The 60,948-nt window shown below is 40.3% G+C and overlaps 3 protein-coding genes across 6 annotated transcripts; 1 reads left to right on the forward strand and 2 right to left on the reverse strand.

Moving 5' to 3' along the window:
* Window positions 1–11,856: 11,856 nt before the first annotated feature.
* LOC307036450 (uncharacterized protein) lies at window positions 11,857–40,200 on the reverse strand. Of its 2 annotated transcripts, XM_079676800.1 has the most exons (7): window positions 39,301–40,200; window positions 37,635–37,829; window positions 29,290–29,452; window positions 14,985–15,142; window positions 13,591–13,746; window positions 13,413–13,505; window positions 11,857–13,029 (listed from the first exon to the last, which is right to left on the reverse strand). In XM_079676800.1, exons 4-7 carry the CDS (start codon window positions 15,030–15,032, stop codon window positions 12,961–12,963), a joined length of 366 nt encoding a protein of 121 aa, XP_079532926.1. In that variant the 5' UTR covers window positions 15,033–15,142; window positions 29,290–29,452; window positions 37,635–37,829; window positions 39,301–40,200; the 3' UTR covers window positions 11,857–12,960. The 2 variants fall into 2 exon arrangements, 1 of the variants encoding a protein (XP_079532926.1); XR_013807353.1 differs by lacking the exon at window positions 14,985–15,142.
* LOC307036449 (uncharacterized protein) lies at window positions 21,244–24,037 on the forward strand. Of its 2 annotated transcripts, XM_079676799.1 has the most exons (4): window positions 21,244–21,376; window positions 21,510–21,736; window positions 22,107–22,234; window positions 22,340–24,037. In XM_079676799.1, exons 1-4 carry the CDS (start codon window positions 21,278–21,280, stop codon window positions 22,738–22,740), a joined length of 855 nt encoding a protein of 284 aa, XP_079532925.1. In that variant the 5' UTR covers window positions 21,244–21,277; the 3' UTR covers window positions 22,741–24,037. The 2 variants fall into 2 exon arrangements, with proteins under 2 accessions (XP_079532925.1, XP_079532924.1); XM_079676798.1 differs by having other exon boundaries at window positions 22,107–24,033.
* Window positions 40,201–43,188: 2,988 nt separating the features above from the next.
* dedd (death effector domain containing) lies at window positions 43,189–52,584 on the reverse strand. 2 transcript variants are annotated; one of them, XM_079675438.1, is made up of 5 exons: window positions 52,274–52,584; window positions 48,596–49,235; window positions 47,937–48,041; window positions 47,545–47,682; window positions 43,189–45,826 (listed from the first exon to the last, which is right to left on the reverse strand). In XM_079675438.1, exons 2-5 carry the CDS (start codon window positions 49,158–49,160, stop codon window positions 45,396–45,398), a joined length of 1,239 nt encoding a protein of 412 aa, XP_079531564.1. In that variant the 5' UTR covers window positions 49,161–49,235; window positions 52,274–52,584; the 3' UTR covers window positions 43,189–45,395. The 2 variants fall into 2 exon arrangements, with proteins under 2 accessions (XP_079531564.1, XP_079531563.1); XM_079675437.1 differs by lacking the exon at window positions 52,274–52,584 and adding an exon at window positions 49,347–51,144.
* Between the last annotated feature and the right edge of the window lie 8,364 nt (window positions 52,585–60,948).

Genomic DNA, 60,948 nt, shown 5'->3' on the forward strand with positions numbered 1-60,948 from the left:
TAACTCTGGCTGTGTAATAAAAAAATATGGCAAAACGAAAACAGCCAAGCGTCACAGCTTTTGGATTCACAAGCAAAGAAGCGAAGGAGTCTAAAAATGACAACGTGAACGGAAAACAACTTTTAGTTGGCCGGCTGTAAGCGGCGTTAGGGTCGAGTTTGACAGCTCCACACCGAGGGAGAGGCCTGCCGATGCGGAGCCTGAAGAGGCTTCAACAACGGCCACATCCGCCGGCATAGTGACACCGTCTGTATTAGTAGAAGAGTGTTTTTATAGCAATTGATCGCATCCGCGCTGCTGCGCCAGTCAACAGAGCGTGCGTGTGACATATTTAGTAGCAGGATGTGCTCTGAAAAATAGGGCTCCCCGAAAGCAAATGGGCAATTCGAAAACTGACAGAGCTCCCTCTATACAAATCAAACTGTAGACGGTGTGAAAGCACCTATTGTTTTAAATAATGGTCGGAATGTGACCTGTGAGCCTTCTGAATTACCGTGGGACAGCACATTCTAAACTAAAATGTTCAATCAATAAAGTAACATCTTATCTTATCTTAATAATATCTTCATATTAATAATAATAATAAATCATACAGTATGTGTCCGAAAGGGAGCAGGAGGAAGCAAACACAAAAATATACTGCATATTAAAGCAAACAATTGTAAAGGTTAAAGTATGAGCATAACAAATAAAGAAGTGTAATGTAAACATTTACATTATAATTATGATTATATAGACTATATATTATTGAATTACAAGATTAGATATAATTTAGTTGATCTAAAATATTGATGTGTTCAAATGCTCTTCAAAACACAACTGAAAGTCCATGAAACTTGTCTTTCTGTATTTGTGAATGAAGCGCCATCTCCTGGTTAAAACCTGAAATTGAAAATCTGATAACGCCCTCTTGGAAAATAGTGGGAGGGCTTAACATTCCTCTATACTGGTCTTTGGCAGGCCGTAGGCAGGAAGCTGTAAGCTGGAGTCCGAAATTCAGTGCTACATCTGTATCATATTGGATAGGGGCTGAACTTGTCCTGGATTGGAATTTTTTCGATCATTCCCCTAGGAGGAGTTGGCAAGAATGTGCTTAAAATGGCTGAAAAACGCACATTTTTCTAAATGGCCGACTTCCTGGGGGTCGGGGCTAATGGAAGGCAAATTGAAATATGTGTGCAATCATAATAGTAATGTATATACAGCGTTTCGTGAATATCGGAAAAACTATATGCGAGCAGTTTGGAGCAATTTGCGCCATGTAAATCGTCAAAAATTGTGTATTCGCTGTTAGCTTATGACCTCCACGAGGGATTTTTCAAAAATGTGCTCCGCAATTAAGTATCATATTGGATAGGGGCTGAACTTGTCCTGCGTTGGAATTTTTCCGATCATTCCCCTAGGAGGAGTTTGCAAGAATGTGCTTAAAATGCATGAAAAACGCACATTTTTCACAATGGCCGACTTTCTGGGGGGCGGGGCTAATGGAAGGCAATTTGAAATATGTGTGCAATCATAATAGTAATGTAGATATAGCGTTTCGTGAATATTGGAACAATTTTATTTGAGTAATTTGGAGTAGTTTGGAGTCATTTGCGACATGTAAATCGTCAAAAATGGTTTATTCGCTGTTAGCTTACGACCTCCACGATTGAGCTATCAAAAATGTTCTTCTCAATTTGGCATCATATTGGATAGGGGCTGAACTTGTCCTGGACTGGAATTTTTCCGATCATTCCCCTAGGAGCAGTTTGCAAGAATGTGCTTAAAATGGCTGAAAAACGCACATATTTCAAAATGGCTGACTTTTTGGGGGGCAGGGCTAGTGGATTCTATTTACAAATATGTCCGCAATTCCATGAGGAATGTCTGTGCCAAAAAACGTGAAGTTCTAAGAAACTATATGTGACTACCACACAATAGGGGGCGCTAGTGAGCAGCTTTTTTGAAAGATTACGTTTTTTTTTTACATTCTCGAAAAGGTCGTGGGCTCTGACGTGTGTCCCAAGTTTTGCGTACGAAGCTCATTTTATGCTATCGCAATTTTAAAAAAAAGTATAGGCCACGCCCACATTCAGTTTACACCTGAGTTCGTTGTCACCCTGAGAGTATGTCTAAAAAAATAAAAATAATTTGTCCATCCGCTCTTGAGTTATAAATTGGTAGTGTTTTTGGCACCCCCTATAGTCCGAAAATGAAAATGCTTTGGTGTGCCTATTTCCCAAGACAGTCTGAACCTATCTGCCAAAATCTGTGTTGTTTGGATACATTGTTGATGAGTTATGAGCCTTTCTTTCTAAGCCCCGCCTTTTTGCGAGTACGTTTTTGATTGGCGGTGGCAATATTTATCGTCTTAACATGCTCATTTTCTACGGTAATGTGTCTGACCCTCCACCGATGCTGGATATGAAGTTTGGTGTTGAAAAACTAAAAAATTGAAATTTAAGTGAATATTTAACTGTTTTCAACATTATGCTAATTTAGAAGAAAATAAATGGAGGCGGAGCTTAGGGTTCCAAGAGGATTATTTGTAGAACAGGTTCACCCGGATATGTGTGCGAAATTTCAGGTCATTCGGAGTTACGGTGCGACTATGTAAATGTATTCCGAAATGGGATTTTCATAGGTGGCGCTAGCGAGCAGGTTGAATAATTTGAACCCTTTGACTCCAGAAAGTTGCAATTTTTACGGGTCCTGGCGTCCGTGCAAATTTATACAACTTTGTCAGCATCCTCAAGGCCTCAAAAACAGGAAAGATGGCGACTAAAAATAATAATAATTAAAACTGCGGTCGCACTTGTGCGCGCAGTGATGAGCGGGCCCTCGCGTCCGTGCGCCTGTCGGGGAAGGCGACCAGTCGTCCCGGCGTCAAGCAGACGCGCGCGAGTCCTCGGAAATTAGCCGTTTGTCATTTCTCTAATTTCGCATCCCAGACTCCCAAGTCCTCCGGCAGCAACCCGGAAACGGATGTCGGTGCGCCGTCTGGAAGGAAAACGAATTTCTCTGAAGGCTCGTCGAGGATCGATTATCGAGGAGGCTGTTTGGAGGAGCCGTGACCGAGGATACACTGATTTAGAAGAAAGAGGAGTGTCTCTGGAGGAGCTATAACCGAGGGTACACTGAAGTATTCTCCGGAGAAGATTTCAGCCAACAGTGATGTTTAAAAGAGCCGTGACGCATGGCTGGATGTCAACGGAGCACAGCTCTGCAAACTGTTCCCGTTGTGATTATAAGTTATTCAAGATGATCAAATGTGCATCAGACTTTCTGCCCTTTACCGTTTGTTTGTTTACTCACTAATCACATCTCCCCTGGATGTTAGGTTATGCTTTCATTGTGAGGCGATGTTTACAGTGAGAACAGCTGCTGAGGTCAGTGCAGAAAGCAGAACAGTGTGTATAAGATATATCGCTCAATAATATATGTAACAGGCCTACATTTCACACTTTATTTGTAGGCTTTAGGAGATATCTACAAATAAAATGTAGATATTTTTCATGAAACCATATAGTGCTTCACATAATAAAATATACAAGGGCTGTAGCCTGATATTTAGTTATGCTTTAGGAGCTGTTTGTGTTTGTTGTACAATGTGTGTGTGTGTGTGTGTGTGTGTGTGTGTGTGTGTGTGTGTGTGTGTGTGTGTGTGTGTGTGTGTGTGTGTGTGTGTGTGTGTGTGTGTGTGTGTGTGTGTGTGTGTGTGTGTGTGTGTGTGTGTGTGTGTGTGTGTGTGTGTGTGTGTGTGTGTGTGTGTGTGTGTGTGTGTGTGTGTGTGTGTGTGTGTCTGTGCGTGTGTGTGTGTGTGTCTGTGTTTGAGAGTGTGTGTATGTGTGTGTGTGTGTGTGTGTGTGGGTGGGTGGGTGGGTGGGTGTGTGTGAGAGAGAGAGTTGATGGTGCAGGCAGACAGGCAGGTATCAGTAGTGTAAACTGTGTTCGTTATTCTCCCGTCCAGGAGAGAAAAAAAAAAGACACTAAATGGAGTCTCTGTGAAAGTTCAATTGGGTACTTTAATTAAAAAAGGCGCGGGTTGGTCACAAGCATGATATTGTTCAGTCAGACAAACAGCTGTGATCCGCTCCTCGTTAGGGAAGAGAAGCCCCGATCTCTCCTCCGGTGCTGTTATATATCCTCTGCTGGCTCCTCCCCGCCAGCCGGCTCGCCTCGTCTCCAATGTCCGTTGTTGCATTTAAACAGAGGATTGGTTCTTTTCACATTCAATATATGCTTAACACGCCTTTTCTCCTCATATTCTCTTTCATCACTTTTCATTACACATTCTAAACGCTGTAATCAATACTCTAAAAAATACTTCTCGGCCGGTTTGGTTTCCGGTCATTCCGGATGTTGTCACATGCTACTCTCGTCTGTAAACAATAATGTATTCAAATAAACTGTACCTTCATTTAATATTCAGCATGGTATTATCTCGACATCTATAGTTGTAGTGTTAAATCAGTAGGCTTCTGTTTGCACCACTCCATATTTTTTCGCTACTAAATTCACCTCTTTAGGAAATCGTATATTAGCCACATGCTAAATGCTAACCGTAGATGAAGGATTTTCAGAATGAAAGCTTAACTGCTTGTGCACAAGAATTTCTGGTTTTTCAGTATAAAAGAGCATTAAAACTGACGGCATGTTTAAACTACATTTCCCCATTAAAACATTGATTTTAATTTCTAACAGTAGCTTAAGGTAGTCTGTGACATAAATGGTCAAAAATGGTACATTCTCCATTAGCTTACGAGCTCCATGTTCAAGCGATCGACTATTCCTTCGCAATGTAGCATCACATTGGATATGCGCTTAAGTTGCCCTAGATTGGAATTATTCAGATCATTTCCCTATGACGAATTAGCACAAATGTGCTTAAAATGCATGAAAAACGCCCATTTTTCAAAATGGCCAGCTTTCTGGGGGGCGAGGCTAATGAAAAGCAATTTGAAATATGTGTGCAATCATAATAGCAATGTGTATACAGCGTTTCGTGAATATCGGAAAAACTATATGCGAGCAGTTTGGAGCAATTTGCGACATTTAAATCATCAAAGATGGTGTATTCGCTGTTAGCTTAGGACCTCCACGAGTGATTTTTCCAAAATGTGCTCCGCAATTAAGTACCATATTGGATAGGGGCTGAACTTGTCCTGGATTGGAATTTTTCCGATCATTCCCCTCGGAGGAGTTCGCAAGAATGTGCTTAAAATGGCCAACTTCCTGGGGGGCAGGGCTTATGGAAGGCAAATTGAAATATGTGTGCAATCATAATAGCAATGTGTATACAGCGTTTCGTGAATATCGGAAAAACTATATGCGAGCAGTTTGGAGCAATTTGCGCCATGTAAATCGTAAAAAATTGTGTATTCCCTGTTAGCTTACGACCTCTACGAGTGATTTTTCAAAAATGTACTCCGCAATTAAGTATCATATTGGATAGGGGCTGAACTTGTCCTGGATTGGAATTTTTCCGATCATTCCCCTAGGAGGAGTTCGCAAGAATGTGCTTAAAATGGCCGACTTCCTGGGGGGCAGGGCTTATGGAAGGCAAATTGAAATATGTGTGCAATCATAATAGCAATGTGTATACAGCGTTTCGTGAATATCGGAAAAACTATATGCGAGCAGTTTGGAGCAATTTGCGCCATGTAAATCGTCAAAAATGGTGTATTCGCTGTTAGCTTATGACCTCCACGAGTGATTTTTCAAAAATGTGCCCCGCAATTAAGTATCATATTGGATAGGGGCTGAACTTGTCCTGGATTGGAATTTTTCCGATCATTCCCCTAGGAAGAGTTGGCAAGAATGTGCTTAAAATGCATGAAAAACGCACATCTTTCAAAATGGCCAACTTTCTGGGGGGCAGGGCTTATGGAAGGCAATTTGAAATATGTGTGGAATCATAATAGTAATGTGTATACAGCGTTTCGTGAATATCGGGAAAACTATATGCGAGCAGTTTGGAGCAATTTGCTCCATGTAAATCGTCAAAAATGGTGTATTCGCTGTTAGCTTACGACCTCCACGAGTGATTTTTCAAAGATGTGCTCCGCAATTAAGTATCATATTGGATAGGGGCTGAACTTGTCCTGGATTGGAATTTTTCCGATCATTCCCCTAGGAGGAGTTCGCAAGAATGTGCTTAAAATGGCCGACTTCCTGGGGGGCAGGGCTTATGCAAGGCAAATTTAAATATGTGTGCAATCATAATAGCAATGTGTATACAGCGTTTCGTGAATATCGGAAAAACTATATGCGAGCAGTTTGGAGCAATTTGCGCCATGTAAATCGTAAAAAATTGTGTATTCGCTGTTAGCTTACGACCTCCACGAGTGATTTTCCATAAATGTGCTCCGCAATTAAGTATCATATTGGATAGGGGCTGAACTTGTCCTGGATTGGAATTTTTCCGATCATTCCCCTAGGAGGAGTTCGCAAGAATGTGCTTATAATGGCTATAAAACGCACATTTTTCAAAATGGCCGACTTCCTGGGGGGCAAGGCTTATGGAAGTTAAATTGAAATATGTGTGCAATCATAATAGCAATGTGTATACAGCGTTTCGTGAATATCGGAAAAACTATATGCGAGCAGTTTGGAGCAATTTGCGCCATGTAAATCGTCAAAAATGGTGTATTCACTGTTAGCTTATGACCTCCACGAGTGATTTTTCAAAAATGTGCTCCGCAATTAAGTATCATATTGGATAGGGGCTGAACTTGTCCTGCATTGGAATTTTTCCGATCATTCCCCTAGGAAGAGTTGGCAAGAATGTGCTTAAAATGGCTGAAAAACGCAAATCTTTCAAAATGGCCAACTTTCTGGGGGGCGGGGCTAATGGAAGGCAATTTGAAATATGTATGCAATCATAATAGTAATGTAGATATTGCGTTTCGTGAATATTGGAACTACTATATTTGAGTAATTTGGAGTAGTTTGGAGTCATTTGCGACATGTAAATCGTCAAAAATGGTTTATTCGCTGTTACAGATGTAGCACTTAATTTCAGACAGTTTGAAACACGAGGGCCGTGATTGGTACGTGATCTGCCCTCGCTCAAGGGAAAACCTCCAGCTTGACTTGAGACCGCCCCCGTGATAAATAAATGTAATTATAATGAAGCCATCTGCAATGGATCATTGATCCACCAGGGGGTGCAGTGGGGTTCCACATTGGAGCTCATGTGAAATAAAGTCAGATACTGTACAGTACGCTGGATGTACAGCGGAATTTAATGTTGTTTAGTCTAAAAAAACGAACGGGAGGAAATGCAGCCCGGCTCTCGATTTGTAATCCTAATTTAATCATCATCTTCACCACGATCATTTATGTTTGTTTGCCGAATTGACATGAAATCACTGACAAATATGAATATACTGTATTCAACTTCATTAAAACGTTATTAACGTGCCTAAACTCAGTAATTATACGATCATGTTCTGATAATGATGACGCAATAGCCCCGCCTCTCCCCACCTCTGCTGCTCACCCCAGCGTCAAAGTAAACTGTACACTGAATTCAGATTATTTATCTTTCTCTCGATATGGACAGAAACGCGAGTGAAGTCTAATCTGATAGGACGGAGACACGCAGCTCTGCTCACCTGCAGCTCCTCCCGCTGTGATGCAGCGGGGAACGGAGTAAAACACACACTTCAGTCAGATCATCGCCCTTAGCTATTTTAATTACCTCTCGAACTACCTAAACTAGTTATAAATATGTTTATTTTTACTGTCGGCCAGGTCACTTATTACTGGATTAGCTGCTGCATGAAACAGACACTGACGCTGTCCGAAGAGAGGGAGGAAAAAGAGAGGCTCCGTGTATTTTATTATTATATAAAGTCGTTATTCATTTGTTTTAAAGCTCAATAAATAACAAAGAAGACCTTTGATCGGCACTTTTTATAATTTTGTCTGGAAGATTTCAACTTTAATACACGTTGACCTCTGCCCCATGGATGTATAATAAGAACTGGACACAGCGTGGGAGGCGGGGCCTCATTCATTCCTATGAGAGTTGCTTGGCGCATGATGATAAAATGGCCCAACTTTTGAGAGAGCGAAACGTCACAGATTACTAGCCATGCCTGAGAAGTACCCGTATGTGCGCTCATAGCGCATGCGCAACTTTAACCAAAATGCAAAGAATTATTGCACTGTATATATATATTTATAAAACGGACAAGTCAAATCAAGCAATCTGATTGGTTCTTAGCCGTGATATACTGAGCGTATACCACGGGTAGAATTGTAAGTTACTTTTCACAACAAGTCAGTATCCCTCCGCGTCTAAGAAAAACAGTATACCGTTGGGCTGAAAAGCAAACTGCCTGCAGTTTGCTTTTCATACTGGAACAAGAAAGCAGCGGAGAAGTAACGGGGCAGAAGCTGGGCAGAAGCCCTCCTTTTTGACGCAGCGGTCCAGACATAGACATCAAACGGCAAAACATATTCAGTGTGCAGTTCCTTTGGCATTAGGGCAGGGATATCTAGATACTTTTGAAGGTTTAACATAATAAATTGTGCTACTTTTAAAGCAAGCAACGATGTTTTCAAATCTGTAATCAAAGAGGTCCGCAAAAACGCTATCGACCAATCAGATTGCTTGATTTGACTTGTCAGTTTTATAAATATATTTAAATTTCTTCCGTTACGAAACAAACTTACAAAGCATAAAATGGAAACATTTAAGATTAACTTCGACCTCCGGGGGGGTCTTACTATAGTATGTACGAGTGGATTGAGCAGTTCCTATCTCCAGAAAAAAAAGCACCTAAACTACGACATGCAGAGCTACGTGAAGAGCAGGTAGACCAACTGGAAAAGTACCACCATTCAAAAGCTTTCTGATGCGGGTCTTGAAACAAAGCAGAGAAATTATGACCGTTAGTGGCCACAGGTGCGAAAGCTCTCTCCAGAGCTACTGGAAGCCCAATCTCGGGGACCGGAGAAAGTGGAGCAATATTTTCGCCACGCCAAGCAACAGCCTCGAACAACCTCAACCTATACAAGTGACCACGTAAGCCATGCTACTGATGCTGGACAGTATTTCAGTGGCTGCACAATAAACAGCAACATACACATTCATGTAAATAAACAGCCAAATAATGGATCAACGCTCTCTGTCTAATATGTTCGCTTGCTGTTAGTGTTGTTGCAAGCAAACCACCTTGCACTATGTTTTGTGCAGAAGGCAACGGAGGGACTATTTTATTTTGAGCATCATTATTTACTAATAAAAACTATTTAAATTAGAGTGTGTATTTTTCTTTCATATTGCCACACTTGGTAACCGTTTTATAAAAGCAATAGCTCACTTCAGGCCGTGAGCTATTGCTTAATTATATTAATATATATATATATATATATTAGGGCCGGGACTTTAACGCGTTAATTAAGATTAATTAATTACACAAAAATTAACGCGTTAAAAACATTAACGCATTTTAATCGCATTTATTTTTGCACCGCGGAACGTTTCTCACTGGATGAGTTTCAGGGGTACCGATTATACTGGAGCACCAACTAACGTTCATGACTTCAAACAACAACAAACCACAGTGAACAATAGTCAAACGTGAACGAAGAAGCTGATGAGACCGCTTTGGTTGGCCCCGTGGATGGGACATTTTGTTGTAAAAAACGGACGGATGGAAGCATCGATAAGAGGACGGTTGTTTGCGAATTATCACCTCAATGCAAAACATATAGCAGCTAGCGTGGAAGCTAGCGTGGACGTTAGCGCGACTCGGAGTACAAGGACCCACACCCAATTCGCGTTGATCAAACAGTGGCCTATGCAACAGAGAGATTTTATTTTTCATCAGGATATTGGAAGAATAGGAGGGATTGAGGTCAATCACTGGCACTTTTTTATTTTATTTTAAATGGTACACTTTATGTTGAACTATTTATTACGTTGTTGGTGCAACTGGCACTTTATGTTGAACTGTTTATTGTTTTGGCCAAGGTTATTGAGAGAGTTGGACTGAAATTGATTAGATTTTTTAAATCAACTGTTGGTAAATCAACAAAGTCTGTTATGGCCTCTGAAGCAACAGAGAGATGTTTTCTTATAGTCAGGGTTTCCAATGTTCTGAATGTACTTGAAAGTATTGTGTTTTACTTAAAAAACAAAGTGTTATAGTTTACAGAAGGTCTACCTACCTATAGGCTACCTGAATCTCTGAAATGTACTATATTCCTAAATATACTATTGCTACACTTTATGGCAAAAATTGCACTTTTCTGTTGGTCTTTGTTAAGTACCACCTTGAAAAAAAAAAAAATGTTTTATCGCTTAAGCTTATGTATTCAGTCATTATTCATTGGTATACTAAAATCCATGTGAAAAAAATGGCTTCTCACTGTTCTCAGGTCAAATATTTATATGTGATTAAAAATGCGATTAATTGCGATTAATTAATTACAAAGCCTGTAATTAATTAGATAATTTTTTTTAATCGAGTCCCGGCCCTAATATATATATATACAGTGTAATAAGCTTCTTAGTGCAATAAGTAGCTACAGGGACGTTAATCTAACGTTGGTAATATTAACTTTATTTAATACAACATTTACGGTACAAGATTTAATCATACAGCCCATGTAGTATAATATTTTACAAATGAGGAATGACAGCAAACATGTGCAATATATCCATTATTAAAGCTCCGTGGGATGGCAGTGGGACGATATGGGTCCGTGTTTATTGTGCATCCATGGGTAAAGATAAACGCATGTAGTGCTGAACCTGCTGAACACGTAACATGAACGTGCCGGGCGGCGCGGTCCCGTGGGTTAGATGCGCGTTCATAATGCAGAGGGATATAACTCTCAGAATAACATTATTAGCAAATTTTTACAGTTTGAGGAACGAATGTTTTTTATTAGGGCTTTACAAGTGTTCATACTGGGTGGTTTATCCAACGATTTACAGACCATTCTTTCCCCATGTAAGTCAATGGGAAAAAGTGTTTCCGGGCCCAGCAACCTAAAGGAAGTGTAGTACCGCCGTTTGGCCACGACGAATATTCTACGGTTATGGCTAGAAAGGATCCGTCTTGTGTAAAACTCTCGCGAGAGTTTGCAAGTCACGTGGCTGAATGCTTACGCTTGGCAGGCAGCTTTTCAGTTACGATCATTAACATCAGGCAGCAAATGATGGTGAGAAGCTAAACTATCTATTAATTATGTCAGGGAGTTTGATTGTTGAAATAGGGTGTTAGCGGTCTTGCTGTTCAAAGAAGAATGACAACACCGTAGATCACCAACACTAGGGTTTATTTTGTATTCACAGGCAATTCAACGTTGTCGCAGTAAAAGTCCCAAGATAGCTCCTGGTGCAATAAAATGTTCCCTTTCAGTGTTTTACTATTATCCTGCTTCATTAATGTGTATGTTGCATCATGTTACTGCTGTAAATGTGTTTCCGAGCCGTTCCAACGAGAGTTACAACGAGAACGTGACGTCATATTTACACAAGACGGATCCTTTCTAGACATAACCATATTCTACTCAGAGTCCGGCGCACTTCCTGGGGGCTTGCTCGGCCCCCGCCGCGGAGAATAAACAGAAGAGTAACCATGACAACCATGCTTCTTCGCTAATTATTTTGCCACTGCTCCGTGTTCAGGCCTGGGAACCGACGGGAGACACTGGACTCAAGTGTCTGCCTCACATTGAGGGGAAGGGGCATTTCCCCTTTGCTCCCACTCTAGTTTGTGATTCTGACCATGTTCTCATAGGTTTCAAATGGCAACATGGCCATGAACATATCCCGCTATTAGAATGCAATTTTTAAAAACATAGGGTGCTACATAACACACTTTCAGGAAAAGTCACGGACTGGGAGATTTTAATATTTTATTGAAAAAGGTTACATTGCACACACACCATATCACACAAATTGACCCGATTGGCGGTTCTAGTGTTAAATAAACTCACTAATTAATGAAACCAGTTCAATACGCATTATTCTTATCATTCTTTATGAGCGCAGAAAGTCTTAAAATGAGACAGCAGGCAGTTACAGGTAGGTGTGTGTGTGTGTGTTTGTGCGTGTGTGCCTTATGTGCCCATCCCCCCATGTGAATCACACGTAGCTCTGATCACCTATGATAAATGGGCCACACCTAATCGCTGGCTATTCAGCCACAGAGCTCCCTCTATGCAAATCAAACTGTAGACGGTGTGAAAGCAGTGAGGCCTGTGAAGACACCATTGCAGTAGTCGAGTCTACTGAAGATACAAGTTTAAAATCAGACCTGTTTTTTTAAATTAAATCTGACGGCAGGCAGTTAGCTGTGATCACCTATAAGGCTTGAAGTTACTTCAGATGCTGAATTTTTTTTTTTTTTTCAAGTATAAACATACAGTATACAACAGATATACATGCATACAAATTATAACATCACATTTATGTTATTAATTTTACAAATAGAACAGAGGGTGCAGCACAAACAGTACGAAACAAATAGAGAGCTTTCAGAACATCAGTAGGAGAGGACTCTTTCAAGACACTAGTAAATACTGAAATGAACATTAAATGTCCTATTAAAATGCAAGTTTCTTCGTGACACTTCCAACATAAATGGAATTCTCACCAACCTAAAACATTTGATTTTTTTTAAAACATGTCACTGTAGAGACACAAAATACTTGAACATACAAATGAACAACACCAAATTGACCTCACTTTCTACACTCTTTGATGATCTACCTCCTACCTAGTTTGTTTTTTAGTCCATGTATTTTGGCAGAGGCTTGGTCTGGCTGTATCTTCATAACAACCCTCTGGATAAACTCAAATGAATGTTTCATTTCCAGAGTATACTGAATATTGAAGCAATATATTAGTCCAAGAAGCATCGCAAAGCCACATCTTTCAGGTTGTGGAGCACAATTGTCTCCTCGACCACAACTGCCACATTGAAGATCTGCTGAGGAAAGGCATCCCATTCACCTTCGTAGCCTATGAGTAGACCAACTTGCATCACCTTCATGGCTTCCTCGAGTGTCTCCATGAGCCTTAAAAAAGGAGAAATAAAAGTGAGCTCAGTGTACTACAAGTACTTTTTCTCTACAAAGCTAATTAAGAGGCTTCTGCTATAAACATAGAAGCTAAAATCTACAGTTCACAGTGTAAAAGTGCAATGTGATGGAACATCATTTCAACTACCTCTCTTTTCACAGTTTGAGCTTTATATTTATTTATATTATTTAATAGTTACGTTTTCTTGCTGTTTTTGTTTATATTAACTGTATCATTCTTTATTGCAATTATTTTAGTTAAATTAAGGTAATTGTAAACATTACTTTTGAAGGAAACTTTGGGCACAGGGTGATTTGGGTTGATTTATGTTAAAATGTACAATTACATAAAGTAATTCAAGACACAGTTATGATCTTACATCACACATCCTGATGACATTTTCCTGATTTTCACCAGACATGTAGTGTGATAGTCCCAAGAGAGCAGCAGTCCTCCTCCTCTCATTTGTGTCCTGCAGGACAACAAATGCAGTGGGATATAAACATTTGTAGCAAACAAATGGTGGCTAAATTATGGTCATCAGCATCTCCACTTACATCTTTCTCAAGGCAGTCCAAAAGGCCTTTTAGTGCCGGCTTCTTTCCAGTCCTGGATGCACCTTTGTAGACCTCCAGCAATGCCAGGTCATCAAGTCCATCCAGAAACGATGAAAGCAGGTCCGTAGTGACAATTATCTGGAACTCTGCCTGAATCTGAGGAGACACAGACATATAGAAAATATTCTACCAACAGTCTGCAACTGTGCATGTTGCCTTTGTAACTCTCATTGTAACTCGAAAACCTGCACAACTTATTATTCCACTTCATCCAGTTGCATCAAAACGGAAATCTTTGAAAATCTGTCTGTAATAGAGAACACACATTTAGGTAAATTATGAAGCAGGCCTTAATAAAGTAATAAGAACTGAGAACATGACAAAGAATAAGATGCACACAATTACAACAGTCACGTTGCCCATAAACTACAAGCCTTGGCTTTCACAATTACAATATTATCCCTGAATTCATATGATAAAGACTAAAACAGTACTTAATTTAAATAAATAAACAACTTGAAATGTTCATCTTTGATTGATGAGGCATATTCAATCTAATAAATTCATGGGATGCATGTAATAATAACAGGGAAAGGTTAGTGTGCATCCACATAAAGCATTTTTGTGTCTACGTGCATGCCAAATATATCAATGAAAAAACTATTATTTGTTTTAACCAAACTTAAAAGAAATTGTACAATGGTTGTAATTGTTGATTATTTGCTTGCAGTTATTTTCCATAGACTATTCAGTGGATTATTATTGTTTTTTTAGTAATAACTTGACTACCTCTGAAAGCAGAAGTTAAGGAAAAATTATTGTTCATGTATAAATATTATTTATTTTATTATAATATAAATATCTAACAATCACTTTAACACTTGCTCGGCCTTAACAAAAAAAAAATCTTCAAATCCCCTATACTTATCCACAAATGACATCCATTTCAAAGCCATGGCGGGGGCTAACAAGCTACAATTCTTCGCCGAACAGAGAGCCGGGACACGGCTAATTATTGGCAGGAACACACACAACCTCACCAAAACACGTTAATTTAGCTTAAATATTTAGCCGAACAGAGCCGGGACACGGCTAATCACTGGAACGAACAAACAAAACCTCTCTAAACTAAGCTACAAATATAGGCAGTTACCATTTAAACCTTTTAAAAATTCATAAGCGTCATACATAAGAGTAAGAATACTTGAAACTTATTTATTTAATAAAAGTTTAGATAATCATAATCCTGTAAAGTTAGCTTGGTTAGCCGACATTTTCCTAACACTGCCCTGAAATAAAATCTCTTTTATAAACATTAAAACACCAGTTAGGTGTGGATTTAACTCCATTTAGCTACTTTTCATTTTACCTGAAACCATTACGCAACCACTCACCTGACTTTGCCTGTTCGTCAGTGGTTCATCAGCCGAAATCACTGTCATATCGCTTCACAAAAACGTATTCATCCGCCGCTTAGCTTTTCGTAGTCATCAATCTGTCCGGTGGAAGTTCTTCTTTTGATAATGGCGAATCAAACTCTGTGGTTCACTTGCTGTATATCGTAAAAAAAATAAAAAACTCATGTCCCTGTTAAATGCATTCAATTAATGAAAACAACTATGAGACCGGGACTATTTTCACCGGGCAGGAATATGTCAACACTACTGCCATGTTAAGAGGCCATGGAAAGTTTCAGAACATTATTACACATCACAACTCACTGTTCAGTCAAATTGACTTCATAGAATGTAGGGGTCATTGAACTGGCTTACAGAGCTGAGTTGAAATAATAACAACTTATGAAATTAAGTAGAAATTGCATAAATTGATATGTTAAGTGAAAGTAACTTAAAGACAAAAGTTTCAATAACTTAATGATCAAATCCTTTTTTACAGCGGCTCCATAATATAACTGGCAAAAATGTAAGAATTTCATGCATCGGCTTACAGTGGGAAAATGGTTTAATCTGTTGGAATAGAGTATAAACATCAAATATCACTACTTTTCTTCTAAATGAAAGGCTGACATTACAAAATGCATTGTTTAATGTAATGTAAACATTTACATTATTATTATGATAATTAATATATAAAGACTATATTTTCAAATGCTCTTCAAAGCAGTTTCTGTCAACTACGAAAGGCAACATCATTTCTGTATTTGTGAATGAAGCGCCATCTCCTGGTTAAAACCTGAAATGGTATATCTGGCAACGCCTTCTTGGAAAATAGTGGGAGGACTTAACATTCCTCTATACTGGTTTTAGGCAGGTCGTAGGCAGGAAGCTGTAAGCTGCAGTCTGAAATGAAGTGCTACATATGTAGCTTACGACCTCCACGATTGAGTTATCAAAAATGTTCTTCTCAATTTGGCATCATATTGGATAGGGGCTGAACTTGTCCTGGACTGGAATTTTTCCGATCATTCCCCTAGGAGCAGTTTGCAAGAATGTGCTTAAAATGGCTGAAAAAGCACATATTTCAAAATGGCCAACTTTTTGGGGGGCGGGGCTAATGGAATCTATTTACAAATATGTCTGCAATTCCATGAGGAATGTCTGTGCCAAAAATCTTGAAGTTCTAAGAAACTATATGTGACTACCACACAATAGGGGGCGCTAGTGAGCAGCTTTTTTGAAAAATTACGTTTCTTTTTTACATTCTCGAAAAGGTTGTGGGCTCTGACGTGTGTCCCAAGTTTTGCGTTCGAAGCTCATTTTATGCTATCGCAATTTAAAAAAAATGTATAGGTCACGCCCACATTCAGATTTTTTTGCGACACTTTAAATCTGAGTTCATAGTCACCCTGAGAGTATGTCTAAAAAAAAAATAAAAAATTAGTCCATCCGCTCTTGAGTTATAAATTGGTGGTGTTTTTGGCGCCCCCTATAGTCCAAAATGAAAATGCTTTGGTGTGCCTATTTCCCATGACAGTGTGAACCTATCTACCAAAATCTGTGTTGTTTGGATACATTGTTGATGAGTTATGAGCATTTCTTTCTAAGCCCCGCCTTTTTGCGAGTACGTTTTGATTGACGGTGGCAATATTTATCGTCCTAACATGCTCATTTTCTACGGTAATGTGTTAGACCCTCCACCGATGCTGGATATGAAGTTTGGTGTTGAAAAACTGAAAATTGAAATTTAAGTGAATATTTAACTGTTTTGAACATTATGCTAATTTAGAAGAAAAAAAATGTAGGCGGAGCTTAGGGTTCCAAGAGGATTATTTGTAGAGCAGGTCCACCCGGGTATGTGTGCAAAATGTCAGGTCATTCGGAGTTACGGTACGACTTTGTACATTTATTCCGAAATGGGATTTTGATAGGTGGCGCTATTGAGCACGGCGGAATATTGTAACCCATTGACTCCAGAATGTTGCAATGTTTATTGGTCCTGGCGTCCGTGCAAAATTATACAACTCTGTCAGCATCCTAAAGGCCTCAAAAACAGGAAAGATGGCGACTAAAAATAATAATTAAAACTGCGGTCGCACTTGTGCGCGCAGTGATGAGCGGGCCCTCGCGTCCGTGCGCCTGTCGGGGAGGGCGGCCGGTCGTCCTGGCGTCAAGCAGACGCGCGCAAGTACTCGGAAATTAGCCGTTTGTCATTTCTCTAATTTCGCGTTCCAGACTCCCAGGTCATCCTGCAGCAACCCGGAAACGGATGTCGGCGCGCCGTCTGGAAGGAAAACTAATTTCTCGAAAGCAGGCCTATTCAACTGGCGGCCCGCGGGCCAGATGCGGCCCAGAACCAACTCCCGAGTGGCCCAGCCTCCCGTAGCCAAATTCCTACACTAGTACAGACCATGAACGCAACACTCCGCGTTGCATAGAAACCACCAAACCACAACGCAGCACGTTTTTTGAAAGTGCATCTAGTGGTGCTAGTAACGGTGGTCATATGATAGCAACTCTAAAACATGTCTCTCTCAACTCTGAAGCGTAAACAGAGACAAAACGGTCATTGATCTTGTGGAGCAGATCCAAGTCAAGCTGGACCTTTTCGCGACCGACTTGAGCACGGGTCGGATACTGCATTTTCCGGCGCTCCCCAAACACATCACCTCTCCGGCACAAATCACGGATGTGATGACAGATTTCATTGCGAGGTTGAAAGAGAACTTTGCCGGTCGATTGGATGGACTTGCTCTGCCCACAGAGTTGATGATGGGCTTTGTCAGAGACCCCTTCACTGTTGCAATAGAGGGGGACGTATCAACCAGAGCAAAGGAAGTGGTCCCCTGCATCGACAAGGGGAAATATACACTGGAACTTATTGACATGCAGCGCACTAACGGGCCAGCGAAGTTTTGGAGCGAGGTCAAAAAACAGCAGTTCCCTGACGTTCAGAAAGTAGCGATCTGTGTGCTCAGTATGTTTGGAACAACATACACATGTGAATCAAGCTTTTCACACATGACTCAATCAAAAGTAGCACTCGCTGCTCCCTGACTGACAGCACTCTTCACCAATGTCTTAGGATTGCATTGACATCCTATGAGCCAAAAATCACTGCTCTTGTTCAAAAGTAAAAATGTCCCTTCTCCCATTGAGAAAGTCAGCGATGACAAATCACAAATGAGGTGATAGTAAGCACCTAGTTTACTATAGTAGACGTGTAGTGTAGTATTCATTCATATAGTTACCCGTATCCCTTGTTATGGGTTTGTGCACTGAAGGGTTTGACAGTTCTTTCTGTATTCATTTAAATGCACTTTGTAATGTGTCTGGGTCAAATGTGACCAAAACGTATGATTTTTTTGTTATTACTTGAAAAGTGAAAAAATAGTATTGCTACAGTACTACCTTTTTGTGTTGCATTGGAGCTCTTTAGCTGTGTTTTTTGTATGTGAGGACATTCATTAAGACTGCTATTATTGTATTCAGTAAATGCACTTTGTGATGTGCCTGGTTCAAAAAAAATACCCTGAATATTTGACTTCTAAAGCAAACAATTGTAATGCTACAAATGTGCACTTTTTTTCAGATTCTGTTAAATTAATGCTAATTTGTTGTGTTTTTCTGCACTTTTTGACCTACCTTTGTTAGATGAACAATGAATAAAAATGGCATGTTTTTCATCGCAGTAATATGTGTTGGTTTAAAATGTGTCACTACCCGCTTTTTACAGGCCGCTGAATGTCTGGCCCAGCTGAATTTTGTAGTTATAAAATCTGGCCCAACTGAATGTGTAGTTGAATAGCCCTGCTCTAAAGGCTCGTCGAGGATCGATTATCGAGGAGGCTGTCTGGAGGAGCCGTGACCGAGGATACACTGATTTAGAGGAGAGAGTAGTGTCTCTGGAGGAGCTATAACCGAGGGTACACTGAAGTATTCTCCGGAGACGATTTCAGCCAACAGTGATGTTTAAAAGAGGCGTGACGCATGGCTGGATGTCAACGGAGCACAGCTCTGCATACTGTTCCCGTTGTGATTATAAATTATTCAAGATGATCAAATGTGCATCAGACTTTCTGTCCTTTACCGTTTGTTTGTTTACTCACTAATCACATCTCCCCTGGATGTTAGGTTATGCTTTCATTGTGAGGCAATGTTTACAGTGAGAACAGCTGCTGAGGTCAGTGCAGAAAGCAGCACAGTGTGTATAAGATATATCGCTCAATAATATATGTAACAGGCCTACATTTCACACTTTATTTGTAGGCTTTAGGAGATATCTACCAATAAACAGCAGATATTTTTCATGAAACCATATAGTGCTTCACATAATAAAATATACAAGGGCTGTAGCCTGATATTTAGTTATGCTTTAGGAGCTGTTTGTGTTTGTTGTACAATTGGTAGGTGTGTGTGTGTGTGTGTGTGTGTGTGTGTGTGTGTGTGTGTGTGTGTGTGTGTGTGTGTGTGTGTGTGTGTGTGTGTGTGTGTGTGTGTGTGAGAGAGAGAGTTGATGGTGCAGGCAGACAGGCATATATATACCTCTCTGACGCCGTTCGCTGATAAAATGAGCTCGAAAAAGAAATATTTATGTAAATTCCAGCCCTCGTGGAAAGAAGAATGTATATTTGTCACGGAGAGTTTTAGGGGAAAGGGGAAAGCTTTTTGTAAATACAGTAAAGTCGATTTCAGTATCGCGCATGGTGGTCGCACAGACGTGAAGCACCACGAAGATTCTGAAAAACACAAGAAGTCAGCGAAACAGCTCCAGGGTCAAAAAAGCATCGCCAGCCTGCTAGGAAAAGGTAGACCTGATCCAGTTGTGTATGCTGAAGTAAAGATGTCTATGTTGGTGGCCAAACAGAACATCCCTTTCACCTTCACGGATGAAATAAACAAATCAGTGAAAGACATGTTCCCAGACTCGGAGATCGCCAAGCAATATTCATGTGGGAGAACAAAGGCTACTCAAATAGTGAAAGGTAAGCCAACGTTAGCCATTATAACAAAGTTCCCCATATTAATGTTAATATGTTAAATAATAGGTATGTATGACCCAATTTGTATAAATGTCCATCTTCATTTTAATTCATAGTTTATATGACCCAATATGTATATATGGTCATTTGTATTTGTTGTATTATTTTCTTATTTCATAGTTTCTCATTATTATTTTTTTTTTCTTTTTACTTTGATCTTATTTTTTATTTTATTAATCTGTGTGAATCTGTGCTATCCTGTTTGCTCACCTTAACCCTGTTGCTGTTTGAACAACTGAATTTCCCCACAGGGATTAATAAAGCTCCATCTTATCTTATCTTATATGTAATGTGTGTGAGAAAAAGGAGTAGGTTATGACTTCAACCTGTAGGCTATTTTATTTTGGCTATTTCTTTTTGGCAGGTGCCATTGCCCCAGCACTGGACAAGGAGGTAACAGAGCTGTGCCAAAAGCAACCGTTTGGTCTCATGTGTGATGAGGGTCACAACAGAAGCACAGAGAAGGAGTTTGTGATATTGGTCAGAGTGTTTGAGGAGGACATGCTGGTCACCAAGTTCCTTCATATGCCAGTGTGCAACATTGGCACAGCAGAGTGCTTATTTACATCCCTGACCAAAGTGCTAAGGTAATTGTAAAATCAATAGGCCTACTGTCCAAAAAATTTAAATAGGCTACTGTCTCAAGAGGCTGACCACTGACCAGTAATATTGTACTTTGATTTCCAGTGAGAGAAACATCGACTGGAACAACCTAGTCGCCTTCAACAGTGACAACGCCAGTGTTATGAAAGGCAGACATAACTCTGTTGCCAGTCGCATCAAAGAGCTGCAGCCAGGCGTAGTCGATATAGGCTGCATTTGCCATCTAGTCCAGCTGGCAACTGGATGTGGAATCAAAGCGCTCCACCGGCCCATTGAAGAGGTTCTGCAGGCCATATACAGTCACTTTGACATCAGGTAGGCTAAGCATATTGATATGTTGATATATATCACAATACACTTAGGGTAGTATAGTCTATGTGACACATTTTGACAGATATTGGATGTAATAATAATAATCAACCGCCCCTCTTTATTTATTTTTTTATAAACCTTAGTGCCAAGTGATGTGAGCTCTACAAAGAGTTTGTTGAGTTCACAGATACAGACAGTCTGAAGCTTCTCAGGTACTGCGCAACAAGGTGGCTCAGCCTGCTGACCTGCATCAACCGAGTCCTGAATCAGTGGAATGCACTGCTGGCATATTTTGAGAGTCACGAGGATGTGGAGAAGCCTGGGAAAGTGAGGATGCTGGCAGGCCACTTGTTCAGCAAGGAGACAAAGTTCTTCTTCTCCTTCCTCTCCCACGCTCTGAAACCACTGGTGTATTTCAATGTTGCCTTTCAGGTGAGCATAGATAATGTAAACATATTTACAGCATTAGGGTCTCCATGTTCAATTATTATCATTACCAACTGAAGGACCCCTCTTGCTAATGGCATCATGTTTCATAACTGATAAATCCATCATGTGTTCCTAGGCTGAGGGGGTGATGGTGCATAGGCTGCACAAGGAAATGTGCAGCCTTGTACGGCGATATCTAGGAAGGTTTCTCCCTGCCCACCTCATTGCAGATGTGCCTCTAAAGGAAATCCAGTTCCAGGACACCAGCCTGCAGTTTCCTGATGAAGATCTCTTTATTGGGGATCAGGCACAGACCTTCCTGGAGGATAACAAAGACGAGCTGCCTGTCCCAAGGATGCTTCAGTAAACTAAGTGTCCAAAAAACAACTGCAATCCTATCATTAGATTACAGTAGATTAGATTTCCTTTGTTGTCAATGTACTGAAACAACAACATTAGGACATCCCGGAGCTCCAATATTAAAATAGATACTAATATAAACAATGGGGGCTCAATATACTATTATATGACAGAAGTATATACACACACACACACACACACACACACACACACACACACACACACACACACACACACACACACACACACACACACACACACACACACACACACACACACACACACACACACACACACACACACACACACACACCTATATAAAATCACTAGGTAACTGAATCATATTGTAATTGTGCATCTGATCATGTCATAGGGCAGTGAGAGGCTTCTTTGTAGCTGTGACTACAACGATGCTGAGAGTGTTTCCCCTGGACAACATCGTCCTACAAAATCTGATCGTGTTGGACCCAGAGTCACGGCATAAGTTCACCCCAAGCTCAGGTGCAGTAGTGAAACTTTTATTTAGTGTGTTTTTATTCTTTTTGTATTTAATTGGGGTTGGTTACAGAGAAAACATAATATTCAGTTATTCATTTTTATTTACAGTGGTAGAGCTAGGGAAGAGGCTGCATCAGCTCAGGTTGGATCTGTCTAGTCTTAGGGAAGAAGTGGTGGAGTACCAGGTCGTTCTTAGGGCAGAACTTCCTGAGGAGACACGAGTGGACAGGTTTTGGGCTCTCATTGCAAAGGATGGAAGGTTCAAGAACCTAGCACAGTTGATGATGGCACTTTTGTGCATTCCACACAGCAATGCCTCATCAGAGAGGGTGTTCAGTATGGTGAGGAAGATAATGACAGAAAACAGAACGAGAATGGACAACTCTACCCTCTGCTCACTCCTTTCCTGTAAAATAAATTATACAGGTCCAGCCCACACATACGCTCCATCAAGGATGGTGCTAGAGGCAGCAAGGCATTGCACTTACAACTACAATAAGCATGTGTAGATGCTTATTGTAGTTTTAAGTACTATAAACATTTGAAGTTAAAATCATAAGAACATCAACATTTACGATTGGTAGAAGACAGGAAGCAAACTACAGTCTCCAGTTCCTTTTTAATGAAACGTTTTCTGCTAGGTTACTATGGACGGTTAGGGTTGGGGTTAGAAAGACAATTTAGCCATTTGAGTATCAGAAAAGCCTTTTTGACATTACTTGACATTTTGAAAATGACATTTTGACATTTCTTGAATCTAGATGAATTTCATTTGGCTTTTTGTAGATAGCCCATTCAATACAATGTTTTAACATATAAATCCTGTTGCAGTGTGCTTTTTATTCTTTTCATCTTTAAAAGTCAGTAGGATGCAGGAAAATGTCTCAACCCGCCGCCGGGCACCGGGCGGTGGTTTTGAAATGCTCCCTATTTCTGAGGTCTCAAGGTTGGCAAGTATGGTGTGTGTGTGTGTGTGTGTGTGTGTGTGTGTGTGTGTGTGTGTGTGTGTGTGTGTGTGTGTGTGTGTGTGTGTGTGTGTGTGGTTAAAACACTTTCATAAAGTGAAGGAGGTTTTCCTTCTATAAAACAGCTGTGGGCAGCAGTGACTGTCACGGACATGAATTCATAGATCAAGGCAGACTGGTGCACACACTCTCCTGTCCTGCCAGAAGACACGCCCGTTCTAAGCCATGTCCCTCACTCCTCACATCCCGAGCTGCATCCCCAATAAGTATATTATGTTGTAACATCGTTTCAGATGTTATGTTTCAGTTGTGCTCTGTCTATGTTCAGTGATGCAAATTTGTCACTTTTCGGCGAAATTCGCCGTTTTGAATCCAAAATAGGTTGTTTGTGTGATTCATGTAGATCTGCAATAAAAATATTTTTGGGGTATGGGGGGGCATGGGACCCGGAGTAATCTGCAGCCGTAAGCTGTTATGTGCCATCATGACACGCATGGTGTTATTTTTTTATATATTATAATGAAGTACGAGCTGTGTGCTCGAGTCTTCCTGCCTGTCGGCTCTGCTCATGGATGTATAATAAAGCTCTGCTGCTCCGAGATGATGGTCTAGCTTCAGCAGCTACATTACCTACGGGTGCGTTCGTTAATATTAACTGTGCGTCCGGATTCACTGTGGCACAGACTGGACCGCTGGTGAACAGGTGTTAGAACGGGCCGTTCAGGTGTTCAGAGCAGAGCTCCCTGTCGGAGCGGCAGAGCGTGATGTGAACTGAAAAGTCTTTCTGTGGCAATATTATTTAAGGAATCGTTGAGCTAGCTAGCTAGCATACATTGTCACTATCTGCTAACGTTAGCTTTAGCCTTCTATTTCTAATAGTTTTTTTCATAGGCTATAAACAGAGGTGGTATAAGTATATATATATATATATATATATATATATATATATATATATATATATATATATATTGTACTTGAGTAAAAGTAGAAGCACTCAGATCCTGTACTAGAGTAAAAGTAGAAGTACTCAGATATTGTACTTGAGTAAAAGTAGAAGCACTCAGGTCTTGTACTTGAGTAAAAGTAGAAGCACTCAGGTGCTGTACTTGAGTAAAAGTAGAAGCACACAGATCTTGTACTAGAGTAAAAGTAGAAGTACTCAGATCGTGTACTTGAGTAAAAGTAATAGTCCCAGAGTGTAGGAATACTCTGTTACAGTAAAAGTCCTGCATTCAAAATGTTCCTCAAGTACAAGTAGAAAAGTATTCTCATCAAAATATAGTGAAAGTAGCGACAGTAAAAGTAGTCATTGTGCAGATTGGTCCATTCAGAATAATATATATGATATGTTTTATAATGATTGATCATGAAAGTGTTCTCAAAGCTGGTAAAGGTGCAGCTAGTTTGAATGACTTTGTATACTGCAGGGTAGCTTGTGGATTTACTCCAGGTGGAACTAAAGTCTGATGTAACACTTGATTATATTTCACTTAATTAATCCAGATCTGTGAAGTAACTAAAGGTATTAAATACATGTAGGGGAGTAAAGGAAAACCATGTACCTCTGAACTGTAGTGGAGTAGAAGAACAAAGTAGCAAAACATTGAATTACTTAAATAAAGTACAAGTATCTCAAAAGTGTGCCCAAGTATAGTACTTGTTGAGTTTATTAACTTAGTTACTTTACACCATGTGGCTATAAAGATAAAAATACTTAAGCCTTGCACAGAGGCACGAAAATACATTTTCAAAATGCTCAACAGTGCTGCCAAAATTATAAACTGACTGCTCCACAATTTAAAATAAATGCTTTTATATATTTCTATTAGATGTGACTCTTTGGCGTTTCTGTTATTATTAACACTGCTGCTTTAGTTGTTCTGACTGCTAAAATCCTCTGTCATTCCGTGGGGTGGGGGAGCCGGGGGTTCGGATCCTTGTCACCTTTTTCATACCTGATGAGTTTGCATCCCTGTATGTTAAAAAGCCTCAGTCACCTTAATTCATGTAATAAAAACATCTCAGGTCAGTAACACTCAAAGCTAAATGTGCAATACCATGTTCAGCTATGTTACTATTTATAATGTTATTGTTGTTACATCAGAAGATGTACATATTGGAATGATTTCTTAACTTACAGTAGGCTATTTTTTACAATGTGTGTTGGAAGGATTTATTAAATTACTATGAATATTGTCATTGTTGAAGGCTTTTAGAGAAGGGTGAACTATAAGCCGGAATTACATAACATTTTATACCTAAAAACATAAAAGCCACAATAAATAAATCACAATTATTCTAGTTATTTTTACCTCCCGTAATGCTTTCAACCCACCAGCTTTTATGGTGTTGTTACGTCACTAACTGTAAGCTTGTCACATACAGTCTATGGTCAGAGTAACCTACAGTTAATTTTGCTGCTGGAGAAGAAAGATCAGAGGGGGAGGGGGGGAGAGAGCTGCCGTTTCATTCAGACTGTTTAAAAAACGGTAACAACGGACTATTTTTCTTAGCGGATGCATGTCAATTTAAATCAATACATACAACTATTTTTTAAATCAATAAAAACATTTTCTAAATCCATAAAAGCATTTCAATTAATATTGGGAGTCATGTCGTTACTTTGTTGAGAATGTGGCCATGTAATAAGCGGGATAATTTGCAGCGATTTGTTCCTTATGGGGAAAATAACACCCTTCATGCAGATCAGGATCCCTCCGCTACGCTTTGGGATCTTGATCTGCCAACGAGGCTCCATTAAAATATAAATATTTTTAGTGAATTACTGAGTTTAGGCACGTTAATAACGTTTTAATGAAGTTGAATACAGTATATTCATATGTGTCAGTGATTTCATGTCAATTCGGCGAACATAAACATAAATGATCGTGGTGAAGATGATGATTAAATTAGGATTACAAATCGAGAGCCGGGCTGCATTTCCTCCCGTTCGTTTTTTTCGACTAAACAACATTATTTTGTTAAATAACAACATGGTGATGTTTTGTAAATGATTACATGTCTCTTATTTAGCACATAGTATGATATCCGTGACATATGGATCTTAAAGTTCCGCTGTACATCCAGCGTACTGTATCTGACTTTATTTCACATGAGCTCCATTGTGGAACCCCACTGCACCCTCTGGTGGATCAATGATCCATTGCAGCTGGCTTCATTATAATTACATTTATCTATCACGGGGGCGGTCTCAAGTCAAGCTGGAGGTTTTCCCTTGAGCGAGGGTAGATCACGTACCGATCATGGCCCTCGCGTTTCAAACTGTCTGAAATGAAGCGCTACATCTGTAAACTGCACCATCATAGCTAGCGGCTCTAGAATAGCTAAACCCTCCAAAAATACCCTCTAACAACTATCATGCAAACACTGTGCTTTTCACATTAATATTACACATAGACAGTCTACATATATATAACATTTATCACGGATGAACTCACCTAATTTGGGGAAAATATTAGACAAGGAAACAGAGAAGTTTTTAGCTTGCTTCAAGGTCCAATGTATTATGCACTAGTGATGTGTCGGTCGCGAACAAGCCGATTCTTTTGAACGGCTCTTTGGTACGAACGAGGGGAACCGAGTCCTACTTGGTGAGAGCCGTTCTTCTCATCGTTCAATCGTTGGTCCGCACTCACTGCCTGCCAAAATCCACTCGCCTTTTAAAAAGCTTGATTTTGTGACCCGAACATATTCTGTGAAGACCCGCCCCTACTCTGATTGGTAGGTTTCAGCACGAGGAATGAGATGGGGTTGGTTTTAACCAGTGGAGTAGTGGGGATTTTTTTACTGGGTGGGGGGTGGACGGGAGACATATATGGACGCGCTCGTGAACTGTCAATGGGGGAGGGAGGGGCGTTTAGACAATATATTAATAAAGGGCGGTGTCGGCTGTCAGCGAACCGATCCGGCCTTTCTGCGCGACTATCACTCAAATGCGGGACATAGTCTCAATTTGTGGGACGCGGGACAAATAATCAAAATGCTGTGTGTGCAGTCCCGCACAGTGCGGGACATCTGGTCACCCTACACACACACGGCGCTGCCCCTCACACGCACACGCGCTTCAAATCAAGTTGCATAAATGCTTGAGCTACGTTTTTATTATAATTACTGTGAAATCTGCCGATTATGTTTTCTTCATTATGACAACAAACACACACTTGCAACTGATAACATTGGCAATTATTTTAGATGTATTAGTCGACTATTAAAAAAAAATCACGCTTCAAATAAATGGGGGTACAGCGTACCCCCGCGTCCAACGCCCACTACACCACTGGTTTTAACGGAATACGCGAGAGAGAAGTCATAACAAGTGGTACAGGACAGGTAGACGACGTGTTTTTCGGATGGAAAATGAGCCAAACGCGAAAACGCAGCAGCATTTGGATGCACTTCAACCAAAACCCAGGCAGTGAAAAAGCGCACCAAAGGCAAAATATCCTTTAAAGCAGGTTCAACAAATAATCTCCATCGCCAGTTAAAAACACATTATCTAATATTAAGAGTTGCATGAATTTCATTCAAGACAAGGCAACTTTATTTACTTAACACATAGAGTGTAAATTCAAAGTACATTCGCTGACATGAATGACATGGATATGGCGCCACCTTGTGTCATGTTTACAATGCCGATTATTGACATTAGGTTTGGCAATACAGTCAATAATATCCTGGTGATTATTTCACAGATAAACCCCGCCCCCTTTAAAAAAACTGCTCTTTTGAACGGCTCTTTAAAAGGAACGGAGCCATAAGATCCGGCTCCCTTCAAAGAGCCATAAATCCAATCACTATTATGCACTCGTGGCAAGCTACAAGCGCCCTCTGCTGGACAGACCTGGAAGGTCATCAACCATGACTTGTCATATTATTACAGTAAGAGGTACAGACAAGGAATCTGATCCTGGGTCTGCGGCCATTTCTGCCTGTGTGGTTGAAGGACCCTCAGGTTCAATTGCCAAAGTCACTTTTGAGAAGAAAAAAAAGTAGACGCATGGTGAATAAATGACCAAGTATAATCCTCCATATACATTTATAATCTGAGTAATTACAGCTAAAAATGAAACTACAAATATTGATTGTTTTTTATGAATCAAGCATTGAAGACTTCAATGTTAGGATGAGAAAACCAGTGCAGCAATCCACAAATAGTTGTGCTGCTAAGCTTTTACGAAAAACATATTCCCACAAAACGTAATGTTATTATTAGTATTGTTATCAGTATAAGTAAGGTTGATTATTAGTTGATTCATTGTCAACTTTAAAATTATTGACCAGCTGTTTCTATAATTGATTATCGTTTTGAGTAATCCATTCAGTAAAAACATGTCATAATGTTCACATGTGAACAATTTATTTGTATTTTCCTTCTCTATAACAGTTAAAGGTCCCATGTCATGGCCAGTTCTACTGATCATAATTCAATTGCTGAGGTCTACTAGAATAGATTTCCATTGTTCAATGTCCCAAACTCACATTGGTTTCTCAAACAGCATCTCTGTATAGTATGTGTATTCACTCTCTCTGTCCTAAACAGCCAGACTGTGTGTGTGTGTGTGTGTGTGTGTGTGTGTGTGTGTGTGTGTGTGTGTGTGTGTGTGTGTGTGTGTGTGGAGATCTTGCGTAGCCGCGGTTGAGAAAAGATAAGGCTGAGTGAGTGTGTGTGTGGAGCCAGTACGTCACTATTCCCGTTACGTCACTATACTCAGGAAGAAAAAAATGGAAAAAGAGAAATCTCCAACGAAGCGTTCTGAGGTAGCATAGACACGTCTTTTCTGTGTTAGAGTTTTACTCGCTACAGGGTGTACTTTGAGCGTTTGTGACTCTGCAGAACGTTTACATGCAGAAAAAGCTTCATAACACACAAGGGGACAGGTAATAACCGGAAAAGCATGACATGGGCCCTTTAACTGACAAAACGACATATTTGTACTACTTGGTAAACAGTGATTCACATTTTTTTTTTGTATTTAACACCAAATAACTGAGCAACTAATTTACAAAAAATGTAACAGATAAATTGCTGAATGACTTAGCTTAAAATATAGCATGCGCACTTGTATACTTTACCGTTAACAACGCTTTCGTATATCCTCTTAATGGTTATGAGTCCATTTTTCCCATCTTCTGTCTCAATTGGCCATGGACAGATGCAATAGACCGCAAAACCATTTGTGCCTCTCTTGGCAAGAAGGGGGATGGGACGCCGATCAAGCATTTTATATTTGTGGATCTGGAACACAATGGACACAAAAAAACAAGAAATATTGTGTACATAACAGCTCTAAAGATTTTCATACACCTAAAGCCATTATAACTCCATTTATTTTGCATAAGTGAAAAATGCACTGATGTGATACGTGTGCATATTGAGGTAGGCACCCCACAATTAACCAGGAGTGATTTTAGACCCCTTTTAGGGGAGCCCCTAAAAAAGAACTGTAAAAAAAAACACCATGAAAATAATCAATCAATCAATCAATGTTTATTTATATAGCCCAATATCACAAATGTTACATTTGTCTCAGTGGACTTCACAGTTTGTACAGAATATCAGTATGACAATACGACACCCTCTGTCCTTAGACCCTCACATCGTACAAGGAAAAACTTCCAGAGAAAACCCACAGTTTAAAGGGAAAAATGGGAGAAACCTCAGGGAGAGCAACAGAGGAGGGATCCCTCTCCCAGGACGGACAGACGTGCAATAGATGCCGTGTATAAATTGAAAAGATAATACATTTGCAACATAGGTAGTCCAAATGTTTGGAAATGCATGTGTGTATAATAGGAAGATGAAGCCACGAGTATATCCATCCAGGACTTATGATCCAGGACCACAGCCACGACTCAAGATCCAGGACTCGCAATCCATGACACAGGACCGCAGGATCATCCATCACTCCGGATCCCGGCGTATATAGACACCAAAAAGAAAGACATTTGGGGAAGCTGGGTTAATCGGAACATGAGAGTACACAGGTGTTACGTCCCAACTAGGGGAAGAGGAATGCAACACACACCAGTATGGAATTGGTATTAATTATAAGTGTTTATTTAAAACAGCTGTAAACAAAATAGCAGGCAAACAGCCTGAAACAAACAAAGGAGCCAAAAGGGCACAGGTTGACAAATAACCAACTAAAGGAGGACTCTAAAAAGGGAGTCTAAAGACATACAGGGAAAATAAATACTATACTAAATAAAGAACAAAACAAAACCTCACTCTAAAAGTGGTACAACTAACACAGAGAATCTATACAACACCACAACTAAACTACAGGCAACCGTCACCGAATCCTAAACTATTCTAAACACTAACTAAGCTACTCTACACTCTAACTAACCACACAAGTTTAACCCCAGAACAGAGAGCAAGTAGCGAGAGGCATCTGTCCACATACAGAGCCTCCAGAATGATGATTGTCCCCAAGCTTTGTAGTCATCTCCAGCAGGTGTGCGCCGGCTGTGCGCTGCGATTGGAGTGCGTCGGGCCCGGCGTGCTCCAATCGCAATCTTCAGGAGGCGGACCAGGAGATGGGAGCCAATACCGGGAGGGCAACCGCACAGCTCATTTACATAGAACACACAGCTGAAAACACTCAGACGACCAGGAAGGCAGCAGCCGTAACAACAGGTATAGACAGAGAGAAGGAAGAAGTAAGATGTCCCCCGACAAACTAAGCCTATATCAGCAAAACTAGGGGCTGAATCTAATCAGCCCTAACTATAAGCTTTATCAAAAAGGAAGGTCTTAAGCGCACTCTTAAAAACGGATAGGGTGTCTGCCGTCCGAACACAAACTGGAAGCTGATTCCACAAAAGTGGAGCTTGATAAGAAAAGGCTCTGGCTCCCATTGTACTTTTAGAGACTCTAGGAACAACCAACAACCCTGCATTCTTGGAACGCAATGCCCTAGTAGGACAATAGGGTATAATGAGTTCTTTAAGGTAAGATGGCGCCTGCCCATTAAGGGCTTTGTAGGCGAGAAGAAGAATTTTAAATTCTATCCTGTGTTCTATAGGGAGCCAGTGTAAGGCAGCCAGAACAGGAGTAATGTGGTCCCTTTTCCTAACTCTGGTTAGTACACGAGCTGCAGCATTTTGAATCAGCTGAAGCGACTTGACTGACTTCTTGGTACACCCTGATAATAAGGAGTTACAATAATCCAGCATTGAAGTAACAAATGCATAGACTAGTTTCTCTGCATCGTTTTGAGGCAAGATATGCCTGATTTTTGCAATGTTACGTAGATGGAAGTAGGCGGTCCATGAAATTGATTTTATGTGGGTGTTAAAGGATAAATCCTGATCAAATATAACACCAAGATTCCTTACAGTCTCACTGGAGGCCAAATTAATGCCATCCATAGTCAATATATCTTTAGATAATTTGTTTCGTAGATTCTTCGGGCCAAGTACAATAACTTCAGTTTTGGTCGTGTTTAACATCAAAACATTTAAGGTCATCCACGTTTTTAAGTCCTTGAGGCAGTCTTGAATTTTATTTAGATGATTGATTTCATCAGGCTTGATTGATAAATATAGTTGAGTATCATCCGCATAACAATGAAAGTTTACAGAATGATTCCTTATAATATTGCCTAACGGAAGCATATATAGGGTGAACAAAATAGGTCCAAGCACTGAGCCCTGTGGCACTCCATGGTTAACTTTGGTTTGCATGGAAGATTCATCGTTGACACGTACAAACTGAGAGCGTTCAGATAGATAGGACCTAAACCAGCCTAAAGCAGTTCCCTGTATGCCAACTAAGTGCTCTAGTCTTTGCAATAGGATATCATGGTCGATAGTATCAAATGCAGCACTAAGATCGAGCAAGACAAGAATAGAGACAAGTCCCTTGTCAGAGGCTATTAGAATGTCATTTGTGACTTTAACCAGAGCTGTCTCTGTGCTATGTTGTGTTCTAAAGCCAGACTGAAAATCTTCAAATAAATCATAGTTTTTTAAGTAATCACACAGCTGTTTTGCAACTGCTTTCTCAAGAATTTTTGAGAGGAACGGAAGATTAGAAATAGGTCTATAGTTGGCTAAAACCTCTGGATCGAGGTTGTGCTTTTTAAGAAGCGGTTTTATCACTGCTACTTTGAATGATTGTGGAACATAGCCTGATAATAAAGACATATTCATAATATTTAATAAAGAAGTGCTAATTAATGGAAAAACTTATTTTAACAGCTTAGTTGGAATCGGGTCTAAGATACACGTTGATGGTTTAGAAGAGAGAATCATTGAATTTAATTGTTCAAGGTTTATGGCTGAAAAGCATTCTAGTTTACTATCTAGTGTAATATTAGAACTTACGTTTCCGGGAGCTGTTGATAACACTATCAGTGTTTCCCCTACCATTGTCTTGGCGGGGCGCTGCGCCCTGCCAACGGAGCCCCGCGCCCTGCCTGAAAATTCAAGGTGTTTTTTTTGTTGTTTTTTTTAATTTACATTTTGTTTTTTTATTATTTAAAAAAAAATATATATATATATAGCACCAAATTGCAACTGAAGTAATATATCTACGGTCACTTTCACATTGAACATGTGCTCTTTTATTAAATAAACTAAACGCCTATGTTATTTATCCAATGTGCATGTTTCAGTGTCCACAGCCTTGCGTATTCACATTCTCCCTCCGCTCTGTTTCTGAAGGGCGGGGCTCCCCCCCCCCCACACACACACACACACGAGAATGCACACACTCACAATCAGAGACAAGAGCGGAGGAAAGGAGGAGAACAACAGCTCTGCAGTCTGCCCGTTTGTGTGTCCCCCCAGTTTCAATTTTGTTTATTATTATTTTTTAACCGCAAGCCGTTATCGTCACAGGAGAAGGACACACACAGCCTGCCCAGGTGGACGCGCGCGAACGCGACAACGAACGTAGCGTGCGCATTCTAAAAATAGCTCACAGATGGTGAGCAGGTACCGCGGTTTTGAACTACAGTATTGAATTTGACAGAAAACAACAATCAAACGCCAGCAGAAGAATAGTCTAATGAGTTGGGTGAAAAAAAAGACAGGAGATGTGAGTTGGTTTATTCAGTAAATTAGCTCAGGATAATTGGATGTTCTGTCACTTGTTGATGTGAGGCTAATGCAGGATTTGCTAGCTTGATGCTACCGACATTTAGCGGCAGTGACTCAACAAATTGCCACTTAAAATGTATCGTCAGCAATGTATGACAAGCAGACTGCTTGTTTAATGTTAGACTCGCACCAATAGCTCAATATGATCATAACACGATTGCTTTCATATCAGAGATCAGATGAGGTGGAGCTGCGTCCAGCAATAGAGGATGAGGCAGAGAGAAGCAGCAGCAGCACAGGGTTGCAGCAGGTATGTTATATGCTGTAGTCAGGTGATTTAAATGTATCAATGAAAGGAAGAAGTGTAGGCTACATGATAAGAAGGGAATACAGTTTGAATTAAAGTAATAAAGTACAGAGTAACACTGTACTTTATTACTTTTTAATGTACAAATACTTTGTTACTGTACGATATCAATAACAATAATCCACAGCCCCTCTCTCTGCTCCAAAGGATAAAAAAAATCTGGGTGCCCCGAATTTTTTTTTCGAGGTACCCGAGCAGCACCCTGCCAAGGCAGTAAACCTAGGGGAAACACTGACTATACTGGTCAAAGGCAAGAGGTCATTGATTTTGTTTCTAAGAGTAACAATTTTATCGTTAAAAAAGCACATAAAATCATTACTACTGAGTGCTATGGGAATAGAAGGCTCAGTCGAGCTGTGGCTCTCTGTCAGCCTGGCTTCAGTGCTGAAAAGAAATCTTGCATTATTCTTATTCTCATCTATTAATGAAGAGTAGTATGCTGCTCTCGCTTTACGCAGTGCTTTCTTATATTCATTGAGAGTAATATGCCAAATTAAACGAGATTCTTCAAGTTTAGTGGAACGCCATATCCTTTCAAGTTGTCTCGACTTTTGCTTTATTTTGCGGGTTTCGGCATTATGCCATGGAGCTAATCTATGTTGTTTTATTTTCTTCTTTTTCAAAGGAGCAACAGAGTCTAATTTTATTTGCAGCGCATCTGTAGCACTATCAACAACATGATCAATTTGGGGTGGTGTACATTTTGTATAAGTTTCCTCCCCTACATGCAGACATGCTATCGAGTTAAGTATTGGTGGAATCTCTTCCTTAAATTTGGCTATAGCACTAACAGATAGGTTTCTGCTGCAGGAGCTTTTGGCTAATGCTTTGTAGTCTAGTAACAGTACGTCAAAAGTTACTAAGAAATGGTCGGATAAAGCAGGATTATGCGGTTCGACTAATAGTTGCTCAATTTCAATACCATAAGTCAGAACAAGGTCAAGAGTGTGATTATAGCAGTGGGTTGGTTTATTTACACTCTGACAGAAACCAACCGAATCTAATATAGAGTTAAGGCTATTTTTATCATCGTCAACATGAATATTAAAGTCACCTACGATAATTACTTTATCTGTTTTAAGTACCAAAGCTGATAAAAACTCAGAGAATTCTGATAAGAATTCTGAATAAGGACCTGGTCCACGGTACACTGTAACAAATAAGATTGGCTGCAAAGTTTTCCAGGTCGGATGCGTAAGACTGAAAATGAGGCTTTCAAAGGAGGTATAATTTAATTTTTGTTTAGTATTGATAAGTAAACTTGAGTCAAAGATTGCTGCAACTCCACCTCCTCGGCCCGTGCCTCGGGCAATATGAGTATTGATATGGCTGGGTGGAGTGGCCTCATTTATGCTGACATATTCTTCATGTCTCAACCAAGTTTCAGTGAGACAGCATATATCAATATTATAATCTGATATTAAATCATTTACCAGTATTGCTTTAGATGCTAGAGATCTTATGTGTAAGAGACCACATTTAATCTTCCTGTTTTGTTGCACTGTAGTAGTTGTTACATTTACTTTTATTAGGTTATTATGTATGACACCTCTATTAGGTTTTACCTTAAATTGTCCTTGGGCAGACACACACACCGTTAATATTGGGTATTTTATTGGGTTCGGGATTCCTATGGATGACTGCCTAGGAGAGAGCGCAGAGAAGCGTGTAAGACTGCGACTCTGCCTCCTGGTCTCAACTCCAGTTTGTCATGGATTAAGTCCACAAAGCCCTGAAATGTTTGCCGAAATGAGATTTGCACCTTCCAAAGTAGGATGAATGCCGTCTCTCTTAATCAGACCAGGTTTTCCCCAGAAGGCTGTCCAATTATTCACGAAGCCCACATTGTTTGCTGGGCACCACCAAGACAACCAGCGCTGAAATGATGACATGCGGCTATACATGTCATCATTGATCAGATTGGGGAGGGGACCAGAGAAGATTACGGTGTCCGACATTGTTTTAGCATAACTACACACCGACGCCACATTAAGTTTGGTGCATTCTGATTGGCGTAAACGAACATCATTACCACCGACGTGAATAACAATCCTACTGTATTTACGTTTATTTTTAGCCAGCAGTCTAAGATGGGCCTCAACGTCGCCCGCTCTGGCCCCCGGAATGCATGTGACTGTGGACGCTTCGGTCTCTAAATTCACGTGTCTCATAATAGAGCTACCAATAACCAGAGTTGGCTTCTCAGCGGGTGTCTCGCTGAGTGGGGAATATCTGTTAGATACGTGAACGGGTTGGTGGGGACCTGCGGGTTTCGCGTTATGCCCCTTCTGAACAGTCACCCATTCTCCCTGCTGCTCGGGAGTTGCCGGGGGACGGCTAAGAGGAGCTACCTTTTGCCGGTCCGCACCGGCTAACATGGGCTTTACTGTAGCTGTGTTATTTTCTAAGATGCGGAGCCGGGCTTCTATGGCTATGATTCCCGCCTCCAACCTAACAACTATACTACATTTAACACATGTATCGGTACCAGTAAAGGAGGTAGGGGAGTAACCAAACATGAGACAGTTAGAGCAGGAAATAGCACCCGAGGGTGGGGAAAGAGCCATGGCTAGCTATCAAGCTAAAGTAGCTACCGTTAGCAAACCCGAAAAGAGTGTAGGCAACTGTGGAGTTACAGTCGCTAAGAGAAGGAGAGTTTGTGAGTGCTTAAGCTGTAGTAACGTGTGATTACAACGTCAGGCAGTTGCCGTAATCAAGAGTTTTAAAACGATCGATTAAGTTAAGATAATAAGCTATCAGCAACAGAACAGGCACACGGGATACCCGGAGATGACAACAACAACCGGAAGTTACAACATGCTTACCGCAATAGTGGTCCGTGTAGAAACAGTGTTCACAAACATGTTTAACGAGCTCAGGTTCACTTTGACTTTTTTTTTACATGGGCATGGTTATTTTTTTATGGGTTAGGGATGCCAGCGATTATTAGATTTTTCGAATATTTGTAAAAGTCTCCATAATCAAAAATTATTTTTAAAATTCGATTTTATTTATATATATTTTTATTATTATTTATGTTTTTCTTTTTTTCCTGACTTAGTTTCAATTTGGCGGCGAATAATCGATTAATATTCGCCAGGGCTGTCCGATTTTGATCATGGTCAGTTTCTGGCATCCCTAATATGGGTCCATTTAACTCTCACATTCAGATATCTGAATAAGCTACATTTAGCTTTGAAACATGTCAGCAAGCTATAACCTATGTCATTTCAGGTTCAAAGTTCTGCATTAACAGCACTTCAGATGTAAAGCTGGTGTTACAGGGGAATTTTTAAATGACTGTTCGAACACGGCTCAAAGTCAGAGACTCTGGTAAGCTTAATGAAAGTGCTTTTAAGGGCCTCTTTATTAATACTAACTCTTTCCAGGTCTTGATTGTCTTTCAAGCACTATATTAATATGGGCTGGTTTTGATTCTATGACATTCTTGGTTTTACCATTTATTCAAAAATGTATATGATATTTCATTTATTTTACTTTTGGAAACCATAGTCACATAATTATGTATTTTCCATACCATGAAGTTCCAAAATAAAATATAAAACACCAAAATGCAGGTTTTTTTGTAAGATATAATTAGAAAAAATGTACATTGAAGCTCTGATTCTAGGAATTGCCACTGGCCTGAACTATGTTACTTCTGGTTAAGAAATAATGTTTTACTAAAACTGGGTGCCTGCAAGTACAAACACCATCTAACATCAGTTTGAAAAAATGTGTTATGCCTTTACAGATTTAAATACAAGGGTGACAACAACTTTGCTTAACACATTACATGAAGTGCTGTAATCGTGCACTAGTCTGTACTTCTCCCATAAACTTAATTAAGAAATTAGGATTCTTTTTAAAAAGTAAATGAGGGCGACTGTTGGAAAGTATAAATCAATTAAGTAATTTAACAATTTGTATAAAAAGATTAAGATCAGGGATTATTTACACACTTTTTTACGATAACTGACATCTGCAAGAGAAAAAAACTTACCAGTAAATGTGTCGAGTCATAAACCTTGTTTATACTGCGGTTCTTTTGCTGCATGGCCTTCCACTCCTTTGCAACCTTTTCTTTTTGCTTTGCAAGTTTCTCCTTATAGGGTTGGATGGCACCACATTGCCTGCATTTCTTACTGGCTACTCCGATGCTCTGTTTGCATGTCTGGAACACTTTTTGAGTAGGCATCTGTAACAGAAACACAGATAATGTTTACAGGATTCATGTATTTATTATATCGTGAAAAATCTTGTTAAAACAATGAACTCATGTTTTTTAATCTTTTAGATAGGATGAACAAAAATCACAAGAGTAAGGAAAACAATGTTATACAGAGTCAGTCACATGTTTAAAGTGACTGTTATGGACAACCCTAATCTGTCAATATCTGGTTGATCCAAAAGTTGATGGTCCATCATCACAGAACTAATACTAAAATCATCATTACCAGGGGTGTATTACTAATTCTATAAGTTCCGCATGCGTGCACGCGCAGTTGTGGCTCGTTTTGAAGCTTATGTAACTACTGTCAATTAACACTCCAGCCAGAATCAACAAAGAATGGTCGTTTATTAAGTCTGCATTATTGAATAAATGTGTGATTCTTACAGTAAATGCTGGACACAGCTGCTTGATAGTTTATAAAGGTCCTTCACTGATCACTTAACTAACTCCCTCCTGCTGAGGTACAAAGGTTACTATATACAAAGTGTGCACATTTATTTAGTATCCTATCCATGTGAATATGTTTTAAGTGGGGGTGGGCCTCACGTCCACTAGGGGGGTCCTGAGGCCCCCAGGAAGTTAAATGCATCAATTTTGCACTTTGAGGGCAAAATTAACTAAATCTACAGATACATCTGTCAACACCCATATGAAACTTAACTGTATACATTTCAATAATTTAAAAAAATTATAAGAATATGAATAATACTTTTTTTGATTTATCTTTGTGCATATGTAACTATTTACTCTTTTTTTTTTTCAATGTATTTGTTGTATGTCCAATAGTATGAATTGTAATGTTTTCATCGATGTTTTACATTCATTCGATTTTGTTTAGGGTGCTGCGTGACGTTGAACCTACAACCTGCAACGTGTGACCTATGAACCTGTATGCTACCGAAGGATCTATTGAAACTAATAACTTGAGGCCTGTTTCCGACTCCTACGTGGAACATTACAATAATATAAAAGTGTGCCTTGGAAATATGTGTTTCCATATATGGTGACCAAACTGTTTCAGACCCACTGAGATAACTTAAGACTAAAGTTAACTGTGTAAACATTACATTACCTACATTAGCCTCTCAGCCTATCCGTTATCATAGCTAGCTAGCACCAGATGCTAACAACCATCCACGTTTTAGGTGCCGGAGCATTACACCCCTGATGACTCTTCACTTAATACATAAATAGTATTTAATATAGTTATAAAGAATGTGACGTGTGATAACATTTGGATCAACCGCATGAACCGATGGATCACATAACTTCCATGCTCACGTTAACGTTAGCTGATTCTACTTTTTGCTAATTTAACTTTGCTATCATTATTCCTAGGTAAACATAGTAATCTTAGTCACTGTACTAGACGACAAAATAAAACACCATAATACATATCCCAAAATAAATATCCTTTTGATATCTGACTACTCACCTTTATTAATTAGCTTGTCTGTAGGAAATAAATGGATGTTGTCAGTGATGCAGTGACGAGTCCAAAAAACCCTGGTGAGTTAGCATTTTACCACTTCCGGTTCCCTCGCCTCAGAGATCTCAAAAATTCGGAAAGTCGGACAGCTCGGAGTGTTCTTCTTCTTCTTCTTCTTCTTCTTCTTCTTCTTCTTCTTCTTCTTCTTCTTCTTCTTGGCTCGTCGCACTTTTATTGATGCGCAAGGTTAAAGTTCACGGGATTACAATCAGCCAGGAGTTACTAAATTTAAAACGTGACAATAAACTGCTGCTGTTAATTAATTAATGGGTCGGAAAACATTTAAACAAAAAATCAAAGTCATTTATAGCCTTGGCAGGCTCTGTGGTCGCACTTCTCCACTCTGCTCTACGCGCACCTGGTCCTCTCCTCCAGATGAGTGACGTATCGGGCCTCCCTCATTTATTTGTCCGGTTGCCGTTGGCTCCCCTCCACTTAGCAAGTCCTCGTCGTCCTCTCCATCTCCTCCAACAGATAATGTCCCTCCTGTCTGTTTTTCCTCTCCCGCTACTCCATCGCTATCAGAAACAGACGGCCTACTTGGCTCCGAGTCCCCGTGGCCGGCACCGCTGCCGCTCGGTACAGAACTCATCTGTCCTTCCTCCTCATCCTGGCCTACAGGTTTAAAATAACCTGTAAGCTTCGACATGTTTTGTAATAGCTGCTTGTCTCGAAACTCCTTTTCCCTCAACAATTTCCTTTTCCGAGCGCCACTCTCAAACCTTTTCTTCTCCGACATTTTCTCCTAAACAACCTTCATCTGTCACTCAATCACTCGCAATTTGAATAAGTCACATGTGAAACATATTCTCATTCTGATTGGCTGTTAAGTGGTGCCCACTGACTGTTACGGAGTCATAATCTTTGAGAAAAATCTCTGGAATCCATCGATCTGATTGATTAGCGGAGCCAATGATCAAAATAGTATGGAGGGAATATCTTTTCGTTTGGATTACTGGTCTGAGGGAAGCTCACGAGTGTGTGTGTGTGTGTGTATACGTGTGTGTTTGTGTATTTTTGCGTTTGTGTGTATCGTGTTTGTTTGCCGGGGGAAACACTCACGAGAAACACCGGTTGTTGTTATGCCTGCTGTGACGTTAAATTACTCCGTTCTCCGCTTGTAATTATGCCGTTACAAGCTTCAAAGTTGTATTTATCATCTGAATTTGCCGAAACAAGTTTAATATTCTGAAAGCCAAGACTTTGTTTATTCGAAATCAGATGAAAACAAATCTATGATTACTATGTGCCTTACATCAATAATTTCAGCGGAGGGAGGGGAAGCGGCGCTGTGGAAGAGCAGAGTGGCGAGGCAGAGCTGTCTTCCTCCCTTTACAAGCTTCAAAAATGTATTTATCGTGTGATTTTGGAAATAAAAGTGTCATATTCTGAAAGCCAAGACTTTGTTTATTTAAACAAATTTTAAAACACCCGAAATAAAAAATATATATATTTGAATTCTTTTTTTTATTCTTTTTTTTTAGTTGGCTCATGATAGGCCCCCGATCTCCGTAGGCCCCTGGGCTTTAGCCCAGGTCAGCCCGTGCATTAAGGTGGCCCTGAGTTGGAGGACTTGTTGTTTTAACCAGTTGTTCTATATTCACCTTGCATGTGGCTTGTATCCTGGATTACAGTGGGGCAAAAAAGTATTTAGTCAGCCACCAATTGTGCAAGTTCTCCCACTTAAAAAGATGAGAGAGGCCTGTAATTTTCATCCAAGGTACACTTCAACTATGAGAGACAGAATGGGGGGAAAGAATCCAGGAAATCACATTGTAGCATTTTTAATGAATTCATTGGTAAATTCCTCGGTAAAATAAGTATTTGGTCACCTACAAACAAACAAGATTTCTGGCTCTCACAGACCTGTAACTTCTTCTTTAAGAGCCTCCTCTGTCCTCCACTTGTTAACTGTATTAATGGCACCTGTTTGAACTCGTTATCAGTATAAAAGACACCTGTCCACAACCTCAAACAGTCACACTCCAAACTCCACTATGGCCAAGACCAAAGAGCTGTCAAAGGACACCAGAAACAAAATTGTAGACCTGCACCAGGCTGGGAAGACTGAATCTGCAATAGGTAAGCACACCTTCATCTAGGCTGCACTGTTGTACGTGTCCTGACTTGTAGTGGTTCTCTCCTCTATCTACACTCTTCTTGTCATCTTTGTAAAATGATATCAGACTGGTAATTGACACAGCCATGACTTCTAGTGAAATTCAGTGTGGCTCAAATGAAAAGCTTTGTTAAAATATGCAAGTGCGCGAAAGTCAGTTGAAACGATCTTAAGTTGGCGTGACGTTGAAGTCGTGCGACCCTGCTGCTGTACTGGCTTGTAGTTCGTTTATAGCATAACGTTAGCATTTTGCTTCTGCCGACTAGATTTATTTTTCAAAAATTATAAAAGTAGGGTTGACATGTGGATATTATCCGGCTGAACAAAACGTGATCCATCTCTTAAATATGTGTCAACCACAGATCTTATTTCGAGCTATTTTCCAAAATCCTATGGAGAAATTGCATTGCGTTTTAGACGAAGGAACCGGAAGGAGTTTACTTCCGGGTTTAAGGACGCGTCACTGCGGCTCTCTATTGGAATAATAAATAGAAGGCTGGATGTCATCTTCATATCTCTGATTTGATGAACAACAACAACAACCAAAGGCTTTATAACACACATACAAATACTAGGCACCCAAGCTTATATAAAAAATACTGTATATAATTGATCATTCATTTATGATTCATCTTGGATTTATCCATCTAATAATTGAACATTTTCATTTAAATCATGTTAAAATGTTGCATAGAAACCTGTTAGCTAATGGCATCAATCTACTGTGTTATTCAAAGATTATGTAAAATACAAACAATGTGTTAAGAATGAAAAAGTTTGACATAATTATAAAAATAATAGTTATATAATATTACTGGATCTCTTAATCTATGCTTTGTGTCCTTCCCTTCACACAGGTACACCCTTAGGGCCCCATTCTGACGGCCATTTTGGCTGCAGGTTAGCTGTTAGAGGCTGGTGACAGCAGAGGCTGAAGTGAATAGTCAAAGATAACTATTTTTATGAGAACATAGCAGTCTCTGGTAAAAATAAATTACATTTTTGGGTGATTGGGCTCTTTAGCTTAAAAATGAAAGAAAAGTATAAACATACCCTTTGTATTTTAAATGTCATTTTCTATTTCTGCCTTTGGTTCATTAAGTGTTAATATTACAAGGATGGTAAGAGGGATTGACATACTTTGCTTTGCTTTATTGCATGATATACCTCTCTGTGAACATCCAAGTGAAATTTGGTGACATTCTGGTCATTATTTCCAGATATACATGGGATAAGGCCAACAGGCCCCCATTCAAAACCTGGTTGTGCTTTGTTCTCGGGTAGGGGTATCTCGAAAACTAAAGCTATTTTGGGGGGTTTGTTCCTCTACTATTTATAATCCTGTACATTGTAAATTGCAAAATGTAGTTTTCCACCTAAAGATTTTGGTTGTATGTGTCATGTGACACAAACAAATAATAATGCCTGGGACTTCAACAAAACCCATCCATTTCATTTATTAACAGACCTATTTGTCTGTTTTCTGAAGAAATGCAAAATTGAAAAATGGAAACCCAATAAAGTTCATTACAAAATACTAGCACTGCGAGTTTCTACGACATTTTGACATAACAGGTTATATGCAATTTTGCGAAGGAGACAGCTGTATTTAACTAACATAACATTCATTCAACAGAACACACACCAACCTATATAATAGATACTAACTTGCAACCTCGAAATAAAAAATAAATAAATGTAGACCGACTATGTAATAGAGGGCAGTCAAACATGACTTGTGTTTTAATATGAACCCACGGATTGTATGATAGCAAAGAAAGAGCATTTTTAGCAGGAAGAATATATTTGGCATGACGACAACTATTTGGCTATGTGCACTGAGTAAAAGAAAGATGAATGGAAAATGTCATATAAGCATTTGAGACTGGCATTGCAATTGACAATTGTGATTTAAATGACATTTAAGCCTGTAATCAAATTTTGTTAAAAATTCTAAATGATCTATTCACAAATCAGCATGATGCGCAGTCTTTTATATCTTATGATTAATATTAATCACGTCCAAACAAGTTACTTTTTGCATTAAGTAATAACCTGTCCTGGTTCGACAGCAATGACATTACAACATTTCCAATTTGGAGAATCTTAAATTGCATGACTCAAGATTGACATACTGTACTTCACTGTCTCCTCTATGCTGCTCCTCCAGTCAGTGTGGAGGTCAGCTGATGCACAGGCAGCTATGTGTCTGACTATGATGCAGGAGAATGGTAAATCCATCCCATCATAGAGACATAGACATTGTTATTAGTTCACTGACACTCTGGCGATTATGTTTTTGGACACTTTAAGGGAAAGTTGAACTTCAACACAGAACAGGAACTTCCAACTACTGCTGCAATAAGGGAGGCTTTGCACCTGCAATGAAACAAAAAGCCTAGAGTACCTTCTTTTTGTAATCCACAAAGTATAACAGAAAGATGAACCTAACATTTTCATACCACTGTCAGGCCAAATAAACAGTGAACAAACTGTTGATAAAACAGGACTCTACTAGATGTGTGGATGATGTTAAGGCCCACAGCAGCACTCTGGGCTGGAACTATGACAAGAAGCTTTAAAGCTGGGCTCAACTTCCACAGCTTGCTGACTCAGCAATGCGGATAAAGCTAGTGACTCACCAGTATCTCAATGTATAGGATGAATTTGTCAACGGACCTAAAGGGTGTTCTCCAATAAAGTGGCCACTCAGTGTATTTTACCACTCTATAACATGTGAGTTGTCTGTCACAGGCACCCACCTGATGTCTTAAACCATGGATACCAAAATGAAATGAAATGATATTCAAACGTTGCTTGCCTTGCTGCATTTCAGAAAATTCTGAAGTAGTTTTTGTTCCACTACAAGCGCATGATCAGCACCTGCACTCAAAATTGTAGAAGCGTATGCTCCATTCCCGTTTCAAGCCTTAAGTATCCAGTTTGCTTTGGGAAGCATTGTGGATGGAGGAGGATACGCAGAAACATCTTCTTCCTCCATCAAGCCCAGCAATTGGGAGAGGAAGTAAAAGCACCTGCTTGTACTTCTTTTTCAGCATGTGATTGACAGATGTTTTAAATATTTTAAAGTTCAATGTTATATGAGTAAACATGTGGAGACGGCAGGTAGGTGTGGTTCGGGCTGACAATGAAACGTGCAAATCCCAAAATATGTCAAACACAGTGAATGACTACATTTTTCATTGAATATGATTCAGAACATTTAAATGTTCCACAAAGTTTAAATATCGGTGTTGACTAAACAATTAAAATGTCACATTAGGTCAGAATCACAGCCGCTGGTAACAAGTCACGTTGTTAATGAAATAATCTGAAAGACACAAGGATGTAGACAGTGAGACCAACTGGGAGCCAAGGCTCTTAAGGGTTTATCTTTTCACACACGGGAACTGTGTTAAGTCTTAAGGAAAGTAAAGGAAAATCTAAATGTAAGTCATACGTCTGTGCCTTTCTATAACAAACAGAACACTCTTCCCTTGGGGTTAATCCAACCAATCTGTTATGTACCGGAAATGGCTTGACAGCAGATCGACCAGTTTGACCCTAAGGTACAAATCCCACAGAGTAATTTACATCATGAACACGAGATTTTCCAACAGGTTGTCAAGAGTGTAATCAGGTAACAAATGCACTTCAATGAGCTAAGGTTCAAGAAACAAAGTTAGTTAAATTCAATGCACACATGTATGAGTATTCTCCTCAAATAAAATGAAAAGCTTAACATTCAAAATAATATCCACCTGTATGCACCTACTTCCGCTAACAAAGTTCTAAATCACCTCGCATGCTACGCTCAGGAGGGCCAAGTTGATATCCTAAGACCTAAGCTCTCAAGGAATTGAATGGGAAGCTAGAAGTCCTTTAGTTTATTTTCAGGCACCTCAAACGACACAAACACATCTCACGCAGTTCCCTGTGGGGGGTCCACAGATACAGAATATTTGCTAGCTCCACCCGGGCTAACTCCACTTGTCACCAAATTACGAAGTAGTTTGCGCCGACCAGCCTGGTAGTCTTCTTCATCAACATTGACCAATAGTTTTATAGCTTCGTGGCCAACAGCCTGTTTTAAGGAATCTGTGATGAAGACCCCTTTAAGGGCCTCCAGCAATGATCCGTTGATGTAGTCCCTCCAGAAGGCATCCAAATAGGTGAGCTCAGAGAACTTGATGTCACAGATGATGGAACCCAAGTCTCGGGATTTGAGGATAGTGTTTGCCTGGTTGAAACGCTCAAATTGGCGCTCCACTGCCTCTTGCTTGTTGGAGAAGATGTTGCCCTGAAGTGCAGACTCATGCTGGCAATATTCAGCACGAACCCGGAGGCGGATATCTGAAGGAGGAGAGCACAACGTAAAGTCAATAAGATCATCAAACAAATCTCCTAGTGATACTCTACAAGGCTTTATGTGGACAATGCTAATTTGCCACAATTATTAAACATTAAACATGAGCAATCTCTCCAAACATCTGGCCAAAAGGCATCATATTTAGACGGAGAAATGCACAGTTTTTGTTTAACTTTACTCGTAGCTCTGTCACCCCAATTACGTGTAAAGTGGGAGAAGTACTCAGATCTTGTACTTGAGTAAAAGTAGAAGTACCAGAGTGTGGTTCTACTATGACTACGTTTACTTTTTGAAAGTAAAAGTAGTCATTGTGCAGATTGGTCCATTTCAGAATAACATATATGATATGTTTTATAATGATTGATCATTAAAGTGTTCTCAAAGCTGGTAAAGGTGCAGCTAGTTTGAATGACTTTGTATACTGCAGGGTAGCTTGTGAATTTACTCCGGGTGGAACTAAAGTCTGATTTAACACTTGATTATATTTCACATCATTCATCCACATCTGTAAAGTAACTGAAGATATTACGTACATGTAGTGGGGTAAAAGTACCATATTGGGGGAGTTGTGGTGGTCGATGTCTTTTAGACTCGGTTCAGATTTTTACACCACACCGGTTTAAACCATGGTCCCCCATTTCACTCTCTGTCACTGGGAAACAGAGCTTCCTGGTGATCGCTCTCCTCACAGGTTAACTAGTGACCTGGCAACATGGATGGAGGTGAAGCGACTACAGGTTGCGTCTGCTGGATTAATATTGTCTACTTATTTGTCGGATAAACCATCACTTCCTCAAATTCAATAGTCGCAAACACCCAGACGGGCTACTAGTTGATCACCAACTCCAACTTCCAGTGATTGATTTGAATGGTGCTTACACAAAATATTAGAGTGTGCATCTTTTTGTTGGACGGGCATTGTATATTTGAGGTCTCGCGTGTAGATACAAGGCTCACTGCTGCTGTTTTCCTCCGATTATGAAAAAAGGAACACACGTTCCAGGTTTTGCAATGATGCCGGCATGGTGTCGATATGAAGGCCATCTGCAGAGTTTGCATGCTACGTTGTGGGGCTCGTCCTTTAAATGCTCAGAAAGATCCCCCACATTGGATTTCCTGCCTGACAAAATTGCCTTAATGACCAGGCACAGCTCTGTATGAAGTCTGAGGGGTTTTCCGGCTGACGTTTTTTTTCTTTCTTCGACTAATAGACTGATGAAAAATGTGTCGACGAACACTTCTTTTGCCGACTAACGTTCAGTCGACTAATTGGGGGCAGCCCTAACTTTAATATGCACACACAGGTTACTCAGAGTAGCCAGGTCACACTGTTAATCATATAATGCGTTTACATGCACTGTAGTAACATGGTCTACTTCATGTACTTCTAAGTTACACTCGGACTGGTTGTAATTATTATAAATTACAAGGATGCATCGCTGCATTACAATCCCTCCAGGAAATATCAAATGTCTCTAATCCCTAAGCACGACTCCTGTAACCCGGTTCGTTTAAAAAGAAAACATATATATATATATAATATATAGTATACTGAAAATAACAATTGTTACCTACTTATTTAAGGCATGTAAAAGGGTTGGTAACTGTTGCTTTAAAGTAAGCAATGTCACTAGACGGGTCTTATTTTGATGTATTTGTCAACATATTCATGAGGCTTTCTCTGTGTTGTGTTTCCCTTTACCACATGTTTGCTTCTCTCTGCAGTCAGCTGAAGAATGAATTCTCCTCCGTTTGCGGTTTGGTGCAGGAGGAACTGGCTTTGTTTGGGGGAGGCCAACGTGGGGTCCTGACGGGGAACAGCAAATGACTGGTTGTGGACCTAGAAAACCATATATCAGTTACTTGGACGGACAGACAGACGCGGAGGCAGGCGCCACACACACACACACACACACACACACACACACACACACACACACACACACACACACACACACACACACACACACACACACACACACACACACACACACACACACACACACACACACACACACACACACACACACACACACACACACACACACACACACACACACACACACACACACACACACACACACACACACACACCTGTTCTTCTGTGAGGCGCAGTGTCCTTGCCCTGCACCACTCCTCTGGGTGAAATGTAGCGCACTGATGTCTCTTCCAGGTACTTGTCCACAGGGTCCGGGCACACTGATGAAAGCAGATGATTTTAAACTGCAGGCCTTATCATCACACAGAAAGCAGACATTTTGGCCCAAAAACTACATTTTGGTGTTCACTTCAGACAAGTACAAACCAACATGTTTATTAAGTTATTTATAGTCAAAAGTTATGCACAAGACAGTAAGATTATTCAACTTTTTGAAACCAATAACAATAAGGTGCCATATCCTCTATAATTACTACTTGTGCTTTTTTCTGATCGCTTTCCAGCATCTACACTGCAAGCCTTGGCAAAGCAGAATCGCAGGACCTCACATGTCACTGTGGACAAGTATGAAAAACCCTCACAATATATGTGGCCTACAGACAACAAACATGAACACGGAATACAGTTCACTAAGGTAACTTAGGCAAAGGCTAAATACAAGCAACAAATACTTGAGCACACTTTAAAAAGGAAAGGAGAAATGTACAATTGTTTCTCCCAATCCTGTATTTTGGAGTTTAAAATACACCCTTCATTTCCACTGATATGTATTTGAAGTCTTGTATGATCATAGTATTTACATTGCATTACTCACCAGACTGCCGTTTCCGGAGTGTGACGTACGGCAATAGGTCATGGCGTGTGATGATCCTTAGAAGCTGTAGAACATGTCGAAAGTTGGTTTCATCACAGCGACCCTGGCGTTCAAGGGCCAGCAGGAAATCCTTTCCACTCCTGATGCCGCCTCGCTCATACTCATCAATCACGTCAACAAAAAGGAATGACAGTACCCTTACATCGCGATGGGTAAGCTGTGCTCCAACGATGTCAAACATGCGGTGGAGTGAGTAGAGCCCATGGGAGTTGTCCACAGCTTCCTCAGGCCATGGCTCCAAGCTTCCATCTCTTCTGGAGAAGCTGGACTTGGTGCAGGAGGCCGAAACGTTTCTACTGGCTCCCTCCCCGCTGGCTGCTGCAACACCAGAGCAGCCCGCCCTGCCGCACAGAGCTCTGTGATCCAGAGGCCTGGCAGTGGCACTGCTCTGACTTGAGTCCAGCGGATTGCCCTGAATGTGATGCCGGGCCTGCTGAGCAGAGGAGTTGTGAGCAAGCTGGGGAGGAATGGCAGCACTGGGAACCTGTTGCTGCTGTGATGTCATCCCAGGGCCCAACGATGATAAGGGATGTTGGAATCCCAACAGCCCCTGCTGTCTTTGAATGCTCCAGTTGACGAGCTGTACAGAGGGGGGGGGGGGTCGTATAGAATTTTACAAATACTTCAGAGAACTGTTACCATGAGTGGACGTCATCATTTATCAATAACAGTATACAGCTGCAAAACATACCAGGTTTCCCAAGGCTCTATTAGGTGCATTCAGCATTTATGATTATTCTTTCATGAAATAAAGATTCAGATAAATGGAACACAATCTCAAAAATAATGCAGAGATGGGCAACTTGTTCATGAAGGACACAATTGTTGAGTCCAGGTTTGGTAACAGGGTCCTGGTATTCCGCAGCAGGGTTTCCTTGCAAACTTAACTATACACTGACACTTTACTGGGCTGGAAAAACCAAAGAAATCTAAATCTAGGTTCTAACAATACTCATTCCTCTGGGGTTATTTTCTAAATGAAAGACTTAAAGGGCCCATGTCATGCTTTTTCGGTTATTACCCGTGTGTTATGAAGGTTTTTCTGCACGTAAACGGTCTGCAGAGTCAACAACCCTCAAAGTACACCCTGTAGCGAGTAAAACTCTAACACAGAAAATACCTGCCGATGCTGCCCCAGAAAGCCTCGTTGGAGATTTCTCTTTTTCCATTGCTTGCTTCCTGGGTTCTGTGACGTGTGAACACCCAAATCAACAACAAATGACCGGATTGGCCCAAATGGACCAATCCGCGGAGCACCTCACACACCAGAGGCCTGTACTACGAAGCTGGTTCAACCTAACCTGGATATGTTTGAGTTAGCCGGTTGGCCTAATCCAAAACATACGCGCTCTCGCTAAACGGTACTACGACACGGGGTAACAAGTGGATCGCTCAAGCCAGCCGTGCCTTATCTAGTTATGTGCGCGTTCACATGAAAGGGGTGGTATTTGGAGCAATACCAATCACAAACATGGAGAAGCGTACTGACAGCGCAGCGTCATACTTCCTGAATGAAAAGTCAACTATATAATTAGACAGATATGAAAACTTTAAACTTTAAACATCCATGACTTAAACACTTTATCCAGGATAAAAGCCACATACATGCACCTGCAAGGTGAATACAGCCGGTAAAAACAGGTTTATGATATCACTGCCCCGTCTAAGACACGAGTGGATCTGACTTTAATAATATTTCACTCGAGTGTTTCGTCAACTTAATGTGTTGCTTAAAATAATACTTCTGCATACAGTATGTGAAACTGTGAGTGTTGCACGGCCAGATACGGCTCAGCTGACTCAGATAAGGAAAAATATGATACATTATGATGTGATATGCCGTGGACTGTACTTAATGTTACTCTGATCCGGTTACTTATGTTGTGGCAGATATTTAAGTAAGCTTTCTTAACGCTAATGTTATAATAGTCAGATTGCTCTGAAGATGGGAGGTGATATTCTATTAATGTTCACGTTCACACAGTTGGTGATTTTTGCCGGCCGTCTTTCCTGCAACGGCAGCTTTTCTTTATTTCCTTTCTCCTGTAATATTACTTGATCGCTTTAAACTCCGCACACTGAGCTCTGATTGGTCAGCAGGCAGTGCTTTCACTGAGTTGAGCTCTTAGCCTGCAACCTAACCTGCTCCGGGGCACATTAGCCGCACAGCATAAGTTACCATGGAGATCTAGCCTGCTAAAAAGAGAACCAGCTTCGTAGGACCGGAAACCCCGAGTTTTCTCTGAAGTTAGCCGGCTAAGCGAAAATCCTGCTTCGTAGTATACCCCCCAGGATCCCTTGGCTAACTAGCAGGGAGTCCCCATTGACTTGCATAGAGCTCCCTGAACGCTGGTAATAGACGAGTTGGGATCGTGGAGAAATGCTCTCCGCAGACCCATTCTCACAGCGTTATAAACCTTTTTCTTACTCAATATCAAGCCACACTTATTGTTTTTACTTCGGCTGTGAGTGTTTGTGTGTGCTCAGGATGAGTTTTGCTTGTTCTCCTGTATCGCCGACCCGGAAACCTGTCCGCTCCTCGCAGCAATGAGCCTCGCAATGTCCCGACCAATCAGAGCACACTGGGCTCACAGGGAGGGGGGGGGGGCAGGAGCTCCAACAAGCCATTTAGGACAGAGAGTGAATACCTGGTGAATACACATACTATACAGAGATGCTGTATGAGAAACCAATGTGATTTTGGAAAATTGCACAATTTAAATCTATTCTAGTAGACCTCAACAATGGAAATATGATCAGTAGAAATGGCCATGACATGGGACCTTTAATTGTTTAATTCATCTCTTTTAAGCCTAAAAGTGTTTCTATCCGTGATATTTTTTTTGAAGGTAAGAACAACATCCGTTGCAGAGACCTGGTGCAGCCTAGCTCACTATGCCATGGTGTGTAGGTAAACTCAAAAGAGCCATCATTTAATTATTGTTGTTATTATTATTATGAATTTACTTGTTTTGTATGTACTATTCATAATAGTCAAAACGTCTTCAGGGAGAAGGGCTGTCACGTCCCTGTCATATAAACTGCACTTCTCTTTTTGACTTTATGACCGTTTGGTTGAGGGGACACTGAAGGAACAATTAACACAAACACAAGTAAAATGAATGATAATGGCTGTTTTGACTAAAATGTTCAGCTAAAGCAAATTTAGCGAGTTAAACGTTTAGTCGTGTTCAACGCTTCTGCCAATGAAAAAACTCCTTATATTATTGATATTGTTAGACCAAACAACACACTTGTCAGCAGGACAAATAACAAGCTAGAAACGAGCTGCGCGCAGAGCGGAAGTTAGCAATCAAGCTAACGATATACATATTTTAATGGTTAACAAATGAAAGACGTCAACTACGTGTGGTCACTAAAAAAAAAACACGGGGAACTGCTGCTGATCCGTGTTATGCTTTTGCGACTAACGGTAATTAACTCAAGACTTTAGCCCCTGAGTGTGGCTCTGGGTCTGTTTTGACTGCTCATGGCTAGCCTTAGTTTACGTTGGCCGCCAGCGTGCAACACTGCAAAGGCTAACTTGTGTAAAAGCTGTGAGTAAAGTTAAGTTAAAACAGAAAACAAAAACATTATCCAACGACAAATGTCCATTACCTCCTGTTTTGTGGATACTGTTAACGAGCCCGACAATCTCACAGTTCATTAGGTAGCGAAGGCGAAGTTAGCATCCCAGTGTTCATAGCAGAGCTTCAGAACACGGTTCCGTTTCACCGTTTTGATAAACTACACGATAAATGCTCGATATATGTGTCCAGTCTGTTTGTGGGGGCTTATTATAGGCCGGACATAAAAGTTTGTTGTTTTTGGTTTTCAGACCGATATAGTGGAAAAACAAGCAGACTTGTTCTTCAGCTAAAATGAAAGAACTTCCAGTTCACAGCGCCCTTCTTCTTCTTTTGTTTTTATGGCGGCGACAAAACGGGATTTCCGCCACCTACTGTACCGGAGTGTGTACAGTCAAGACTGAAAAAAAAATTCTCTAGAAGTTAAACATGTATTGTTCAAATATTTAACATTTAAAGCCGTTTCAATCTGAAGCTATTTTTCCCCAATCTCTAGCAATCATTTTTAGTAGAGGAGCACCCCTAAAAAGGGCTTTAGTTTTCGAGATACCCCTACCTGAGGTAGAACAAAGCACAACCATGTTTTGAAGGGGGGCCTTTTCCCATGTATCTGGAAATAATGATCAAAATGTAACCACATTTGTATTAGATGTTCAAAGAGAGGTAGGCCTATAGCATTCAATAAAGAAACTGATATCAATACCTCTTACCATCTTTGTAATATTAACACTTAATGAATCATAGGTGGAAATGCAAAAGGTATGTTTATATTTTTCTGTTATTTTTTAACTAAAGAGCCCAATCACAGAAAAATGTAATTTTATATTTACCTGAGACTGCTATGTACTCATACAAATAGTTATCTTTGACTATTCACTTCAGCCTCTGCTGTCACCAGCCTCTAACAGCTAACTTGCAGCCGTCAAAATGGGGACCTATGGATGTACCTGTGTGAAGGGAAGGACACAAAGCATAGATTAAGAGATCCAGAAATATTATATAACTACATTTATTATCAGGGATGCAAACACACGTATGGTGAAAAAAGAGAGAACTATTCGAAGCAGAAAAAAAACAGCGTAATATACCATCTGACAGGCCTGTGCTATAATGCTTCAATTAACTGACTATTCTTTATAATATACTCAGATCAATAGGAGACAGAGATGTTAAGTTATAAATCAAGGGTTTTTATTATTATTTACAGCAGGGGTGGGGAACCTTTTTCCTTTCAATTTTTACAACATCCTCCGAGGGCCGTACAAATGATTGAACTGCTTAAAAAAACTAAAATCACAGCCCATTAATTTGGCCTTTCTTTCATGCTGTGCAAAGAAAAAGCAACCTCTTAATCCAGATATTTTCCCATGACTCGCGCATGCACGCACGCACGTGCATGGTTGTGGCAGAAAGATATGGACAGAAGATGTGTGCGAATGTATTAAGTATCCTATCCATGTGAACATGATTTAAGTGGGGGGGACTTTACCTCCTCTAGTGGGGTCCGGAGGCATGCTCCCCCAGGAAGATTTTTTTTTAAATATTGAAGTTAAAAGCATCAATCTGGTGCACTTTGAGAGCAACCTGAAGAGATCTATGGATACATCTCTCAACACCCATATGAAGCAGAACTGTAAGCAGATTCTTCTTTTTGGATATTTTACAAATCACTCCCCTTTTAAACTCTATTCTTGTTATTTTTAACAACTCTTTTGTTACTGTCATATTGTATTTTATACCTGTTTTTCATTTAGACTCTAATGTCTCATTAATAATTATAATGATCATATCAAGGTGTGCCTTAACCTCACTGAGCTGAGGTTATTTGAGCCTCTCAGGAGAGAGCTCTCTTCCACCTGGTTGTAGAAAAGCTCTTTAAATTCGTTAGCATAGCTAGCTAACCAGATGTTAATAGCAACAGATCGCCACTGTGCTTACAACTAAAGACAGCCACGCAAACACTGCGGTGTGTACGGCTCCTTATGGGTACTGCAATATTTGAAGAGCTGGAGCGGCGTTCCGGTGCTCTCCGTCATCACTCTAGTCTACACTCCTTTCCGACGAGACATATACCACGTGAAGACACGTTACGCTCGTGTTGTGTTCTAGGAACCTGCCCTTGGCCAGGACAAACAGGCACTCGCTTTTTTAATTATTTTGCTGTCTAGATTTCTTCTTCTTTTTTGAAGTGAAAAGTTGTCCGTTTGTCGGACTGACGGACGGGCGGACGGACCGACGGACCCCACCCCCAAAACGAAAAATCTTCGGTTCTCCGCGAATTACACAAGTCACCCAAATCAGCGTTAAAAAAGCGGGAGGCGCCGAAAAGCGACTAATTTGCATCACTGATTATATATAAGAATGATATTTATTATTTTCGTTATTATGATTATTTCAAACTTTTTCATTCTTAACACATTGTTTGTTTGTATTTTAAATAATCTCTAAATAACACAGTAGATACTGTGATTCCATGGGCTAACAGGTTTCTATGCAACCTTTTAACATGATTTAATTGAAAATGTTCAATTATTAGATTGGATAAATCAAAGATTAATCATAAACTAATGATACATGATATAGAGTATTTATAATGTATACACAGGGGTCCTTTGTATTTGTATGTGTGTTATAAAGCCTTTCGTTGTTGTTGTTGTTGTTGTTGTTGTTGTTGTGGATTCAAATCAGTGATATGAAGATGACATCCAGCCTTCTATTCATTATTCAATTGTTCTTTAAATATACCTAGTTTTTCTATAGGATCATGACACATCAGTACTCAAACAGCCCCCCACTCTGCTCCCCTGGCCTGATTTGGCCTTACGGCTGGTGTGATTCACTCATTGGTCGATGATACTTTTCAGGGAGACATCAGGAATAAAACCGCCTTTGATCAGTTCACCCAGCTTCAGCTTTTGTTTCTATTCATTTTTAGCTTTACCCCCCCAGGCGTTAACACTTTCCTGCACAGCTCAAACCAACATGTAGCATGGCCTGATGCTGAAGAGAGCTGACTCAACATATGTGATGTGTGACGACTAGGCACATAGGTCTAAGTTATGTGCGAAGCATAGAGACATGGTACACATTATTGTTCCTGTACACACCAAGATGTAAGAAACAATGCCTCATTTCCATCTGTAGACTAGTGAGGAACAACATGGAGCCTGCAGCAGATCAGTCTGATATACTGAAGGAGGACTTTTGACAATAAAAGTCATGCATTCAAAATTGAAATCCAAAAAATAAGAATTAAACACAGAATGGACATACAAATAAACAAATGAATCGTCCTCAATGTGAAACCAAAAGTTAACATGTTGTCTACATCATGTTATTCTCCTATACGCAACTAATTTACATCAAAAACATGTTTGAACCCAAAATGTGATCTTTCCTTAAACCTAACCAGTTAATGTTATTGCATAAACCCAGTAACATCTTGTTTCTATAAATATTAGCAGGACATTTGGACCTTGTGCAGAACATCCTCTAGATCAGGGGTGTCAAACTTATTATGGTTGCACTCAAAGGGTTGGTTGCAACTTTAAGACTAAATATATATAAATGCATAATATAAATAAAATAATGTATTATATTACATTGTTGGCTCTGCATTGTATTATTATCGGATAGGGCAATAACTTCATAAATAATTATGTCTGAAAGCAGAAGTATAGGGCAAATAATTGAAAGCAAATATTCAACAATTACAGTAGCAATTGTGTTGTATATTGTATTCTGTGTAAGCTCTTGCGGGACACATAAAATGAGGTTGCGGGCTGGATTTGGCAAACGGGCCTTGAGTTTGACACTCCTGCTCTAGAAGCTCCATAGAATATATTGAATAGTGATATTCTTAAAACTATCGCCGTCCTTATTAATGACAAATCAGGGTGGCCGTGGCCCCCCCACTCTCCACCCCACCACACACAACGCCGCTTTTGAGCGTCCGTCGCACATACTCCATGGTTGGAACTGGCAGAGACAGGAGAGGCTTCTCAATTCTTAAATTTCCCCTCCTCGACTCCTCGGTCCTCCGGCAGTGACCCGGAAATGAATTTCAGCGCGCCATGTTGAAGGACATCTCCTTTCTCTAAATGCACATCGAGAACCGAGCATCGAGCATCGAGGAGGCTCACTGGACGAGCTATGATCGAGGATACACTGATGCATCCTCCACGGCTCCTCCAAGGATGCATTTCCGGGAACGGTGGAGGCTTGACGCACGGCCGGACTTATCTCAGCCAATGACAGCTCTGCATGCATCCCCTGGATATTATTTTAGTAACTGCTTTCATCGCGAGGCGATGTTTGCCGTGAGAATAGCTGTGAGGTCCGTGCAGAAAGCAGAGCAGTGTGTAAAATATATATTTCTCAGTATAACAGGCCTACATTACTCTATGTATTTGTATGCTTTAGTTTAGTAGATCTACAAACAAAGAGTCGATATTTTTCTAAGACCATTTAGTGCTTCACATAATAAAATACACAACGGCTGTAGCCTGATTATGCTTTAGGAGCTGTAGGTGTGTGTGTTTTGTACAGATGCAGCGGACAGACGGGTCTCAGTTGGTTTGGTGTCCTATGCTTACTTTTAATACTTGTAAATACAACTTTTGGCCCGTAATTTCAATTCCCCATTTCAGCGACCAGAGAGAGGGGGGGATATATCCAGTCTCTGATTTTGTTACGTTATTATGAGAGTGCTCTCATACTTTAAATTGTATATATTTATATAAATATATTTGTGTGTGTCCGCATCTGTAGCCTGTTATTGTCTCATTATACCGCACTCTCAATGAATTAAAAGTAAATATATATAAGTCGTCGTGAACACATCTGTCCATCAGACAGAGTGCTGTGCCTCCTGTCATCATTAATGGGCGCTCTTTAAAATGACCGCTTAGAGGAGAGGAGTTCTCATTTCTCTAACCGCCTGCTGCTTACACTCCTCTCTCCTCGGTTCCCCTCCTCCTCCGCTCGCATCTCCTGTGGGCGGGACTAACGGCCCGTCTACACTACAGGCATCGAAAAATGCTTTCAACGCTTCGCCCATTCACTTGAATGGGGTGACGTAGAAGATTTTTAATCTTCGCCGAACTGCATTGTGGGGAGCATGGCATGGCTTTGCAAGCATCACGAGCATCTATCGGCATTAAAAGTTGAACAATGTTCAACAATGTTCAACTTTTGAGGCTCGATGCTTGGCATCAGCCAATCAAATCCCGTTTATGCAAATCCAGCCAGTGCAAGCGCTAGCCAATCAAACCGCGAGCAAGCTGGGAGAGACAGACCGCAGTTCATTTCCTCATATTCCAAACGAGATATTACGGTAGCAAGTCACCCGGTTCTTTACAACCAGAACAATTTACCGGGATACAAACCGGAGAAACCAGGCATGGAGGGAGGTGGCAGAGACAGTGGGTGAAACTGATCATTTTTTCGCCTGTTTGGAGAGTTTATATCCAGTTTACTTTGTTTTAACATTGCTATTGCTTTGTATGTCGGGGGCAGGAGATTCATGTGATTGGTTGTTGGTCGCGTTGCTCTCAAAAAATCGCCAAGCTTCAGACACGCCCAGCTTCAAGATTTTTTGATGCCTGTAGTGTAGACGGGCCGTAAGTCTCGAGGATAGGAGTCGAGGAGGGGAGTCGAGGAAGGGAAATTTAAGAATTGAGAAGCCTCTAGGGTCAGAACCAAGCCCCCAGGAAGTGCGCCGGACTCTGAGGAAAATATTTGTTGTGGCCAAACGGAGGTACTACACTTCCGTTAGGTTGCTGGGCCCAAAAACACTTTTTCCCATTGACTAACATTGGGAAAGAGTGGTCTGTAAATTGTTGGATAATTTTTTTGAAACTAAATAAACTACCCAGTATGAACGTTTGTACAGCCCTTATTAAAAACATTGAGTCCTCAAGTTGTAAAATGTGCTAATAACGTTATTCTGAGAGTTATTTTCCGTGCCGCCCGGCACGTTCATGTTACTTGTTCAGTACTACATGCGTTTTACCTTTACCCATGGATGCACAATAAGAACGGACCCATATCGCCTTACCGTTCGGGTGTTCAGAGCAGAGCTCCCTGTCGGAGCGGAGCGTGATGTGAACAGAACCATTTTTCTGTCGCAATATTATTTAAGGAATCGTTGAGCTAGCTAACTAGCACATATTGTCACTATCTGCTAACGTTAGCTTTAGCCTTCGTTTTCTAATAGTAGAAGTACTCAGATATTGTACTTGAGTAAAAGCCGAAGTACTCAGATATTGTACTTGAGTAAAACAGAAGTACTCAGATATTGTACTTGAGCAGGGGCGCCGCCAGGGATTTTGGGCCCCATGAAAAGATATCACATTGGGCCCCACCACCAGGCACAGGCCACGCCAACCAAGCACAATTGCTGTAACCATACCTCCAGAACCCAACCCACTCATTTATGCTTTAAATAACTCTACTTGTACAGGCTTGCCCCTATCTTGTAGTCAAATACTAACCGCACAATACTTACTGACACTGAGCGGTGAACATATAACACTGTGCAGACGTGCAACATTCTGCTGCAGTAGAATTCACTATTTGATATAAGACTAACATTCCTGACAATAGATCTCAATAGTCATCTTTTATGGTGTACATGCCTTTTTAATAACATTTTTCGATGGAACATTCATAAATCTAAATAAATATAACTTAAATATACATGACCTCTTAAATTAAAATAAAGTGAACATTAACACCAATATTATCATTTATAAAATGCTATAACAAAAGAAATAACATAAGCAGCAGATTTTTTCAATTAAAATATTCATACCAACTACAAAATAAGCGGGTATTAAAGTGTAAATGGACAACAAAACGGAAATGGAAAGGCCTGATGGTGGTGCTAAATTAGAGCCTATTACCTGTTCTCAGTCTTTTTCTCATCATGCGTCTTCTGTGTGATCCAATATCGCTACCATAGCCTTGCCCTTCAACAGTTATTGCGAGCCCTTGCTCAGCCTTCACCAAGAGCCCAGCGCCTAGCCTTCTTACAGGCAAAGTCACTGATAAAGTCAGGGCCGGCCCTGACCAATTTGCCGCCCTAGGCAAGATTTTAGCTAGCGCCCCCCCCAAAATGCAGACACTCACTATGATTCGCGTATTCGATATGGACACAAGATGTGTGCAAATGTATTTAGTATCCTATCCATTTGAGCATGATTTAAGTGGGGGGTGGACCTCACCTCCTCTAGGGGGGTCTGGGGGCATGCTCCCTCGGGAAGATTTCTTTTTTTAAATATTGAAGTTAAAAGCATCAATCTGCTGCACTTTGAGAGCAACATTAAAGAGCAACTTGCAGGTTTTTTTTCTTACTATATTTATGCTTAACCTTGCCTGAAAATTAAAATTAAAAATGTTAATGCAGGATTTGATATGTTTTCCAAGACATAAGGGCAGGAATTCAGAGGAAAAGGAGCCGTTTTGAGCTCTGCTACTGAAAACGGCTTTTTTTTAACGTCATACGTCAAACGCGTCATATTACGTCACATGGGGGAGTTAACTTTCTCGGACTCGTTCTCTGCCCAATCCACGGTAGTAGTTTGTAGTTGGTTTGAGCGGTTGTGATTTAGTGAGCTGGTATTTTTTCGGTAATTTTACATTGCATTTCACCATTTGTAATCATGGTGAGCTTGTGTTTGTGCAGGTTGCACAAACTCAAGCCTGTCAGGGCATCGAGTCCATAGTTTATGGGCGCTGTAGGCAATATAGGCGTAGTTCTGTTAGTATAAGATAATAAGATGTACTTTGTTGATCCAAAATCGGGAAATTGTGTTATTATGAAACATAAAAAAAAGAAATATATATTTATTTATTTTTTTGGCGCCCCCCATTGATTGATGCGCCCTTAGTATTCGCCTATAGAGAACCGCAGTGACGCGTGATAAAACCCGGAAGTAAACTTCTTCCGGCTCCTTCGTAAAAAAACAATGCAATTTCTCCATAGGATTTTGGAAAATAGCTCGAAATAAGGTCTGTGGTTGAAACACATTTAAGAGAGGGATCACGTTTTGTTCAGCCGGATAATCTCCACATGTCAACCATACTTTTATAATTTTTGAATCATAAATCTAGTCGCCAGAAGCAAAATGCTAACGTTATGCTATAGACGAACTACAAGCCAGTACAGCAGCAGGGTCGCACGACTTCAACGTCACGCCAACTTAAGATCGTTTCAACTGACTTGCACTGAAACTGCACTTTGAACACTTTAAATATATTAACATTTTAAACTGTATACCCCGGTTATCTAGGCCCTTTTTGTTTTGTTTAACGTATACCACGTTTATCTAGGCCCTTTTTGTTTTATTTAATGTATACCACGTTAATCTAGGCCCTTTTTCTTTTGTTTTATGTATACATGTCACACTGTGGGAAACGATATTTCGATATTTCTGGATGTATAACACATGTAGAATTTTTGACAATAAAGCTGACTTTGACTTTCGCGCACTTGCATATTTTAACAAAGCTTTTCATTTTAGCCACACTGAATTTAACTAGAAGTCATGGCTGTGTCAATTACCAGTCTGATATCGTTTTCCAAAGATGACAAGAAGAGTGTAGATAGGAGAGAACCACTACAAGTCAGGACACGTAAAACAGTGCAGCCTAGATAAAGGTGTGCTTACCGGTGTTGTCAGAGCTAGCATGAGGGACAAGGTT

Source organism: Notothenia rossii (assembly GCF_949606895.1).
Source record: "Notothenia rossii genome assembly, chromosome: 4".
NCBI classification, from domain to species: Eukaryota; Metazoa; Chordata; class Actinopteri; order Perciformes; family Nototheniidae; genus Notothenia; species Notothenia rossii.

Bases quoted from the DNA above. Each gene is read 5' to 3' on its own strand.
- LOC307036450 (XM_079676800.1), bottom strand. From the start codon at position 15,032: ATGACAGTGATTTCGGCTGATGAACCACTGACGAACAGGCAAAGTCAG. The intron at 13,747-14,984 runs GTGAGTGGTTGC...GTGTCTCCTCAG, and splicing joins TGACGAACAGGCAAAGTCAG to ATTCAGGCAGAGTTCCAGAT. The intron at 13,030-13,412 runs GTAAGATCATAA...TCCTTTTTTAAG, and splicing joins ATGTCATCAGGATGTGTGAT to GCTCATGGAGACACTCGAGG.
- LOC307036449 (XM_079676798.1), top strand. From the start codon at position 21,278: ATGCTGGCAGGCCACTTGTTCAGCAAGGAGACAAAGTTCTTCTTCTCC. The intron at 21,377-21,509 runs GTGAGCATAGAT...ATGTGTTCCTAG, and splicing joins ATTTCAATGTTGCCTTTCAG to GCTGAGGGGGTGATGGTGCA. The intron at 21,737-22,106 runs GTAAACTAAGTG...ATCATGTCATAG, and splicing joins CCTGTCCCAAGGATGCTTCA to GGCAGTGAGAGGCTTCTTTG.
- dedd (XM_079675437.1), bottom strand. From the start codon at position 49,382: ATGCTGAATGCACCTAATAGAGCCTTGGGAAACCTG. The intron at 48,042-48,595 runs GTGAGTAATGCA...TGCTTTCATCAG, and splicing joins ACTCCGGAAACGGCAGTCTG to TGTGCCCGGACCCTGTGGAC. The intron at 47,683-47,936 runs GTGTGTGTGTGT...ATGGTTTTCTAG, and splicing joins TGCGCCTCACAGAAGAACAG to GTCCACAACCAGTCATTTGC.